At 32.5% G+C, this 72,089-nt stretch overlaps 1 protein-coding gene across 3 annotated transcripts; it reads right to left on the bottom strand.

Annotated features, from left to right (window-relative positions):
• Nucleotides 1-41,387: 41,387 nt before the first annotated feature.
• LOC143065366 (uncharacterized) lies at nucleotides 41,388-61,142 on the bottom strand. 3 transcript variants are annotated; one of them, XM_076238899.1, is made up of 5 exons: nucleotides 60,870-61,142; nucleotides 57,310-57,432; nucleotides 52,359-52,417; nucleotides 44,548-44,917; nucleotides 41,388-42,188 (listed from the first exon to the last, which is right to left on the bottom strand). In XM_076238899.1, the coding sequence occupies exons 3-5, from the start codon at nucleotides 52,359-52,361 to the stop codon at nucleotides 41,689-41,691; spliced, it is 873 nt and encodes a 290-aa protein (XP_076095014.1). In that variant the 5' UTR covers nucleotides 52,362-52,417; nucleotides 57,310-57,432; nucleotides 60,870-61,142; the 3' UTR covers nucleotides 41,388-41,688. The 3 variants fall into 3 exon arrangements, with proteins under 3 accessions (XP_076095014.1, XP_076095013.1, XP_076095015.1); XM_076238898.1 differs by lacking the exon at nucleotides 57,310-57,432; XM_076238900.1 differs by lacking the exons at nucleotides 57,310-57,432; nucleotides 60,870-61,142 and adding an exon at nucleotides 57,510-57,528.
• Between the last annotated feature and the right edge of the window lie 10,947 nt (nucleotides 61,143-72,089).

Genomic DNA, 72,089 nt, shown 5'->3' with positions numbered 1-72,089 from the left:
TTGGATGATCAGTGCATTGGATGGGAACATGTAGTTGGAACCCCTCCCCTTTTGTCCAGGGTTAGGACCCCCCTTTTTTAAAATGGCTGGACCCGCCCCTGCCGCTTTCATAACACTTCTTTTTAGCATACTGAATATTATGATGTTCTTACTATTAGTTCAGGTCCTGATAAAAAAAAATACACATTCAGTACAGAAAGAAGTGTTTCAATGAAAGTTTCGTGCTTTTCTAGGCAGAAATGATTTTGCAATGCCATTATACAGGTTTAAAAGAGCTCAAATGATTTTCTTACTGGACAGTGGTCACTTCATTGGATATTTCACTGTGTCATGTCGTGAAATTAATGCCGGTTCAATTCATAACAATGCACAAAACCAGTTCAACTACTTTTGCAAGGCGAAAAAGAAAGTCGAATCGTGAAGCCAATAAACAATATTTTTTTAATCTGAGCATGCAAATTGAAGATTACGTTATATATTTTACATTAAATATATTTGCAGAATAAAAACCTTGTTAATGAGAGTCCCAGACAATATATTAATTGACTGTTTTCCCACTAATTCCACGTGTTTTAAGTAGTAGTTTACTCGTAGTAGCCCACAATGCATTGTAGTTCATTGAATCGATTGGTCAGTTTTTCAAGGCCATATTGGCCTTGTGTTTTGGAAATTACTATGCAAATATATTCTGACGTCAGAAAATCTAGAGTTCTCGACCTGCTAAATCATGCTATTGAACTTGGTTATCAGTATACAGAAAACATTGTGATTTCTGGAGACTTGAATTCAGATTTATTTTCGTATAATAATAATAAGTTATATGATATAATTCATCAATTTAATTTAAAAAACGTAATTAATAAACCAACAAGGGTAACTGATCACAATAGTGAAATATGGTTATATGAAAAAAAACAGATGTTGAAAAGTTTTCAAATATGTTGAATGCAATTGAATGGAATGAACTCTTTTCCAATGTTGAGGAGGTAGACGAAATGGTCACTATATTCACTGAAAAAATCCTCAGCATTGCAAGAGAGAGCATTCCAACCAAAATAGTAACTATACGTGGTAATGACAAACACTGGTTTAACAGTAATATCAGAAAAGCAATTCGAATAAGGAATAGATTACGAAAAAAATCAATTAAATCTAAAAAAGAAACGGATATTAATAAATATAAGAAACAGAGGAATAAAGTGAATAATATGAAAAAAGAAGCGAAAGAAAATTTTGAGAAAAACTTGGAAAATATAATATTAGATAACGCTTAGGATTCTAAGACTTATTGGAAAATTATGAAGATGCTGATTAAGCCAAATAGAGGATCTAATAACATACCCCCATTAAAAAATATTCTTAATGATGATCGTTTTGAGGAGTTCGCCGATAGAGACGACGAGAAATGCGACATTCTAAATAAGTATTTTTGTTTCATTTCATCGCTAGCAGATGTTGATGCTCAATTACCCGATTTCGACAAAAAAAACTAACAATTTATTGAATGATATAGTGATTAGTACTAGTGAAATTGTTGATATCATAAAAACTATAAATCCAAATAAAAAGCGTCAGGCCCGGATGTCATTAGTCATAAGATGCTTAAAATTTGTCCCAAAAAAATTGCAATTCCATTATGTATTATATTTAATAAATCCTTGCATCAGTGCAAATATCCTTCCAGCTGGAAGATTGCAAATGTTATAGCCTTATTTAAAAAGGGGGATAGTTCATTACCTTCCAATTATAGACCTATATCACTCATAAGTTCCATAGGCAAAGTCATGGAACGTGTTGTATATAAATATGTTTACAACCACTTACAAAGATTTAAATTAATTTATGAGTATCAATCGGGTTTTCTTCCTAAATGTTCAACGGTTCACCAACTGTTAGAAATATATAATTGCACATTGAACTCACTTGAAAAGAAAGAGATAAGTTGTTTTGTTTTTTGCGATTTCTCCAGAGCCTTTGATAAAGTTTGGCATGATGGTTTATTACATAAAATGAAGGCTTATGGTATAAATGGAAATCTGTTAAAATGGTTTAGAAGCTACTTAAGTGATAGAAAACAAAGGGTGGTTATCAAGCAATCTTCTTCAAAACTTTGCAGTATTTCAGCTGGAGTTCCTCAAGGGTCGGTCCTTGGACCATTACTTTTTATAATATATATTAATGATATTGCAGAAAGACTTATTTCTCTATGCAGACTCTTCGCAGATGACACATCGTTCAGCTGTGCGGATCGTGATGCTTTTCAAATAGAAACTGTGATAAACCATGATCTAGAAAAGCTGAACGAATGGTCCAAAAAATGGTTAATGTCTTTTAATCCAGATAAAACAGAAATTATGTTATTTTCTAATGTTGAAACCCCAGAAATGAACTTTATATTCAATGATAAAAATATACCTATTACAAATATTCATAAACATTTAGGGGTTACATTTAGCAATGATGCTAAATGGAATGCCCACGTTGATAATATTATCTTAAGCACGTCTAAACATATAAATATGCTAAGGAAGTTGAAATATAAACTGAGCAGGAAAAATTTAGAAAAACTCTATTTAGTTTTTATAAGACCTTTATTTGAGTATGCAAGTGAGGTTTGGGATAATATTGGGGTAGGTTATGTCAATAAACTGGAGCAATTACAGCTCCGAGCTGCTAGGATAGTTACGGGGTTACCTATATTCACAAGCTCAAGGGTTATTTATGAAGAACTTGGATGGGAAACATTAGCTGAAAGAAGAGAGAGAAGAAAAATCCAAATGTTTTATAATATTCAAAATAATAATGTTCCAGAATATTTGTCAAATTTAATTCCCCAAAAAATACAAAGTATGACGGTCTATCCTCTACGCAATGGAAATGACATCATTATTCCATTCTGCAGACTAGCATTAACTAATGATTCTTTTATTCCATCAACCATACGTCTTTGGAATAATCTTGATGATTCAACTCGTGATGTGGAATCAATTAATAAATTTAAAACTGAACTAAAAAAAACCGTTATCCTCAGAGTAACATATTTGTACCGAAGCAATATGAATTTGGAAATCGAAAATTGAATATAATTCTCACCCAACTTCGATGTTTTGCATCATCCTTAAACTATGATCTATATAGGGTCAATATTATTTCTGACCCTTCTTGCCGCTGTGGTGTTAATCGTGAAGATTCCTATCATTTCTTTTTTAAATGTATATTATATTCAGACATACGAAATAAAATGTTTGAAAGTTTGCGCTGGCTTCCAAATGATTGTAAAATTAACATAGAACTACTTACCTCGGGTAGTTGTCTTCTTTCTCTAGAGCAAAACCAAACCATTTTCAAAAATGTCTTTGAGTTTATTAAAAGTTCGGAAAGATTTCAAATTGTCTAGGTAGCAAACCATGATCGCACACACATCATCATCTAAATAAAATTTCTTCTCCCTTTTTTTTTGTCCTTTTTATTTTTTCTTTTTTTTTTTTTTTTTTTTTTTTTTTGTTGGTTTTTTTTGTGTTTCTGTTTTCTAAATAATGATTTATTTATTTATATATTTTTATTTTTATTTTTTATTTTTTTCTGTATTATTATTGTTTTCTTTTTCTTCAATTTTCCGTCTTTTGATCCATATTTATATATATATTTACTAAATAGATATACCATTCTATACATGCATGCTCATACATATATTTTTGTATTATATTGCTATAAATGTTAAATGGAGAAGACTTCATAAGTCTGTTTGACTTGTGTCTTATCCAATTTGTACTTTAACAAATAAAATATGTTTAAACTAATCCTTTGACTCTGCATTGATACCGTTCTGTTCCTATGACTCTGCATTGATATTGTTCTGTTCCTATGACTCTGCATTGGTATCTATTTGTTCCTATGTCTCTGCATTGATATCTTTTTGTTCCTATGACTCTGCATTGATATCTTTTTGTTCCTATGACTCTGCATTGATATCTTTTTGTTTCTATGACTCTGCATTGATATCTTTCTGTTCCTATGAGTCTGCATTGATATCCTTTTGTTCATATGACTCTGCATTGATATCTTTTTGTTTCTATGACTCTGCATTGATATCTTTCTGTTCCTATTACTCTGCATTGATATAAATATCTTTCTGTTCCTATGACTCTGCATTGATACCGTTCTGTTCCTATGACTCTGCATGGATATCGTTCTGTTTTTATGACTCTGCATGGATATCTTTCTGTTTCTATGACTCTGCATGGATATCTTTTTGTTCCTATGACTCTGCATTGCTATCTTTTTGTTCCTATGACTCTGCATTGATATCTATTGTTTCTATGACTCTGCATGGATATCTTTTTGTTTCTATGACTCTGCATGGATATCTTTTTGTTTCTATGACTCTGCATTGATATCGTTTTGTTCCTATGACTCTGTATTGATATCCTTTTGTTTCTATGACTCTGCATTGATATCTTTTTGTTTCTATGACTCTGCATTGATATCGTTCTGTTCCTATTACTCTGCATTGATATTGTTCTGTTTCTATGACTCTGCATTGATATCTTTCTGTTCCTATGACTCTGCATTGATATCTTTTTGTTTCTATGACTCTGCATTGATATCTTTCTGTTCCTATGACTCTGCATTGATATCTTTCTGTTCCTATGACTCTGTATTGATATTGATATCTTTCTGTTTCTATGACTCTGCATTTATATCGTTCTGTTCCTATGACTCTGCATTGATATCTTTTTGTTTCTATGACTCTGCATTGATATCGTTCTGTTCCTATGACTCTGCATTGATATCGTTCTGTTCCTATGACTCTGAATTGATATTGATATCTTTCTGTTCCTATGACTCTGCATTGATACTGTTCTGCTCCTATGACTCTGCATGGATATCGTTCTGTTTCTATGACTCTGCATGGATATCTTTCTGTTTCTATGACTCTGCATGGATATCGTTCTGTTTCTATGACTCTGCATGGATATCTTTCTGTTTCTATGACTCTGCATGGATATCTTTTTGTTCCTATGACTCTGCATTGATATTTTTTGTTCTTATGACTCTACATTGATATCTTTTTGTTTCTATGACTCTGTATCGATATTTTTTTGGTTTCTATGACTTTGCATTGATATTGTTCTGTTCCTATGACTCTGCATTGATATCTTTCTGTTCCTATGACTCTGCATTGATATCGTTCTGTTCTTATGACTTTGCATTGATACCGTTCTGTTCCTATGACTCTGCATTGATATTGTTCTGTTCCTATGACTCTGCATTGATGTCTTTTTGTTCCTATGACTCTGCATTGATATCTTTTTGTTCCTATGACTCTGCATTGATATCGTTCTGTTCCTATGACTCTGCATTGATACCGTTCTGTTCCTATGACTCTGCATTTATATCGTTCTGTTTCTATGACTCTGCATTGATACCGTTCTGTTCTTATGACTCTGCATTGGTATCTTTTTGTTCCTATGACTCTGCATTGATATTGTTCTGTTCCTATGACTCTGCATTGATATCGTTCTGTTCCTATGACTCTGCATTGATATATTTTTGTTTCTATGACTCTGCATTTATATCGTTCCGTTCCTATGACTCTGCATTTATATCTTTTTGTTCCTATGACTCTGCATGGATATCGTTCTGTTCCTATGACTCTGCATTGATATCGTTCTGTTCCTATGATTCTGCATGGATATCGTTCTGTTCCTATGACTCTGCATTGATATCTTTTTGATCCTATGACTCTGCATTGATATCTTTTTGATCCTATGATTTTATACATAGCCCGTAATGGTGTGGTGAATTTTTTTGTAGCAGGAAATGCTATAAGAAATCTGAGATATAGACCTTGAGCTTGCATCCTGATCTTGTGAATGCAAAATAAACTACCGGGTCCTGTCCAAACTGAAAGTGATAACTACGCAAAATTTCAATTTTTATTTTTGGTTTGTTTAATGAGTAACAGTTTGTTAAATTTTAAGCTCATTTATTCCGTCATTTGGGTCTTCATTTGTCTTAGTCAATATAGTTTGTCAAGATTTTAAACAAAAATTAACAGTTGCATTTTCTAATAATTTTAAACTGTTGTAGGACCGTTATGTATAATTAAATAAAGGCAACAGTAGTATACCGCTGTTCAAAGCTACTCTAAGTTTAGTACTATTTGTGTACTTCAAAAATATTTAATTTTTGTTTATCATTCTCTTCTTTTAAGTCGGTCGAATTTCAAAAAATGAATGCTTTTATAGGTCAGAAGAAAGTACTAAAGAAACGGGTTAGATTCTTCTGTACCCTCGTTTATGTAAAGTATGACCGTTACACGCTAATAACTTGTCGTTCCCTTCATGGAACAAACAACAATTTAATAAAATGATAAGATTTAAATTTTTCGTGGTATTCCCCTTGTTTTCGACAGTTTACCGTGTCCCTTAAATCATACCTAATCAGGGTTAGCTATCTTTGCTTTTGACATATGTAAAGTACAAGTTTTATATGATATGCAACCGGAAGGATAATATTATGTTGAGTCAGAAATGGTGTCCTGGAGGCACTATATGAGTACGCTTTAAATAAAACTATTAGATATAAATGGGAAAATATTGTGTAAAATAGGTAAAACACTTCTCCACATAATTAAAAGGGTTGTTTGAGTATCTCTTCAAATGATTTTAATAGATAGTTAAATTAAAATTAAAAACAAATATATATCAAATATAAATATGTGAAATATGTCTGATGACACCCAGGAAAAAAACATATTCAACAGTATTATAACTGTTATACTGATATACATAACAATACACAGACACACTACAAAAATAGTATACCTATGGTAACAATTAAAACTAGAATCAATGCAGAAGTAAAATAACCATGGTAATCATACAAAAAAAGTACCCGAAACTATGCAAAATTACCATAACCATGAAATCAATACTTAGAAACTGTACCAGGAACACTGAAGAAGAAGCCTCACCATGGTAACCGTAAATTTACTCTTCAAGGAACACTGAAGAAGAAGCCTAACCATGGTAACCGTAAATATATTCTTCCAGGAACACTGAAGAAGAAGCCTAACCATGGTAACCGTAAATATACTCTTCCAGGAACACTGAAGAAGAAGCCTAACCATGGTAACCGTAAATATACTCCTCCAGGAACACTGAAGAAGAAGCCTAACCATGGTAACCGTAAACATATTCTTCCAGGAACACGGAAGAAGAAGCCTATTCATGGTAACCGTAAATATACTCTTCCAGAAACACTGAATAAGAAGCCTAACCATGGTAACCGTAAAAATACTCTTCCAGAAACACTGCAAAAGAAGCATAATCATGATTACAATTTAAAAAAATCCATTAACACTGCAAATGAAATCCAACATAACCATTTTACATACAAAAAAATAATCAGAAACACTGCAGAAATGCATAGTCATGGTAACAATAACAAAAAACTAACCAAAAACACTTCAAAAGTAGCATTGCCATACTAACAAACAAAACAGTTAAATTGATCGATTGTTATTTGCTCTACATCCAGTCCAAAATTGACACAGTAGAATTAGTATAACCAAGTTTTATAAACAAAATGCTACCTCAAAACCATGAAAGATGTAGTGTAATATGGTGACAGAGAAAACAATGTAGTATTACCTTGGTAACAAATAAAACATTTAATACAGAAGCACTACAAAAGTAGCTTTACTATGGTAACAAACAAAGCACTATTCACAGAAACATTGAAAAAGTAATAAAAGAATAATAATGTTAAAAAACAAAACACTGATGAAGAAGTATTACCATGGTAACAATCTAGTTATCAGTAACTGTGGATAGTTTACTCTCAAATCTTTTCTTTGTGAAGTTTTTTTATTGTCAGATGTATAGATACGCTGCCACGTTAAGGTCTATGATCTTGCTTTCGATAAGTTTAAATATTTGTTTTTATATTCTGTAAAAGCGATGTGCATATTGTCGGTACTTTTTCAGGGTTGATTTTTATTTTACGTTTAGAATTGCTATCATTTGTTCATCGTATCATAAATAAAACCGTTATAATCGAAAGATAAAAGGACTTTATTTTAAAAAGTATCGAAGTAATTGTTGTTGGAATGAATAATCATAATTATACATCTAGGGGGCGACCAGAAACCATAAGAAAAAGAACAGATACCAATGTTCCAAAACTGGCAAAACAATAAATACATTTAACAGTATCATTATTCCACAGAAATGAAAGAGATAATATAAGTATAGTCTAAATTCAGTTGGGTCTTTTCCTAATGTAAGATATGACCCGATATGAGCGTGATAGAGTTTTTTTTTAAATACTGATCGTTGATTGCGTACAGTTTTTCTTCCCTATGAGTCCCCATTTAGTAAGTGTAAAGAAGTAAAATTGTTATTATCGGTTTTTTCATCTGTCCAAACATGTGAATTGGTGTCATAGTGTATAGATAAAGACTTCTTTAATAGTACATTAGAAAATTCACAATTATCGTAAATTATGAAGACATATATTTTGTACCTGTTCGTAACGGGTCGAAAATTACAAGATAGAATGTCACACATATAAATTTCATTATACACCGGATACAAAATGTCACAAATGAAATTAACATGGTAATATATGATTACCTTTAATTGATATGGACCACACAAATATTTCTTTCCTTTTCGGACATAATTTGTTTATTCGATTTTGAATAAATGTTGACAATTAGATAAATTGGATAATCCGTTAATTATTAGAATTGTTTGAAATATTCCCACTTGCTACAGGCCTTAAGGTTGACACTGGTATTAGTCCTGGACTTCTCTCAAGAAAGTAATACCAAAGCTAAAGTGGATCGTCCTTTTGGCCGTTTGGCATATATACAAAAAACTCAATGCCTAGGGTATAGTAGGTAACACGCTCTCTTTCCACATTGCAGAACCTTGCACCAACTTTCAAAGGGGTCCGTAAAAGGCGTGTTGCGGTGTCCGTAGGAGCATGTTACATAGATAAAAGTTTTACCCGATCTGACATACTTATTTTCTAGTGGTATTCAAAATTTCCCGACCATTAGCCTAGACCACCAATCTTACAGAACCTAACTATTTTTTTTTTATTTTATTTTTAATTTGTATTCGTCCTGAAAATGCATCAGATATTTGCCACTGGACGTTAAGCATGCAAAAACCAACTTAAAGGAAGTGAAGAGTGAAAAGAGAAAATAAAGCATGTATATGAAATTCAAAAGTTTTTCCATTACATCATTTGAAAGTCATATTCAATAAAGGGTCAATTTCAATTTCTTTGGTGTGTACAACAAATGCATAGGTCGTTTAGTTTAGCTGACCGTTTACCTTGACCGTAATTATCATTGTCTATCGATGTGGTAATGTGTCTTCATTGAGGGTAAAATAGTAAAAGAATTTTTACTTTCTAGTCATAAAAGATTTCTTTTTAGAGAAGTGTTGTATCAGTTAAATTTTTGCACCAAAATAATTTAGTATTTAGAATTCAAATAATGAGGCTAACATCTTATGGGAAAGATAATTAAATAATTTAGAAACCCAGAAAAAAATATGTAATAACAAAGTCATCTTTATTTGTTGTAAAACGATATTCCTTGTCGTAAGTACTGCTATTTTCAAGCCTTAAGATTAAAAAGATATATCGTTATCTTTTTTTTTTTTTTGCTAGGAACAAAGTTTGTGGGGTATTTCGTGGATGCTAGCCTTTTTTTATTGGAAGGCCGGAGTGCCATGAAAACCACAGATCTTTGGGAGGAAACTGTCAAGCTTACTCTATTAATGTTCGAGTCGAAAGCACCTGTCATGGGCAGGATTATAACTCACAACCTTAGTGTCAGTGATACAGCAGTTCGACGTCTAGGACCATTCGACAACCGAGACCCTTTCTTGAAATAAGATGTGTTTTGATTTCCAATGAGACAACTTACCACTAGAGGCCAAATGAAGTGAATGAATGCAAACATAGATCATCGCCTTTATCAAAGATCAAAGTAATACTGTAAAGGCAACTATAAAGGTTGTTGACATGACAAAATGTGGAACAAATCAAGCGAGAAACGCAACGGCATAATGTATACTAAAACAACGAGAAAACAAATGTCAGCTAGCAATCAACAACCAACGATTAATAGGCTTTTGGCCGTGGTAAGGTTTGAAACATGGTAGCGAGCCCCCAGACCTCCCTTAACCTGGGATATTGGTGTAATGATCAGCAGTACATCCTCGGTATATTCATCAACATATACTAATAGAAGCTGATCTAAGTTGAAAAAGTTTGTCACACTTCATGTATGATCTCACATGACACCATTAATCGATTACAAGAATACTGGTTGCCAAGAATAAAAAAAAATCTACATTTGCTTGTCCTCTTATGTTTTTTTCTTGATTTTCCATATATGTCTTGGTTTTGTTTGTCCACATATGTTGAACCCTTATGTATTGTTTTGTTTGTCCACATATGTTGAACCCTTATGTATTGTTTTGTTTGTCCACATATGTTGAACCCTTATGTATTGTTTTGTTTGTCCACATATGTTGAACCCTTATGTATTGTTTTTTGTTTGTCCACATATGTTGAACCCTGATGTATTGTTTTGTTTGTCCACATATGTTGAACCCTGATGTATTGTTTTGTTTGTCCACATATGTTGAACCCTTATGTATTGTTTTGTTTGTCCACATATGTTGAACCCTTATGTATTGTTTTGTTTGTCCACATATGTTGAACCCTTATGTATTGTTTTGTTTGTCCACATATGTTGAACCCTTATGTATTGTTTTGTTTGTCCACATATGTTGAACCCTTATGTATTGTTTTTTGTTTGTCCACATATGTTGAACCCTTATGTATTGTTTTGTTTGTCCACATATGTTGAACCCTTATGTATTGTTTTGTTTGTCCACAGATGTTGAACCCTTATGTATTGTTTTGTTTGTCCACATATGTTGAACCCTTATGTATTGTTTTGTTTGTCCACATATGTTGAACCCTTATGTATTGTTTTGTTTGTCCACATATGTTGAACCCTTATGTATTGTTTTTTATTTGTCCACATATGTTGAACCCTTGTGTATTGTTTTTTGTTTGTCCACATATGTTGAACCCTTATGTATTGTTTTTTATTTGTCCACATATGTTGAACCCTTGTGTATTGTTTTTTGTTTGTCCACATATGTTGAACCCTTATGTATTGTTTTGTTTGTCCACATATATTGAACCCTTATGTATTGTTTTTTATTTGTCCACATATGTTGAACCCTTATGTATTGTTTTTTGTTTGTCCACATATGTTGAACCCTTATGTATTGTTTTGTTTGTCCACATATGTTGAACCCTTATGTATTGTTTTTTATTTGTCCACATATGTTGAACCCTTATGTATTGTTTTGTTTGTCCACATATGTTGAACCCTTATGTATTGTTTTGTTTGTCCACAGATGTTGAACCCTTATGTATTGTTTTGTTTGTCCACATATGTTGAACCCTGATGTATTGTTTTGTTTGTCCACATATGTTGAACCCTGATGTATTGTTTTGTTTGTCCACATATGTTGAACCCTGATGTATTGTTTTGTTTGTCCACATATGTTGATCCCTTATGTATTGTTTTGTTTGTCCACATATGTTGAACCCTTATGTATTGTTTTGTTTGTCCACATATGTTGAACCCTTATGTATTGTTTTTTGTTTGTCCACATATGTTGAACCCTTGTGTATTGTTTTTTGTTTGTCCACATATGTTGAACCCTGATGTATTGTTTTGTTTGTCCACATATGTTGAACCCTTATGTATTGTTTTTTATTTGTCCACATATGTTGAACCCTTATGTATTGTTTTTATTTGTCCACATATGTTGAACCCTTATGTATTGTTTTTATTTGTCCACATATGTTGAACCCTTATGTATTGTTTTTTATTTGTCCACATATGTTGAACCCTTATGTATTGTTTTTATTTGTCCACATATGTTGAACCCTTATGTATTGTTTTTTATTTGTCCACATATGTTGAACCCTTATGTATTGTTTTTTATTTGTCCACATATGTTGAACCCTTGTGTATTGTTTTTTGTTTGTCCACATATGTTGAACCCTTATGTATTGTTTTGTTTGTCCACATATGTTGAACCCTTATGTATTGTTTTTTATTTGTCCACATATGTTGAACCCTTATGTATTGTTTTTATTTGTCCACATATGTTGAACCCTTATGTATTGTTTTTATTTGTCCACATATGTTGAACCCTTATGTATTGTTTTTTATTTGTCCACATATGTTGAACCCTTATGTATTGTTTTTATTTGTCCACATATGTTGAACCCTTATGTATTGTTTTTATTTGTCCACATATGTTGAACCCTTACACCTTTACATTTGTTTTGTATTCATAACTAGCATTTGAGTAGTTTGACTATCAGCTTTAATTTTCCTTAAATCATAATTTAGTTTGCCAAAAACATACACGATTTTAATTTATAACATGACAGTTTTTAGTACTAAATAATATCACTCCTTTAAACAAGATGACACCCATGCGTACGCAGTTTACATAACATTTAATAATTTGATTTACAGATGTACCTCTAACCATATTATATATTAAAGTAACTTCAAAGGCATCATTCCCTATAAATTACTACGCCAGTGTCAACTCTTTATAACAGAACATCTGTTCCCAGATTTACTGTATAATTAAATGGAAATTACATATATACCGCCATTAATTTAACAAAATATAGAAATATATGAAAGAATGCTAAAAGAAAGGGTAAACATATGTGTGCCTAAAATTATGCTTAGTTATATATTTTATGAGGTTCAAACAAATGCTTACATATAGGTAATACTTAAATAAATGGTTGGAAACATATGGTTAAGGCCTTTGCGTGTATATATAGGCACAAAACGAGACTTTGAATTAGAAGTCAGCAGAAATACAAAAGAGGCAGAGGATTCTAGGGGGACATATAAAACTCATTTATAAAACTGACAATATCATGACAAAAAAGCAAAAACTACAAAAAGACGAACAAGTCCGAAAAACACTATATAGAAAACTAAAATAACCTGAGCAATGCCAACACTACCAAAACCTTGGTTGAACGCAAAGGGTAGTCAGTGCCTGTTCTACAATTTGTTTAAGTTTAATCATATTTATTTATAGTGGATTGCGAAACAAGTTATTGCAACTTATATATATCCCTTTCCACTTTGCGGGTGCAAGTGCTTGAACGCTGGTGCTCCGAAAGGGTAGTCACATCCTATTCTACGCCTGATTGGATGCAGTTGCTTTGAAAAGGTAGGCAGTTCCTATTCTACACCAGGTTGAATGCAGGTGCTCCGAAAGGGTAGTCAGTTCCTATTCTACACCTGGATGAACGCAGGTATTCCGAAAGGGTAGACAGTTCCTATTCTACATCTGGTTGAACGTAGGTGCTCCAAAAGGGTAGACAGATCCTATTTCTACACCTGGTTGAAAGCAGGTGCTCCGAAAGGTAGTAGGTTCCTATTTTACACCTGATTGAACACAGGTATTCCGAAAGAGTAGACAGTTCCTATTCTACACCTGGTTGAACGCAGGCGCTCCTAAAGGATAGTCAGTTCCTATTCTACACCTGGTTGAACGCAGGCGCTCCGAAAGGGTAGGCATTTCCTATTCTACACCTGGTTGGGCGCAGATGTTCCAAAAGGATAGGCAGTTCCTATTCTACACCTGGTTGAACTCAGGTGCTCCGAAAGGTAGGCAGTTCTTATTCTACACCAGGTGGAATGCAGGTGCTCAGAAAGGGTAGACAGTTCCTATTCTACATTTTACAACTTTACAACAGGTTGAACGAAGGTGGTCCAAAATGGTAGTCAGTTCCTATTCTTATTCTTATTCTACACCAGGTTGAATGCAGGTGCTCCGAAAGGGTAGGCAGTTCCTATTCTACATTTCACAACAGGTTGAACGCAGGTGCTCCGAAAGGTTAGTCAGTTCCTATTCTACACCTGTTTGAACGCAGGTATTCCGAAAGGGTAGACAGTTCCTATTCTACATCTGGTTTAAACGCAGGTGCTCTGAAAGGGTAAACAGATCCTAATTCTACACCTGGTTGAACGCAGGTGTACCGAAAGGGTAGTAGGTTCCTATTTTACACCTGGTTGAACACAAGTATTCCGAAAGGGTAAACCGTTCTTATTCTTCAGCTGGTTGAACGCAGGCGCTCCGAAAGGATAGTCAGTTCCTATTCTACACCTGGTTGAACGCAGGCGCTCCGAAAAGGTAGGCATTTCATATTCTACACCTGGTTGAACACAGGTGCTCCAAAAGGGTAGGCAGTCCCTATTCTACACCTGGTTAAACGCAGTTGCTCCGAAAGGGTAGTCAGTTCCTATTCTACAACAGGTTGAACGCAGGTGCTTCGAAAGGGTAGGCAGTTCCTTTTCTACAACAGGTTGAACGCAGGTGTTCCGAAAGGGTAGGCAGTTCCTATTCTACAACAGGTTGCATACAGGTGCTCCGAAAGGGTAGTCAGTTCCTATTCTACACTTGGATGAACGCAGGTATTCCGAAAAGGTAGACAGTTCCTATTCTACATCTGGTTGAACGCAGGTGCTCCAAAAGGGTAGACAGATCCTATTTCTACACCTGGTTGAACGCAGGTGCTCCGAATGGGTAGTAAGTTCCTATTTTACACCTCGTTGAACACAAGTATACCGAAAGGGTAGACCGTTCCTATTCTTCACCTGGTTGAACGCAGGCTCTCCGAAAGGATAGTCAGTTCATATTCTACACCTGGTTGAACGAAGGTGCCCCGAAAGGGTATGCAGTTACTATTATACACCTGTTTGAAGGCAGGTGCTCCGAAAGGGTAGGCAGTTCCTATTCTACACCTAGTTGAACGCTGGTGCTCCGAAAGGGTAGACAGCTCCTATTCTACCCCTGGTTGTCAGTACCAATCCTTCATTCGGAATCCGTTGCTCTTGAGATGACACATCCGAGGAAAAGGAGACTTGATTATGATTACGACAAATAGAACATATCATCTGTGAGAATATATTAACAGTCGCGAAATATGCGCATTTTGAATTATTTATATACTTTAGTTCATTTATGTTTTGGAGTTAGTGTTTCGTCCATTTTCATTGAACTAGTACACATTTTGTATGTTGGCCAGCTGTAGCCCTCCTCTGGATACTGGATTTTCTCGTTGTGTTGACGACCCATTGGTGACCTGCAGTTTTATGCTCTTTGGTCGGTCTTTGTCTCTTTGAAACATTCTCATTTCATTTCTCAATGTTACTTGTTTAATTTTGTTTGGATCATCATCTTACTACAACTACGCTTAATTCTGTGTAAACAGCCAACGATAGCAACTCAAACAGTTGCAAAAATACCGCCATCTACGAATATAGAAAAAAGAGTCTTTTAACGTTTTACTTTAAAACATTGTATGTAGTCAACATATATATGGTTGAAGAAACATAACTCGAAAAATTGTAACAGGAGGCTCTCAAGAGCCTGTGTCACTCTCCTGTTTCTATTGTAATTTTGGAAATCATATAAAATAAGGTTAAAACCATAATAAGTAGTGTTAGATCCCTTTTAATGATTGAGGCCATGTTTGGTTTTAATTTGGCCCAGTAGTTAAATTAAAATCAGGTCATCCTATTGTAGTCTTACAATAAATAGTTATTGAAGACCCCTTATCATTATCTAAATTAGTTTTCAAGTATAGACCATTTGAAATTGGGTTTTTGGGGGTTTTTTTTGACAATTTTCCTTTAAACTTCTTCTGTAAACCCCTATGATCTATTTTTATACATGTCGGCCATGTTGGTTAGGTGACATGGTCATTAGATACATTTCTCAAACAAGATACCCCTTTGAAAATTGTTTAATTCTATTTTGCCCAGTAGCTTTGGAAGATTTTTTTGTAAAAGATTACGAAAATTTACGAAAAATTGAGTTTAAAGGTCAATAACTTCTTAATGAGTCTATTGACATTACTTAACATTGCTTAACATTACTGCTTTTTACAGTTTATCTCTATCTATTAGAGAATTGAACATACCCTTAACATGATTTAGGCCAAGTATGGTTTAAATGTGTCCATTTGTTTCAGAGGAGAAGAGGTTTTTTACAAGTTAACGATGACGACGTGGAAGCCAAGTGATGGAAAAGCAAAGATGCCCTGCATAGTAACAAGGCGGACAACACAAACGTCCTACAGTAGAGGAAGTGATGTGACGAACAATAGCCCGGATTTAGTGTTCCAAAGACAAAATAAAAGCTGATTCAAAACAGCATTAAATTGATGCAGCTAGTTAAAAGGAAACTGTTAATCTATGAGAAATTTTGGACTAGGAAAAATTCTAACATATTGAAGGTTTGTTAGTCAGTTTTCTTCTGAATCAGACGATTATAACAGAATATGACATTTGTTGCAATTGGTTTCCCTGATAACCCACTGAATTAAAACCCTAAAATTTCAAAAGTGAAATAAACTTGTTTTACTCCTCTTACGTTATACAATAATAGGTATTGCAATACGTTGTTGATTACGCCACTTCAAAGGAAATTGTGAATGCGTAGAAAAGATATTGTTTCTAAATGTTTTTGCTATAATTCGATTAAAAAAATCGTTTACAGTAAAATAAAAAGAAATAAGAAATCAAAGAACACAAAAATTGAAAATTATTCAACTTGTGACGAACATCACTGATAATTAACTTATGTAATACGCGTATTTGTAAATGTTTGTCTTGGTGTGTCACTCGTTGAATATTTTTCAAACCTGTATATTTGAATTTTTTAATTAGTTATTCTTTAATTAAATACTGTTAAAAAATGGCTGATTTCATTCGGAATTTAAAATTGTTTCTCTCACTAATTTCTCTTATAAAGCATATAGCCACATATTTCAGGACATTATGTATTTTGAGATGACCCACAGGTAAGTTTCCTGTAATCATCATCGTCAGCCTAAAAAAAATATTATGCACTATACTTTCCGATTTTATTTGACAAGTTGCAGTAACAATGACTATATCTATATTGGTGGTGTTACTTGGTCTATAGTTTTTAGTTGTGTCTTGTATACAATTATTTGCTATTTGTCCTTTTCGTTTTTAGCCATGGCGTTGTCTGTTTATTTCAGATATATGAGTTTGACAGTCCCTCTGGTATCTTTCACCCCTCTTCTATATCTATACATCTAAATTGAAAACAACGTTCAACCCTTTTTAATATAAATATATATAATTTCTCCTTTGGTCTTTTGAAAAATGTTGTTTGTGCTGTATTAAGACCCATCTACAACGAAATTTGTTCCACGTACACGTATAAAAATTGCGGTTTTTATCCAACGCAATCATAAGTTTGAACGTTGTTTTCAATATAGACTTGTTTATGTATATAATTATATATCTTTATGAGTTATCTTACTTATTTTCTATTGTGATTCATTTAGAAATTATCAAGAGACTTAGATCGGCAACTTCCAATATTCCGTATCAACTTCACAATAAATACTTGAAGTTTAGATTATTGGTACTTACGTTGTTAATCGTCTTAATAACGTATTATAGTATTATTTTGTTTGTCTTTATGATTATTGCCTTTACTGTTTAGTCTGATTTTGTTGGTATCCACATTTGAAGTGGCTCTGTACTTATATATCCCGTCATTGTGTTATTATTCTGTGTTAATTTTTGTGTTTTCGTCTTTCATTACTGTTGATGTGCTTTCTCTATATGCCTTGTTTTGGGTTTCTTTGTTTCATAGGACGTGCTTTGTACATGTACATACTTATACTTATTGTGCCATGGTAAATGTTTGTTAATATATTTTGTTTGTTTTATAGTGATAAAGATGATAACAAAATGCTTTATACCGTTCCCCTATTTTTGACTTTTATACCTATCATGTCTGTTTGTTTTGTTCACACATCGTTGTCAATATAATGGAATTTGATGTATCTGTCATACAAGTGAGAGGTTTAGCTAGTTATAAAACCAGGTTTATTCAATCATTTTCTGCATAAGAAAATGCTGTACCAAGTCAGGAATATGACAGTTGTTATCATTCGTTTGATGTGTTTGAGTTTTTGATTTTGCCATTTGATTAAGGACTTTCCTTTTTTTATTTTCCTCGGAGTTCATTTTTTTATGATTTTACTTTTTCTTCAAGCAAAGTTGACGCCATAATTAGGTTTTTCTAGGCGTTTGATAGTGTTTACTAGTGGATGGTTAACTCTTAATGAATGGATTATTTCTATTGCTCAAAATATTTCCAGTGGATAAAACATGTTATCCGCAAAATAATTTTTTAGCTGGGCAATTATTAGCCATTTGTTTAAAACTGCTTTGATGGATTTATAATGGTTACATAAAAAAGATTAGGGTCCAGTGTAGAGAAGTAGAGTCGCAGCTAGCTTACGTATGCGAAAGTAATATTTCACAAATACAATAAAATTCATGTATGGTATTATGATCTCGGAGAAAATTTCAACCCCCCCCCCCTCCTTTTTCCCTTTTAAAAAAAGACGAGTGTACACTTTACTTACGTTGTATGTCATACACAATACACACTCACTTGCTGCTTTTAATATTGTGATTATGAAGTCTACAATACAGATATATTTCATTCTTTAAGTCTTGTCAATCCCAGTGAAAGCATGGCCCTGGCTATATACACGACCCAGGAAATAACCCTTCTTTGATTAAGAACAAATATTTTTTGTTCAATAATTTAAGTGTCAGTCACTGAGGTTTTTTAAACAAATAATTGTTTAATTGAATTTTCCTCGGAGTTCATCTTTTTTTTTTTTTATTTTTCATTTTCCCTATTAATGTTAACTCCAAGGAATCTATTTCGCCCCTCCTTCACCGGATGTTACTTATTATGTTTTGGTGGTATTCAACGTAAAGAAAAGGAAAGATATGAGTTTATTGCATTTGTGTCATTTTTCTGCACATAAAAAAGGCGCGTACATAAACCGCATGCCAAAATTAGTTGGTTTGATATACCATCTTTTCAAAAATTCAGATTAAAAATAATTTCCCTTGAAACATTACCCAAAAATTCAATGCTCTACACTTTCTTTCTTTCTATGAACTTTCCTTTTGATTTCTCAGGTTGAGAAGATCGAAACATGAAGTGTTCAGAAAGGAAAAGGATACCAACGAAGAAACTTAGATGTCATTCACCAAAATGTATGCAAGATACTACAAAAAACTATTAAATTTACAAAAAAATACAGACCGGTGTCCAATTTACCTTTTATTTCAAAAACTCTAGAAAAGGTAGTTGATAAGAGACTAGATGTTCATTTGGATTCTAACTCATTGTGTGATCCACTTCACTCAGCATACAGACCACGCCATTCAACCGAAACAGCATGAGCTAGAGTACATCATGATATAAATGCAGCTTTAGACAAACATTCATCAGTGGTATAAGTGCTTTTGGACCTTTCCGCTGCATTCGATGTCATAGATCATAGAGTTCTCCTGGAACGTCTGTCGTTTGCGTATGGCATAACTGGTTGCGCTCTCGAATGAATTAAGTCGTATTTGACAGATAGACATCAGCGTGTTGTGATTGGATCAACTATATCGAAGAATTGTCATCTTACATTCGGTGTTCCAAAAGGTTCCGTGCTAGGCCCGAAATTGTAAGGTCTTTTCTCGAAGCCAATAGGTGAAATATGCCGTCGTCATGGCATGACATATCACTGCTATGCAGACGATACGCAAGTGTACATGCATGGTTATCAAGCCCCTAGACAACTGGGAGAATTATTTTTCAAAACTTGAATTGTGTCTTTCCGACATTAGTTCATGGATGTCAACAAATATGCTAAAACTTAATCAAGATAAAACCGAACTTGTCATATTCACACCGAAACATCTGAAGGCAAGTGTACCAAATCTCCAACTCAAAGTCGGTAATATAGTGATAAGGAGTGTATCCTGCGTGAAAAACCTAGGTGTATACTTTGATCACCTTACGATGGAACGGCAAGTTTCTGCCATAGTAAAATTTTGTCATTTTCACATCAGTAACAGTGGACGCATTCGCAGCTATATAACAACATCCGCTTGCAAGACACTAGTGAACAGTCTAGTAACGTCAAGACTTGATTATGGGAATATTCTGCTGAATGGTATTAACAAGACTATAATGAACAGATTACAAAAAGTACAAAACACAGCAGCTCGTCTTATCACCAGGATAAGAAAATATGAACATATTACGCCGATACTTGCCGATTTACATTGGTTACCCGTCCAATACAGACCACAATTCAAAATACTTACTTATGTGTACTGCGCTGTGAATGGCATTTGTCCTTCTTACATTCGGGAACTAGTCAATTTGCACGTACCAAACCGATCTCTGCGTGCAAGCTCAACTAAACTACTTAGCGTTCCAAAAGTGCGGACGAAGACGTACGGTGAAAGAAAATTCGATTGGGCAGCGTCATCTCTTTGGAATAATCTCCCAAACAGTTACAGACGATGCAAGTCCTTAGAGTGTTTGAAATCTAAGCTAAAAACTCATTTTTATCGCATTGCTTTTTAATCAGTCTTTTTCCTTTCTCTTTTACGGGTTTTAACTAGTTTATGTAGTTTTGTATAAACTTTTAATGCATTTTGTTTGTATACCTTTTTAGAATTTTTGCTTTTTTTGCATGCTTTTACCCTAGATTGCTAATTTTTTATTTTTTATTTTTTTTTTATTTGTTGTTTTACAATGGTTTTTTTTGTATCGACCTTTTATATTATGGTAGGCATTTTTGTTTTATATTTTATGTTAGTATTTCTATAAATATTCATTATTATTATTAACTAAGCGTGATCGCATGTTTTCAGGAAAGGTATTCAATATTTCACAATATAAAATTGAAGTCATATTTTATCAAACAATTGTCAAAAGTATCCTTACAAACACAATTACCTGCATACCTGTTTTAAAAGCTCAAGGTAAAAGTGGTATTCATTCGAATAGTGAACCATTCTTAAAAAGGTTAAACGAGATTAAACTCTTAAGGCAGTGCATCAGAACGCAGGTAATTGGTGTCAATTTTGCCAGCAATCTAGGATCAAGGTCACATCAGTGGGTTAATAAGTTCGACTTCTAAAATACATTTCACCTATTTTCACTGTAGTTAGTTCGTGTTTTTATATACTAACTTTGGTTAACAATTCGTTATTTGATGCAACTTATTGTTTGTGTCAATAATCCAAGAGACCGTCATTGTTGTTTTATGGCTGTTTATGACGTCTTTACACTAAATCCATTGGATGTGGGATGTGTACGGATTGATAGCTTAGTCTTAGATGCATGATTTTTTTATTAGTTGTTAGTGGCTTTGAACTACCTGTCAGATAACTGCGAGTACTTTCAGATCTGTTCATTGTGTCTTTTTGTGCCGGGATGTACTCGGCCACGTCCACTTGTATTTTTGTCCATCTGATGAGTTAAGCCTTTTACAACTGATTTTTATAGTTCGTTCTTATGTTGTATTGTTATACCACTGTCCCAGGTTAGGGGGAGGGTTGGGATCCCTTACATGTTTAAACCCGCCACATTATTTATGTATGTGCCTGTCCCAAGTCAGGAGCCTGTAATTCAGTGGTTGTCGTTTGTTTATGTGTTACATATTTGTTTTTCGTTCATTTTTTTTATATAAATAAGGCCGTTAGTTTTCTCGTTTGAATTGTTTTACATTGTCTTATCGGGGTCTTTTATAGCTGACTAAGCGGTATGGGCTTTGCTCATTGTTGAAGGCCGTACGGTGACCTATAGTTGTTAATGTCTGTGTCATTTCGGTCTCTTGTGGACAGTTGTCTCATTGGCAATCATACCACATCTTCTTTTTTATATTGTCATTGTTTGCGAAAAAAGTAAAATAACAAAAATACAGAACTTCGAGAAAAACGTCACTTAACAAAGAGCAAAACTCTAAACTCAAACACATCAAACATCACTTAACAAAGAGCTAAACTCTAAACTCAAACACATCAAACGTCACTTAACAAAGAGTTAAACTCTAAGCCCAAACACATCAAACGTCACTTAAGGAGGCTCGAGGGTATAAAAATTTCAGAAAAAATTAAACATTTGTTTTTCACTACAAATTTTATTTATTACCTTTTGTAGTTGTTACTTTATCATATGGTACAAAAATCATTCAAAACAATCAATTCGCGTTGGCCCCAGATGACATTTAAAATGTGTACATCATTGAAAAAGTTCCAAATTATCTCCCTTTGGTGGAAAAATGCCCTTTTTTGGCATTAAAATTGAAATATTTTTTTAACTCATCGGTGACATATATTTTTTAATATAATTTCCATATAAGCTGTACTTAAACTAAATTATTGTAAAATTTGAGCGATTTCTGTAATAAATTTCTTTTTTTATTTCGATATTACCTATATTTCTCCTATTACTTCAACCACCTTTACAAAAATGTATGCTTCTTTCGGAGGCAGATTGTGAGCGCAAATGAACGGTGACCCCACTTTTTTATTTTAATTTTCTATTAACTATAAGATAAAGTTCATTTATAGAAAAATATAGAGAAATCCTATATAAATGATTTAGACCCGCGAACCCCCTTAACAAAGAACAAAACTCTTAAGCTCAAACACATCAAACGTCACTTAACAAAGAGCTAAACTCTCAGCTCAAACACATCAAACGTCACTTAACAAAGAGCTAAACTCTAAGCCCAAACACATCAAACGTCACTTAACAAAGTGTAAAACTCTAAGCTCAAACACATCAAACGTCACTTAACAAAGAGCTAAACTCTAAGCTCAAACACACCAAACGTCACTTAACAAAGAGCTAAACTCTAAGCCCAAACACATCAAACGTCAATTAGCAAAGAGCTAAACTCTAAGCCCAAACACATCAAACGTCACTTAACAAAGAGCTAAACTCTAAGCTCAAACACATCAAACGTCACTTAACAAAGAGCTAAACTCTAAGCCCAAACACATCAAACGTCACTTAACAAAGAGCAAAACCCTAAGCTCAAACACATCAAACGTCACTTAACAAAGAGCAAAACTCTAAGCTCAAACACATCAAACGTCACTTAACAAAGAGCTAAACTCTAAACTCAAACACATCAAACGTCACTTAACAAAGAGCAAAACTCTAAGCTCAAACACATCAAACGTCACTTAACAAAGAGCAAAACTCTAAGCTCAAACACATCAAACGTCACTTAACAAAGAGCAAAACTCTAAGCTCAAACACATCAAACGTCACTTAACAAAGAGCAAAACTCTAAGCTCAAACATATCAAACGTCACTTAACACAGAGCTAAACTCTAAGCTCAAACACATCAAACGTCACTTAACAAAGAGCTAAACGCTAAGCTCAAACACATCAAACGTCACTTAACAAAGAGCAAAACTCTAAGCTTAAACACATCAAACGTCACTTATCAAAGAGCAAAACTCTGAGCTCAAACACATCAAACGAATGGACAACAACTGTCATATTCCTGTCTTGGTACTGGCATTGTCTTAGGAAGAAAGTAGTGGATTAAACCTGGTTTTATAGCTAGATGAACCCCTCATGCGTATAACAGTTGCATGAAATGTCATTATATTGACAACGATGTGTGACAAAACAAACAGACATACTAGGTAAAAATGTCAAAGACAGGAGTACAGCAGTCAACATTGTGTTATAACCTTAATTACTATAAAACCGTCAACATAGAAAAACAAAATGGCTTAAAGACAAAGCACATTTGCAAAAATGAAAGACATGAATACAATCATTTACCATAGCACAATAACACAATGACAGGATGTATTAGTAGCGAGCAACGTCAAATGGATATTACCAGAATAGAATAAACAATAAAAAGTAATAATTTACAAAGACAAATAAAAGAACACTTTATCATGTTATTAAGATGATAAACAACGGCGAAACATAGAATCCATACTTTCAAGACCATCACAAAAAACCAACATAATCCTTATTTGCAAGTTGTACTGATTAACCAGCAGACTGTTTCCAGAATAATATACGTTAGTTGCATTCTAAAGTAAAGAAAATAATCCTTGAACTAAAATAAAAACAATCATGTTTCAAGCCATATTTGTCAATTAATCTCTAACTTTGAGAATGATTTGAAAAATGTTCAGCTTAGTAAAATCTACATAAAAGTTATAAAAACAATTCAGGAGTTGTTGCCCTTTAAAGATAACTTTTCACAATCTGTTAATCATGTTTGCTAACATTGAAAAATATTCTCCATTGTAGGGTTACTATTCGAAATAATTAATATTTTGAAAATTATACAGTTATGGTTATTTTCTTTTTTTAACATTATTATACAAAGAGAGAAAGTGTGAAAGACAAAATTGTTCAACACAGTAACATCTACAAATAAGTCAAATGCCTGAAACTGAAATTACAGCCAAGTGAGTGATATCAGGCTCTCGAAACCCTCTTGGTTACATATTCATTAGAAATAACATATTCAGAGAAGAATATAAAGTAAGTGCATAATATTTTTTTAAATGTCTACAGCTCATCTATCTGAAAAAAAACCTGAATCAAATGTTTATAGACTATATTTCGGAGATAAACTAAATTCAAATGTTTATAAACCATCTTCAAGAACCAAACTGAATTCAATTGTCTTTAGCCCATCTTTCTGAAATAAACCGAAATCAAATGTGTACAGCCCATCTTTCTGAAACCAACTGAATTCAAATGTTTATAGACCATGTTTAAGAAACCAACTGAATTCAAATGTATATAGCCCATCTTCCTGAAATATACTGAATTATAATGTTATAAACCATCTTTCTGACATAAACTGTATTCAGATGTTTATAGAACATCTTTCAAAAAGATATTGAATTCAAAAACAAATGTTGCAAATTGATCGAGTCAAGTAATTGTGATAGAATCAACCATTTCTGTGTAATAATCGGTTATTTCCGTGAGGTTTCCTCCTTTAACGAGTATTTCATCTCTAGTTAAGTTATGGGTATTTCATTTGCATGTCTTGTGACATATATTTCTCACCCTTTCGATCACTAATTCCATTTTCGATGAAGTCACCCTAACCTAATGTATACCTTTGAAGATAAATGGAGGGTTTAATGTGTACTTTTGTTAGAGTTTCTATTTTGTATGCAGATTGATTCACTATGTGTTGTTGATAGATTATTAGACGCGTGATAAATGTCACTGTGTCTTTCTTAAATTGACAGCAGAAATGTCAATTCTATCATTTTGTGTAGGCGTTCCCTGTGTGATGTTTGATTACATTCTATACTATCAAGGTCTTGAATGTGATTTAAATATTATTAACCTGAATGTAGTTGTACAAACATTTTTATAACCTTGGAGAGGATAACTTCACAATAAAGTGTAAACACAACTCAACTCATGGACGTCAAGAAACATTTCGAACTTCTTTTTGTGTTTGCGCGTTCCTGATGAAAATTAATCTAGAAAATTGTTTTGGCCTCACTAAATAGAGAAATTTAAAATGTTTTCATTTTAAACAGCCGAAAATATCCTTTTAAATCATATCGTGTCGATGCAAATTAAGTCATCGTTACAACTAATTTAATTATGGTAATTTCTTTATCTACGTTTACAATGTATTTATTATATAATCCACGATTGCTTTAGACAATGTTCTTAATGTACTGTATTCGGAGAGCATGATTCATATTACAAAATCACATCGTCTCTGCACCCCCCCCCCCCCCCCCCCGGAACCTCTGTGTAACAAGGCAGTGATCTAACATAATCAACTGAGTTAAAGAAGCAGTTCCTTGAATCAGCTGCTCCGCGCACGGCTGGCTATGCGGTATGAGCATTGCTCATTGTTGAAGGCCATACGGTAACCTTAAGTTTTTAATTTCTGTGTCATTTGGTCTCTTATGGGGAATTGTCTCATTGGCAATCATACCACATCCCCTCTTTTTTATCAGTATGTCCTACTGAAGGGAACCAATCTTGTTACAATACTACTTTGATTCCCAATTAAATATTACACACATCGGTCATATTACAACAACACAGGAAAACCGTACGCTTTGATCATCTGTGTCAAAATTCATGTGAGAGAACACAAATCCGGGTTACAAACTAAAACTGAGGGAACACATCAAATATAAAAGGAGAACAACGACACAACAGAAACACTAAAATACAATAAACACAGAAACGAACTATCATATAACAATGGTCATTTTCCTGACTTGGTACAGGACATTTCAAGAAAAAATGGTGGGTTGAACCTGGTTTTGTGGCTTTTATGGCAATGTTTAATATACAATTAAAATGACAACATATCATTACAGGACTTAAATACAAATAAATGGAAGAACATTCAAGACAGAGAAACACACAAATAAACAATGCAATAGAACATTACGACAAGTTAATAGTTATTAAAAATACTAGGCTTATAATGTTTCTAGCCTAACTTGAAAATTAAGCCAAAAAAAAATTTAATTTTCAAAAATATCAAAACCTATGGTTGATTTTAAAATATTTCTTATTTGTGACAAAATTTAACAAGTAGAGGTAAGAAAATACCAGGTTAAAGTTAATCAAAAATGACTATACAAGTAAACCTAATAGTGTTAGATTTTATTATGATTAGATATTTCATTCAAGAGAATGTTTTACAAAATTGTCGTTTATTGATTGATGATGAAAGAATTAACCACAGTAACCACACAAACATATACACCTGAGGGTTCTATCTCTAAAATTATAACTGATTGCGGTTTTCGTTGTCAATAAAAAGCATACTAGTGATCTGTACGGTTTTATTTTTTGAAACATTTTTTTTTCCTTATTTTATTGTTTTCACAGTTCTGGACTCTTATTCCAGGGCCGTAGCGTAATGGAGGCAAATGAGGCAAATGCCTCACTTTTGAAACGACGATCAAACTTTATAAGTGTCATTTTTTTTAAATTTCATGTATTTTACATTATCAATATGCGAGTTTCGAGTTTCAAACTATCTAACGACACACTACATCCAGTGTTTCCAATCTGTAGCAGCGATTTTGAATATAATTATTTTACCATAGCGGTGACGGTAAAAAAATAAGTGTCCCGATTACAAATCAAAATACAAAAATTGAGACAAATCTTATTTATGTCGTTACAAAACTGGTTGAAGACGGGTTCTTTAAAAAGAAAAAAAGATGAAAAGGGAAACTCATGAGTATAAACACCCCCAATAAGTATGCTGGCTTATAACTTTCTTGGTTTATTTTTGAATCTACCAATGTTTACACACTGAACAACAAACATGCTGCAAATGCAAATCGATAAAATAATTCATTGACCAAAAAATATAAATTGAATGATTATTTATAATTTAATTTAAATTAAACAAAATCATGAAGCGCCTTTTATATGGAAGTCTTTAATGTATAAGGCCATTCATGATTTTTATTTATCTATGAAAGTATGAAATATATTTTTTGTATTGTTTGAAAATATTGTTTTCGTGTGTTTCTTTTTTTTTATTATAATTATTAGCATTGTCTGGTTGTATGCTAGCGTGTTCCATTGATTATATTGTGGTAGGCCGTGGGTTCGAACCCCGAACGGTAGGTCAGACCAATGACTTAAAAATTGGTAGAATAATGTGACCAGGTAGGTTGACATGTCTTCCAGCGGAATGTTTACATGTTTACAGATAACTTGTGACATTAGAACGTCAAACATCTGGTTAAGTAATAATGTTGGTCTAGTCTTCTCTGTACCTATTCTTATGGTTAATGATTATATATAATAAATGTATCCTAATTGATGCTTATAATATGTTCTAGTCTTTTAGACGCTTATAACTTGCTGTTGGAGATAAATATATATATATACATCAGAACGTGTGTTGAAGCTTTTTAATAGTACAGGTCACAGGAGAATCGGAAAGTTTTGGTTGACCAACAGAGATTAACTTTAATATTGAAACTCGTTTTGTTACTTACTAGGCTAGCTAATAAATTTAAAAAAAACGCATTTCTGTTATATTTTTTTGTTTTTTATATTATAGATAGTAATGCTGAAATAAGCTTCTTCCGTTTCATGCATCCGAACCCCCCTAAAAAAAGGCCCAAAAAATTTTTCGCCTCGCTCCGCTCGGCGAAATGCCTCACTTTAAAAGGACATGCGCTACGGCCTTGTATTCACTTCGAGAGATAAGGATGCCAGTACGCGTAAAATGAAAGACGTAAACATTGGTTTAATCTGCTTGTTCGCAAAACACTGCATTGCTAAAGTGTTATAAGTGTAAACTCGACGTGTCGTATGGAATGACAAGTCGTCCTGCCTGTAATCTTGTCAGCTATACACTGAGTATCAAACGCGACGTGTCAGTCACCGTTTATATAGAATGACCAGTTCTGTCTGTATCCAAGTCAGTTACACGTCAAATATCCAACACTAAGTGTCAGTCAATGTGTGTATGAAATGACAAGTCGTCCTGTCTGTTATCGAGTCAGTTACACATTAAACTCGACATGTCAGGCAAGAACAAAACTACATGATACCAACATGTATTTTCCTGACTAGATTTGTTATAGTTGTTGTCGGACTCATTTGTTCTCATTCTAGATGTCGATGATTTTTAAATGTTCGCGTTTTGAAATTGGATAACGGATTTGGTGTGTGCCCTATCGGATGGTTATTACTAGGTTCATTGACATTTATTATATCAATAAATTACCTAGGTTTAACTCTCTGACGTCCAGAAAAACATTGACACTGTTTGCATTACATATTCCTCATTTTATACAAATGATGTGCTTTTGATATATCTGTAGTTGTAAAATAATAGAATTATGATCATCACATCTTAAAACCGACTTATATTATAACTAGGTTCAATTTTTGACAACAAGAAATTAACTTGGTATAACTCTCTGGTAAATCTCTGACGTCAAGGAAAGCATTGGCGCTGTTAGGTGTAAATTTACCTTAATGACATGAACATAATAATATCAAAAGCACTATTTAGACAAAACAGTGGCAGTGCTTTACCTTAGCTGTATTTGGCGAAACTTTTAGGAATTTAGGTCCTCAATGCTCTTCAACTTCGTACTTTATTCGGCCTTTTTAACTTTTTTGGATTCGAGCGTCACTGATGAGTCTTTTGTAGACGAAACGCGCGTCTGACGTATATAATAAATTTATTCCTGGTATCTATGATGAGTTTATTTACTGGAATTATCAGAGGGTTAAATCAAATTATTATAATGTATTGTTGTCAAGAAGCTATACGTTGTGTCTTTTGTACTGTGAATTGTGTATGAATACCCTACCACGTCCGGTCTTTGGATTTGTTAGGTGTTTTTATGCTTTATATAGATCTGATGAGTTGATAATAGATTTTTCTTATGTTATCCTGTTGTTAACCACTGTCTCAGGTTATGGGGAGGGGTGGCGTCTTCAAACATGTTTAGCCCCACCACATTCTGTATTCGCCTGTCCCAATTCATGAGGTAATAGTTTAGTGGTAGTCGTTGTTTAATGTCTGTCATATTTGTCTTCGTAAATAGTTTGTTATATTGTTATTTTCTCAAATGAATGATTTCAGTTTTCATATCAAAGCCTTTTATAACCGACTACACGTTATAGGTTTTCTCATTGTTAAAGTCATACATCTACTTATGTCAGGTAACTAACATCTTTGTGCTTTTTGAGACAGCGGTGTGTGCTGGAATCTGTCGTATCCTCAGCAAGATTGTAGGTTCGACTGCACTGTGGAATAATAATAAAAAAATGAAATTAAAACATTACTTTCATGTTTAGAATTAGAATGTTATATTCCTGTATAATTTCAAATCTTTATAAATAAAACCGTTATCCTATAATAGCACATCAGTGTTACAAATTGTGATAAAAATAATAACCAAAGTATAGTGTATTCGGTTATAATAAATCTTTAATGTCGATACAAATAAATTGCCTATTCGTAGCCGATTTTGTGTCATCAATATAATTTCGCTTTCAACTTGATAGACGCCGTTTGATTGTACCATATCATGTCAGATATCAACATAGCAGTTGGGAGTCTTATTTATAATAATGGGTTATCCCTCAGAAAACATAAATACAATCATTCCGTTAATAAAGTTCACTGGACCATAGAGTTCAAAGAAGGATATTGCTCTCTGGTCATTATAACATTTACTGTTACTACTGACCATCATTTGACTTTATAAATCATTGACCGATATACGGAGCATTGACCGAACAATTTTTCTCCTGCATATTGTAGCTTTAAATTGTGTTGGCTAGTTTTAACGTTTTAAGTCAAATGTAAGGGTTTTATCTCTTGTGTAAGTATAAGTAGCAGAATTTGACTAAATCTTAAATCGATAAAAAATGTCCTTCCCTTAGCATAAATAAAAAAACGCTTAGTAAATTGTGTACGCCTTAAGCGGCTTTTTTATTTGCCTTCTTCATCAAACAAACACATTTGAGACTCAATGATGGAAAAATATCCATGAACATGTTCATTTGTGTTACATGTAAGAGGTTTTTCTATACAGGTATAGAATCTCCTCGGTTCCATTAATGCAATAAAACTATTGTTTAGATCATTTATGATTGGCAAGTGTAATGTATGTTTCACTGCACGAAGAGGAAATAAGATAATGTCTTTGCAATCTACAGTTAAGTACTTAATATATTTTTAGTATTATCTCTGTTTTCTCAACCTGCAAAGGATCGTTTAACTTCAGAACACAAATGCATTGATAAGAACAAACGAAATAACAGCTAGTCATTTTTATAAAAAAAAACTTTGTTTTACTTTTCTTATTTATTATGTATAAACATCACCTGCAACATACAACATACAATACGCATTGGAAATTTAACATGCATACTAGCAATTCCCGAAAGTGTTGCACACTTTCAGAATATAATACATTTCCTCAATGTTGTTTTTTTTTCTTCAATAATATGGAGGTGTTACCCTATGCTATGAAATAAGTAAATTAAAAAAATTTCCGAACTACGAGGAAAATTCTAAACTGAAACTTCATAATCGATCGTCAAAATCAAAATCTCAAACACGTCAAACGAATGGACAACAACTATCGTATTAATGGCTTGTAACAGGCTTTTTTCTTGTAGAGAAAATTGTTGAATAAACCTGGTTCAATAGCTAGCTTTACCTCTCACTAGTATGAACGTCGCTTAAAATTCTATCATATTGACAACAATGTGTGAACAAAACAAAGACACATAATAGGTGAAATGTCAAAAATAGGGATACAGCAGTCAACATATAATTATGATTTAGCCCTGCATGCCTATGATTTATCTATGTTATTATTTAACACTACATGTCTATAATGTCTCTGTCTTTTTCGTTTACTCATTTTGTGATTTTAATTTTCACCACGATTTTATTTATCAATATTATTAACCTTTCATACATGTAGATGAACTCCAAATGTAAGCTAGGTTTGCCAGAAGGGAATTTTAAAATGCAGCTTCTAGTATGACCTTTACTGTGAACTCTTTACGAACTTTCTTTGTGGTTATCACTAAATTAATCATAAGATTTACTCTGACAAACATTAAAACAACTTCTGGAGGATCTTATAAGCCAGGTCATTTATCCAACAAATATCAAACTAAATGTGTGACGGTAGCATTCAAAGCATCACAAAGGATTGACACTGAGGCAAACGTTTCTGTTTATAAATTCACAGCGATTGAGAGTTTGACTTGTTGTTTATAGACACATGATTATTGTATAGGACTGCACACAGCGATTGACAGTTTCACTTGTTGTTTTTAGACACATGATTATTGCTAAGGACTGCATGTTGATTTCTTGGGGTCTTTTGTTTGTTTTTGTTTCGTAAGTAAGGAGTCGCGTTGACGTATAACCGACTTCTTTTTTATTGAAAGGAATTGCAAAATGCCATCTATCAATAAAATATAGAAACATCTAAATTTTACTTTAACAGCATCAAGTTCTAGTAATACTGATGGCAAGATATACTATTAATACTATTATTCATAAACTGACTAGTTTTGAATTGATTTGTTAAATGGGCGACATATTTTGATAATGGACCACGTAATCAAAATAATTGTATCTTGCCATAAGTTTTACTAGAACTTGATGTTGAATAGAAGACCCAATTTTGACTATAAATATCACAAGCAACCGAGGTTCTGGATTCAAGGATAAGATACAAGAAAATACAACAGTACGAGGAATATAGAGGTATATGACAACGATATCAGTCAGTTTACCATGATCTGCTGGCATATCAACCTTTGAATACATCATTCGTTTAAAAACGTGCCTGGTCATGAAAACCAAAAAATGACAAATACATAACTTACTATTTTCACTCTATTACTTTCATAAAACAATCTATTGTGTTTATTTCCCCTCCAACTCCTTCTTTTGTTTATACATAAGTTACTAGGCAGACTTTTGAATTATTTTAAGGTTCTTCTTTTACATATATCCCGTCATTGTATATTGATTAATTGTATTCTTGTCTTTCCTTTTTGCTAATGTGCTTTGTCTATATGTCGTTTTGTGCTTTTTTGATACATATTTGTTTATTCTATAGTGATTGAAATTACAACACAATGTTGACTGCTGTACCCGTATTTTTAACATTTTTACCTATTATGTCTCTTTTTTTGTTCACACATCGTTGTCGATGTAATGGAATTTTTCGATTGTCATACAAATGAAAGGTTTAGCTAGCTATAAAACCAAGTTTAATCCACAATTTTTATATACATAAGAAAATGCCTGTACTTAGTCACCAATGTGACAATTTTTTTCCATTTGTTTGATGTGTTTAAGCTTTTGATTTTGCCGGTTGATTTGGGCCTCTGTTTTGAATTTTCCTCGGAGTTCAGTATTTTTGTGATTTTATTTTTTCTATACAAATGTCGATCTTTTACATGATTTTGATCGTATTTCAACTTGAAATAGAGTAATCGTCAGATGCATGAACCTGTTTGTCTATTTGTCTTTTTCATTTTAAACCATAGTGTTGTCAGTTTATTTTCGATTTATGAGTTTGACTGTCCCTCTGGTATCTTTCGTCCCTCTTTTGGTTTACTTGTTGCTCAATGTTCAATTTTCCATAAGTGTTTATTGACAATTTTTTGTCTTTTCGTCGATTTCTTTCCGTCATGGTATTAATTTTTACTTTTGATTGTATTGTCACTTTGGTATCTTTTCTTTCATTTTAACATTACTTTCTTATGATGTTATATTTGTATTTTAGATAAAGAAACAAAAAGAAAGAAGTAAGCAGAAAGACGTTTGGCATTCCCTTTATCAAGCAATTTACCCAATTTATCACGAATGCATTTGTTTTAGTTGCCTTTGTTTGTGCATTGATAGAAACGTATATCTTACCAACAATGAAAACATAATTTAAGTAGATTTTTTTTTTTCAACTCTTCATCTATATCACACAATCATATATTGTTATATTTTTTATAACAAATCAGTATGAAGATGAATTGTTGTGTATTCATGGTGGGCGAGACATTGACATTAGTGTACTGTTATATCTCGTTTGAAATACATTATATCATCGACAATGATACAAGTTGGTGAGGCGCTTATCACTGGTAATGTTATTTAAATGTTCCTTGGGCTTCAATGATCTTAATGATAAAGTATCGTACATATTATTGAAACTTCATATAAACCCAACGGATCGCAATAATCTAAATCTATCCAGGTAATCAACGTTAATACTTTCTTTTTTTCAACAAAGTTAGATATTAATTTGAATCTAAATCATCCTATTTTCCGCATAAATAAATTTAATGTTGAATCTCAGCAATTACCACTAACTATAAAATATTTAATAGTCATATTTATCTGTAAGATGTCAAAAATATTTTTTTTATTAAAATGATATCGTTGATTTTAAGATACAGAAAGGTAGCAGGGTTAACAAGTATGTGGATTTCAATAACAATAAAGTGAAATAGCAAACATACAGATCTTCAGGACAGTCCTTTTTAAAACATGAAACAGCAAACAGACAGAAGAGAAAAGACGTGTGCAACAATCTTGAAATTCTCTAGTTAGGAAGAGGTTCAACCTACCATTTTTTCTAAATATATTCTGTATCATGTCAGGAAAATGAAAGTTGTAATTTTATAGTTCGTTTCTGTCTGTGTTAAATTGTCGTTTGTTTTTTGTTGCACTTTAGTGTTTCTGTTTTGTTGTTTTCCTTCTATAGTTATATATGTGTTTCCCTAAGTTTTAGTATGTAATCCAGATTTGTTTACTCTCAGCAGTATACTACTGTTACCTTTATTTAACAGAATGTAGTAAAGAAATAATTCCGTTGAGTTTGATTATGTCAGTATTAAGGATTTGTTCCCCTTTGTAAATTTTCCTTGTTTTGATCATACTTTTTTCCAAGTCCTGTTTATCCTTTGTCTTGAAAACTGTATTTCCACATTTTACATTCAGACTAGTTAACGTTTGAAAGCAAATTAACATAACCAATGAGTGACGAATTTTAGTGATGTAATAGGGTAAGTCTGTTATCAAAATGTTCATGCGACTTGATATATCTGATCAAGGTATTTTCTAGGAGTAACACAACATATGTCACAGTTGGAACGGGATCTGCTTACTATTCTGGAGCAGTTGAGGTCCCTCCGGTTTTGGTGAGGTTCTTGTTGATCAGTCTTAAGATTTCTATGTAGACTTTTGTTTTGAAATGTTTGTTAATTTTTATCTTTCGTTCTTTGTCATGAGTGACTAGTTTTGAATGTCCCCTTGTTATCTTCCCCTTGGATTAAATTATAAGAAAATATGTACCTGACGATTCTAGAATAACATTATAATCATAATATATCTCACATATTGAGAAGGATGTAACCTAGTAAAAATCATTTAGCTGCTTTGACATCTTTTGGTGTCTTTCGCCTTGTTTTAAGTAACTAACAATGATTCTATTGACTGGTGATCTCCTGACTTATTGTCGATTAACATAATTACACTATGAAACATGCATGTTAGATATGATGTATGACTTTGTTCGTTGATGCTTCCATACTATATGATAGCTTGTTAGATATGGTGAATCACTTTGTTCGTTGTGGCTTCCATACTATATGATAGATTGGTTCCTAAATTATCCAACATCTTCTCACCTGGCTCTCCAAATTATGTATCGTCTTTATTTCTTACTTTTCAAGTTGATATCATCGTGTTGGTAGCTTGGCTGTACCAACTTTATTGTGTTCAAATTTTACGGCACATGATCTAAATCTGCACAGAGGGGTGTACACACTTACAAAATGATGTAACCCACGAATGTGTTATTACTGTATATGTGTAAAAAATAAATAATAATAATAAAAAATACAAAATACTGTACTACGAGGAAAATTCAAAACGGAAAGCTATCTCGACCATATGTTACTCGTTGTTGTCTGTTTATGTGTGTATTTTTTGTTAGAGGAAAACGATGTTCGGGCTTGTTGTTGTCCGTTGAAGTCTTTTTAAAATAGATTTGATGATTACTGTTATCCTGTGTATCCATTATTTTGAAGAACTTGATAATTTACTTCCTTATTCAGCAACCACACCACAAGAATATGCGCATAACTTATAAAGGTTCAGTAATATAACAACACCAAAAACATAAAAAAAAAACTTTATATTTTCGAATTTCCGTGCATATTTTATGGTTTGGGTAATATAGTGAAACACATTGAACTGTGTCACTTTATCTGACACAAAATCCTCACGAAACCGAATGCATCTATTCGTCATCTTAAGTTGTTCCCAATCATATTTGAATGCATCAATGCCATTTAGTCTAACATTGACGGAAAAACTCTTTTTATACACAAATACATTGGGAATGTGTCGATTGGACACAGATGATGCCACGATGGCATATATTGTTGTTAAGGTACACAACTCAACAGTTAAAGCGACCCTTCCCATAACATTAAATTAATGAAAACTATAAAGTTAGAGAACAGAAACCACAATTTAGGACGCACGGACATACGTACTGAGGGACAAGGGTAAAACATAAAAGACGGGACATAAACAAACACTTGTAGTTTCATATAAATGTTTATTTCACAATGACAAACAAAGACAAGTAGAAAAAATGAATACATAAATATATGTATAAATTACTATGACTTCGTATAGTAAATCATCATCAAACAAACAAAGATACAGTTAGTGATTACTTAACGGGAATGTTTGAGCACAATTTAATATGATTCTAACTGAAAATAACAATAATCTTGTGTAAAACCTGATAATGTATTAAATAACTGTTTTAACAAGATTGATAATTTCTGATAATATGTATGCTTTGTTCATGTTAAATATCACAAACATTTCTTATTTTCTATTTCTTAAACTAACAAAGCATCTATATTGAAGCGTTTACCCTTGGTCAGTCAACCAATAATTACATGTATTAAATAACGATTTCCGTATCTGATAATTTGATATGCAGTAAAAAAAATAGTTCAATTTTTCGCGTTTCCTTGGTGACTATTTTTTTTTACATGAATAAATAAACTTAGAATTATATTATAAGTTGTAGATATATCATATATTATATTAACCTGGTAGCTTTGGTGAGTTGAGACAAAAGAAGTCCCCAATATGTATACCAGCCACTGATATCCGCTTGCTGTGTCGTGTTCAAATGTTTACGTCCAATAACCCATCGAACACTTAATGACCGATTTCCAGTACACCTGACCTTAGTCTATTTTTACAGTTTTTTTCAAAATAACAACTTAAGTAAAATGTTTACTTATATTTTCAAATCAGAAGCAAAATACTCTGTGACAATTGAAGAAAAAATGTAGCGGTATTACAGTGTTAACTTTTGTGTCATTAAGATGATATGGTATCTTCACGACAAAGTATTCATTTCTATTCTCAGTTTAGCTTATGTCCAAAAACAGGGTTATAAGAAGTTACAGTTGGATGGTTAATGGTCTGATAGTTAATTAATATGGCTTGGTGGTCAATTAATATGGTCTAATGAACATATATGTCATAATGTAATGCTGATCATTGAATGGATACAAATAAATAATCAGGAGGACTTTCTGTGTAACCTACTAATACTGAACAATGAAGACAAAACATTCATTAATAACAAAATGGGTTATAAATGCTTTGCAAGACGTAGCTTGATACGACTGCATACGTCGAACTCTGAACAGTTGAGACAAGTATGGACACATCATTCATACAGCACTGAATTTGGAGTGTGATTAAATGTTAACCCAATAATGGTTTCTGACATAGAATGAATGTGGTTTAAGAACTCAAACATTTGAATTTGGACATGTACGGTACATTATCCAAAATCTAAATCATGATTAGAATCAATATGTCAAAACAAAACAATTTTTGAGAAAAAAAAATCAAACAATTTTGGACTCTTTGGACCTCAAAGTAGACCAATTTGATAATGCGGCCCAAAATTCCAAAATATAAAAAAAAGAGTAGATGTAGCTTATCAAAGAACCCCATATATTTATTTTTGGTTGAAATCAAACAGAAAAATTTGATTTTGGGCCCCGATTTGGACAATTGAAAACGGGACCCGAAATCCACAATCTAAACAAAACCTGATGGATTCAGCATATCAAAGAACCCCTACCAGCAACACGAACCTTTCTTTTGTCGTACGGTACCTTCTCGGACGACAACAACAAAGTCATACAATTATGACCCCCAAAATTTTGTGTTCGTACAACACACCGTGTTAAATTGAGATATGAACATTGCATCGTTCTGTTCAGGTACAACAGGTACAATATGTAAGCTAGCGCACGAATACACAATCAAAAACTTAAATGGATTTATCTTATTTTGATCAAAACTGGCGAATACAACATCTGATAGACAAATGTAATAATACTTTTAGATATTTGGATGATTTGTTGGCTCTCAATAATGACGACTTCAGCATGTATACTAAAGGAATTTATCCTGTTGAACTTACTTCAAATAAAGCTAATACTAACAATGACCACTGCCCTTTCCTCGATCTTGATATCTATATCATTAATGGAAAGCTTCATACCAAAATTTATGATAAAATAGATTATTTTTCATTTCCTATCGTTAATTATCAATTCTTAGATGGTTACGTTCCCTTGTCACCTTCTTACGGTGTTTGTATATCTCAACTTGTACGATTCGCTCTTGTATGTAACAATGTTTTAGATTTTAACGAGAGAAATTTATGTATTACTGAAAAATTATTACACCAGGGTTTTCGATATCACTAACTAGTCAAACATTTTCTAAATTTTATCATCGGTATAAGACCAGCATTCGTAAATATAGCTCAACATGCAGACTTCTTATACGTTCAGGTATTTCACATCCATTTTTTTATGGAAATATTCTTTATAAAGCACAAAAATTTCAGTATTCACCTCAGAAGCTAACAAAACCTTTAAATAAACTTATTAAGAAGGGACATAGTTACGATGCTGTTGTCAGGTCATTAAAGATTGCATATTTTGGCGTTAATATTGATTCACTTATAGGGTGTTTGCATCGGAACTAAACACTTTCATTTAAAAACCAGTTGTTGGCATGACACGGGTTATGTTCTTTTCATATATGTTATGATGGTATAATACTAAACACCTAACGGGAAGGATTGTACCTGATATTCATATGATGAAGACATAATCTTTCAATCAGTTTAATTGAAGTTTGGAACTGGCATGTCAGTTAACTGCTAGTAGTCTGTTGTTATTTATGTATTATTGTCATTTTGTTTATTTCTTTTGGTTAAACCTTCTGACATCAGACTCAGACTTCTCTTGAACTGAATTTTAATGTGCGTATTGTTATGTGTTTACTTTCTACATTGGCTAGAGGTATAGGGGGAGGGTTGATATCTCATAAACATGTTCAACCCCTCCACCTTTTTGCGCCTGTCCCAAGTCAGGAGCCTCTGGCCTTTGTTAGTCTTGTATTATTTTTAATTTTAGTTTCTTGTGTATAATTAGGAGTTTAGTATGGGATTCGTTATCACTGAACTAGTTAATATATTGTTTAGGGGCCAGCTGAAGGACGACTCCGGGTGCGGGAATTTTTCGCTGCATGGAAGACCTGTTGGTGACCTTCTGCTGTTGTCTGTTTTTCTATGGTCAGGTTGTTATCTCTTTGACACATTCTCCATTTCCATTGTCAAATCATTATCTCTTTTCAAAGATCGAATCAAAATTAACGTTTTGTTACAATCCTTTTAATGAGGAAATATATTATCATAAAGCGTCATAAAACATAAAATATGAAGTGCAGTATACAAGAATAACATGATGAACATGATATTTGTATGACGATATGACGATTTGAAACAAATTACAAATAACTTCATCAAACAATAAAAACACAATGGGAACCCGTATTAAAACCATAACATGAAGTTTCTTCTTCATTTGAACACATATTCCCGAAATTCATTTACAGATTTACAATTGACTGCCAATGAATAAAATCGTAATCACATCAATCAGTATAATATCAGATATTTTAAAAACTGAAAATCAATAAAACTAGTAAATATATCAGTCTTCTGTTCCTTACCCAAATCGACATTGTCCATTCACTTTATATAATTCAATGTCCTGTTACCGTGTTCAACGCCTCTATCCCATCTTACTAGAAATTAAGAATACCACAGATACAGTGGAGTCTGTCTCATATCTCAACATTCATAAAATATGAACCATTTTGGTCGGTTGAGAACAAGAGGCATAATTCAAGCTTTCCTATCGTGAATTTTCATTTCTATTCAACAACATTCCAGTAGCGCCTGCATATGGAGTAAAGGTCTCGCAGGTGAAACGATATTCCAAAGCTTGTGTTTCTTACTACAGTTTCCGTTATAGATGGTTTGAGGAAGCTGTTGTACCTAGGTTTCCTAGTGGTAAAGTTCGAGTCATTTTTACGGACGCCACAATACTTTGATTGAAGAATCTTTGGCAAAGATTACACGGTTTCCTGTAGCCAAAATTATTCCTTTCTTTTTCTTTTATCGAACTGTGACATCATTTACGGTACTTGTCACCTACTTTGTAATTACCATTAGCGACACGTCGGGTTCGACATATGAAGACAGTTCTACATGAGGTTATAGTTGCTCAGTCTTCAAAGTGAAAGGATTTGTGAACTAGTTTTCGTTTTCGGTATGATGCGGTTTGTTTTTCTTTTTCGACATCTGAATTCGTCATTGTCATTTTCTGCCTCTATGTTTCTTTGTGTTAATACTAAGATTGTCACTATAACTATACAGTAAAGAGACGTTGGATGCATAGTAGAAGTAATTGGTTTCATACAATTACAATAAAAAAAACTACAATGTATGGGGCTGACTTATTGTAGATACAATCGCCCTTAGTGTTGGCTTGATTTGGATACGATCGCCCTTGGTCTTGGGTTGATATAAATAACTTTAATGCTAGTAACCCATTGCTTAAAATCTTTTCTATTCTAACAAATGAACTAATATTTATTATCGTTCAAATTACAGATTCTAAATAAGTTGTTCAAAACCTAAATTAAAGAATAATAATATGTTGTATGTTAATAAATGAAAATGAAAGTCGTAACTGATTTGAAGTGGATATAATCAATTTAATTAGATGTGTTTAAATCAGATTGACATGACATATTAGCTGAGACTATATAACCTGTTTTTACTTACAATCTTACACCGTGAAGTAATGATATCAAAATTACTATGAGAATTCTTTCATTTCCGCTGAGGATTGAAATATAACTTATTTCCAGCATAAAATTGACCAATGATTTCTTATAATTCTATGTTACTTTGAAATCACGACGACACAAATCTAATAGTTCTTATTTTTAGTCAAAGAGTACAAGACCCTAGCTGTCTTCAGCTTAATCTTGAATACACCAAATTGTAAACAAACTTAAGTGTCGGCATTGCATTATAATTCCAGGAAAACAAATCTAATAGTTCTTATTTTTAGTCAAAGAGTACAAGACCCTAGCTGTCTTCAGCTTAATCTTGAATATACCAAATTGTAAACAAACTTAAGTGTCGGCATTGCATTATAATTCCAGGAAAACAAAATTATTTACAAATGAACTCGGTTCAATTTTGGTTTAATTGTTTTCATTTGTAATAAAAGCGTTTTGAAATACGCAGGTATCGTTTTGATTTATAACAAACTTCTATACCTTCTTTGTGCATAAAATCTTGAGAAGAATTTCCTCGCACTGGTATGTCAACGATTGACGAAAGGCTGGTTCTATATCCTCGAACCAGACGTGTTTGACATTATAATTGGTTAGCATTCAATATGGTTCCGACATAAAATATAAAACCACTGTTACACTGTATATTATAATTCTGCTGCTGGATGACGTCATTAACTGGATAGACAATTCTTCGGGAACGTTGTGTATTGTTCCGAAATATTTGATGATTATATGAAGACAGTCACACACAACTGTTTTACAATCACGTGACAGGATGAGCATTACAGCTGATCGGAGACTCTTAGTTGAAAGGATTTACTTTCTATCCGGCGTACAGAAAGACACAAATACATATACTTAAATTACACTAACTACATTAATTTAAGTTTATATTTATATCGAGTACTTATTACAAGGAATGGTTGGACACTATCATTGTTTTTCAGTCTTCTATTCCTTCTTTTTCTAGTTATTCTGTTTTTGTGGGTTTTGTTTTTCCCTTTATGTCGTCGTTTTCGATGTCGTTTCCGTTGTAGGACGAGTCTGACCATTTTGCCACATTTCTTACAAGATATTTTTAATTTAAGTGCGTGTTCATGGTTGTCTATCATTGATTGTATGAGAGTAACCGGAAGTGCAATTTTTTGCCACCGTGTCTTTTTCACACGAGTCCGTATACAAGTTAGGTATTGATTTGTATTGTTTGTATCATTAATTTGAGACACACGTAGCCATATTTTTTTGCCTCTGGTGCGACCTTGTTTTCGTTGTTTAACTAATATCCATAGGTGTGCTTTGATAGCTTCTAGAGGACCAGGGTTATTCCTCACGTCTATGGTAAATAATAGAATATTTTTTCCAGTTGTATTATCTATAAAGTAGAGAAAATCCATTAACATGTTATATATAAAACATTTTTACTGACACATATAGCCCAATAACTGTTTTCTATTTCAAAATTAGACTAAAGATTTTGCGCGTGAATAAGCATGGCGGTGTAACAATTTTGAGCAAGGTAATAAACGTTTTGTATGGCTGTGAATTTATACGTTTTCAACTTGTAAATTCATGCGATATATGACACTGAAACTTTAAATAATTCTTATTTACAATCATATGGTTAAGCACTTGTTATCAACGTTAATTGACTACTTTTTTATTCATACATCTTGTATATGATATTAATCTGGCCGGTGTGGGATTTTCTCCCTGTATTGAAGACCCATTGGTGGCCTTCAGCTGTTTTCTGCTCTTTGTTCGGATTGTTGTCTCTTTGACATATTCCTAATTTCCATTATCAATTTAATTTATTTGTCGGCTATTGTTTTTAAGGCGTTAGTATGGTACTTATTTCATAATAATTTCCTTTTGAACCACAGCACATTTAAACCAATCATTAATAGTTATATCCCACGGTGACGCGGTGTGTCAGTGTAAGATCACCCCAATAGCCGGAGGCCAGAGGGTGATCTAACACTGACAAACCAAGTCCGAGTAGGATAACTATTTTACATCCCAGCTGTTTTAGATTAGACGAAAAACGATTTACATTTAATAAAATCTAGTTAAGAACGCCACACAACCATTATAATATACTTTATACATTACTATATGATGTATACCCTTTTTGACCCCCGAACACGATGAGTAGATATCAAACAATGTCAACTCGCACCACTGGCCAATCGCCCCAACCTATATCGCCACTTTATGAAAAAAATCGGCCCACTCTTGTTTACCGACTCGCCCAACTTTTGAAAAAGTGTAAAATCAAACTGAACAATCACTGACAACTCACTTATTAACGAAAAGGGTTTAAACCCCACTGAATAAAGGTCTGCCAACTCGCCCCACTTATAAAAATATCTTGCTTCCTTTAAGTATGTTATTTACTGAAAATTTGTATCCAGTCGTCCTGGTGTAGTGGTTGTGTCGTGGCTTGATATGTTAAAGGTCTTGAGTTCGAATCCCAGCATATACACTGGATTTTTTCTACGTGAATTTTGATAGATAGTCTTTTCCGTATAATTGTATATTTAATTATAAGTTTTATAGTGGATTTGACATTCCCGCCAAAATGTTACAGAACAAAGGAAAGCATGCATAACAACGAAACTCAAACTGGGGTGATATGGGAGGGGTGACCCGGGTCAGATCACCCCTGTTAGAACAAAGGAGCTGGGATGTAACAGTTAGATTATTTATGATGATATGTTTTGAATTAGTATCGTCCTTCCCAATTTAATCAAAAGAAATACATTTTTTCAACCTCGATATTATCAATCAATTTTAACTATTTTAATATAGTTGCAAACTAATTATTTACAAATCTCTTATGGAATTCGGTTAACATGTTGTGATCTCAGTAAATATATTTTGACCTCAGTTAACATATTTTTTCAATTATTAAAGACGTTGCAATAGTAATTGAAATAAAAAATGATATAAAAATATAAGTTTTCTTTGCCGATCAGTCCTTGTAGAAGAGAATGGCGTTTCTAATATAAACAGGAGGAGTAACATATCATACTCGAATAAAAGATTCATCACAAGAAAAAAAGGCAACACAAATTTCCTTCGCTTAATTTCACATTAATTATCAAAATATAAGATGTGGTACTATTGCAAATTATGCAACTTTCCGCCAGAGACAAATGACACAGAAGTTATTAACGTATGGTCTATCAACAATCTCTTGGAAAATCTCACCAAATACAGAAATTTGATACAAATAAAATTATAATTGCCTTTCAGATATAAATTAGATGGTATAATTTTAACTTATTTCTAAAAAGTAAAATCACAAAAATACCGAACTCGGAGAAAAATTCAAAACGAAAAGTTCCTAATCAAATGGCAAAATCAAAATGAATTAAATGATATCATTTTATTTTATTTCTTCTAAAAGGTAAAATCACAAAAATACTGAATTCGGAGAAAAATTCAAAACGAAAAGTTCCTAATCAAATGGCAAAATCAAAAACTCAAACACATCATATTCCTGTCGTAGTACAGGCATTTACTAATGTAGAAAAGTTGTTCAAAGAAACGTTTCTATGGTTTATATGTTCTAAGATAAAAGGATCCCTCTAGTCAAACAAATTCTGGGTTGTTGTTGGTTTTTTTTTTTTTTTTTTTTTTTTTTGTATAGAAAATGAGTTAGTTTTGAGGGTTCTTTAAGTATTTCGTAAAAAAATTGTCTACATTCACAAATTCTATTTTTTACTAACCTTGTTTTTCTGGAAAACTAACAATTTCTGAAGTTTCTGGATACGTGTATTTCGGTTGAACATATTGTGAATCTCTCGGTTTGGCATTTGTTTCCTGTGCTACTTTTCTAATTGGTTCTATTCCTAATCTGTCTTTAATCCGCTTCAGCAGAATGTCTAGACGTCTTTTCTCAGCTATACTTATATCAAGAATTCGTTTACAATTTACACAACTGTTATTTCTTGCGCTCTGTATCCTACTTTGTAGATCTACACTGAACTGGGAACTTACTCCCGAACTTAGATATATCAAAAACGTTATAATCAAAATGTAGTCCGGTAGATTGTTGAAGGCCTTTTTACACCAGGCACACAATTTACACATGGTACCCTGAAATTAACAGCACATCATTACAATATTCACATGTATTATGTAATATATTTGCTATGTTATAATACAATCCAGTTTCTATAACTAATTTATTAACAAGTACATCGTTTGATTGTTAGAAACATACCCCGTATTTTTTTCAGTTTTCAATTAATTGCGTAAACATAAAAACCAATGTCGTAGTCTTCTACCCTACAATATTTTAAAAAGATGCATTTTTCGTCTATTTTTACCATTTAAACTGATATAACGTGAAAACGAGTACATGGACACCTCTGTTTTTTTTTTCAAATGGCATTAGGTTGGATAACGTATATATGAATATAATTCGTACCAATGATAATATTTTTTAATTTGATAAATATATCGCATAAAATGCCGTTTTTTCCTAAAATCTGAAACTTTTTTAAAAATAAATTATTTCCAAGGAATTTTTGGACATATTAAGTGCATATTCATGTTATGAATATTTTCGTAAGGATTTTACAAAAATTTATTTGTGTTTATCTCTTAAAATAAAAAAAAAGTGCGTTTGTCTGTCTTAAGGATAGAAATGTAAAAAAAAAAAAAAACGAAAATTTTAGATTGAATATATAACGTTTCGACCCCTTTTATCTCTTAAAGTAGCACATGAAGTATATACTTTATTACATATTTTAATTGAATTACCAGTCTGTTAAGAAAAAAAAACACGTCAATGAAACAGATACAACACAAAAAGCCAAACGTAACCTACACCAGAGGTCGCTATTAGACTGCATCTCATATAATATATATCTATATAATACTGTCTATATGCACAATATACATTATTAGCAAGTAAAATATGACAGTCATCCGATATCCCGTTGATGTTAATAATATTTACAAATATGATTTACTGTTACACCACTATTATATTATTCGTTAGAAAATAAAGTATTATGGTTTGGGTAACAAAGGATTTAATGTTTGAATATGATATTAAACTATGTCATTCATGGTAAAATTAAAACGTTGTAAAAACTATAATATATTGCGATTTAATGTTTTTTTTGTGTAAAACTTAATTTTGGTGCAGAAAGTAAGATTAAACAAGAAAAAAATGTTGACAACATCAAAGTCAAATTGGGTATTAAAGACAATACATTCCATTTTAAATAGATGCAATTCTTTACTTAGCTGTAATTTTACCCATTTTTCTGAAAAAAAAAAAAGCCAGTGGAAAAAGGGTCTTGGTAATCAACGAGGTAGAGAAAAATGTTATAACGTAACTATATGTTACTAGATTAGGGAGCCTCTCAGAGATTACAACAGACAAAGAACAGAGTTTGAACGTAGACAATCGTTCGGATTTGATTCATATTAAAGGTGGTTGAAGTAAATAAGGAATAAAGAAACCTAAGGAATCTATGTTGAATCTTGCAAAAATTATTTTCAAAGACTCAATGTTGCAAGACATCCTATCTGACACTGCTGATAAATATGCTGTCCCAGCGGAGGAGGCCCAAAATGATACATTTTGAATATGTATATAACATTATACAAACTGATTGAAAAAATTATGAGGCAATGCAAATGTATAAGGAAAACCAAAAGGTACACCAACATCACTAAGTAACTAACAAATCTTGAATAATCATTACTCTGTTCTATGTTTATTTTTTAAATTTAAACTGCAGATGACAAACTAGATATTAGAAACCCAAATTATGGTATGTTCCTATAACCAACGTTGATAGTACTGGGGATACCAAATACTCCGAGATATTCTGAGAAACTCTCTCTGCTTCTAACATCTAGTTCATCAGACATCAAAAAGAATTTCAGAATTACTTTTAAAACTTTTTTTCAAAGTAGCCTCTTATTATTACAAATTTTAAAAAAACTTGTTAAAAAGAAAAAAAAATAGAAAAGAATATCTTATTTTCGGAAGTTACAAGGAATGAGTCCTTTAATGAAAATTGGTAATAAAAAATAAAAACTAATTATAAATTTCTGTTTCTTTTGTCTCATTAGGAATCATGTGACATCTTCTCTGTTTATAGTATTAAGGTGAGCAAATATTTACGTAGGAAACATTTACCCCGATGTACGTGTTTTACAATAGATAATCGGCAAACCCATGAGTATAACGGGTTTGTTTGTTCCTTCTTTTATTTTCTTGTGAGGTCGATTTGTATTTTAAACAGAAGCTAAAACAAATAAAAGAAACATAATCATTCTTTTTCGTTAATATATATATACCTAGAAATAAACCAACTTTAAAGGATACAAACAAAAAATATTTTTGACAATCCATAGCAAATGTACCTACCTAATTATGAATTGTCTTAATATGAACTGCCAACTCGTAATAGACATCTGAAGTCATTTATAATTAACAGTTTGTCTATATCGCGTGTGTGGGACGATTTTTATTGGTTAAGGAAGATTATATATTTGCATAGCTACATGTATCTAACGCCTTAGAGTTCGTGATTACAAGCACCAGCTTATACTAACCAGATTAAATGACAGTCATAACGTAAATGAAAATAACATTCTATAAAGTTGATGCGTCCTAATCACCTTTTTGGATTTCATTTCGTATTGAACGCTTAAACCTCAAAATAAAAATTACCAACACTCAAGGAGCTAAATATGACGAAAAGGGGAGGATATGATTGTCAATGAGAACATTCTACACAATTGACCAAATAACACAGAAATGTTCAATTATAGGTCAAAGTAAGGCCTTCAACATTGAGCAAAGCAAATACTGCATAGTCATCCATGAAAATCTCCGAAATGACAAATATAAAACCTAAAAATGGCAAATGTTAAAAAACTAAACATGTCAAAAGGATGCAAAATATATTGACTATGTTCTTTCAATAATAATGATGTTATCCGTACGGACCATGTGAGGTTATAATGATGTTATCCGTACGGACCATGTGAGGTTATAATGATGTTATCCGTACGGACCATGTGAGGTTATAATGATGTTATCCGTACGAACCATGTGAGGTTATAATGATGTTATCCGTACGGACCATGTGAGGTTATAATGATAATATAAAAAGGAAATTCTGTATAACCCAGTTTTCAATTCAAAGACTGTCCTTGTATTTTAAGAGTCAATTAAAAAACCATCTTATATATCAATAAATCGAGGCAGTGTACACGCTAGGTAAATTTGTATACTGGTACACCGCTGTCGCTCTGTGCTTGAAAGTGTCATCCTTTACCGGCTAAGTTACGGCTATGGTGTATACTTATAAACCGCTGGCGCTCTGTGCTTGAAAATGTCATCGTTTATCGGCTAAGTTACGGCTATGGTGTATACTGATTAACCGTTGTCGCTCTATACATGAAAGTGCCATCACAACCGCACCTAAAGTTGTAGCTAGGGTGTATACTGATAAACCGTTGTCACTCTATACTTGAAAGTTAGTGTCATCATTTACCGGCTATAGTAACAGCTAGAATGTATACTGATAAACCGTTGTCGCTCAATACATGAAAGTGTCATCATTTACCGGTTAAAGTTAAAGCTAGGTTTTACCATAAACTAAGTAACTGATCTTGTATTCTTGATTTATTCATAATTGGTTTAAGGGTCAGTAACTGAATATTTCAATACTTTTTTTAAAGATTTTAATGACAAATTGTCATCGTATTTGAATTAACAAAAAAGATAAAATACTGCATCATTATGCACTGAGATGACATAACAAAAATACTGCCTCACTTTGCACTGAGATATGATATTAAAAAACGACTTTTATGTGAGAAAAAAATTGCAACGGCATCGTATTTCACTTGGGTATTTTCTGTTGCATCTTAAATATATCGTGTATCAGTCACTACAGACAATTTCATTGTAAGTCTCTTCTTTATAAATGTAAAACGATGCGTTACATTCATCCTTCTGACAAAGCTCAACATAAAGAGTTATTTATTTCCGCGTCATATAGGATCATAATTGTTATGTGAGCAATTTACTGTTGGTCTGCACGTTGTAGGAATTCAATCCTTGTTAACTTCGTAATTTATGAACTGGTGTTTGTGATGTAGATATGCAATCCTTTTTACTGATAAATATTACTGATTTTCATATAGAGATGAGAACTTGTTAACTGTGTAATATAAGTAGAGAATCATTATTTTTGACTGCGTAATTGGTGGTTATGTTGTAGAGAGTCTTGTTAACTCATTGACTAATGGTTGATATGCCGTGATATACCAAATGTTATACTTATTGTTCTTATATTTGGATAGGTCATCGCACAATGTAACATTACTTCAATTAAAGCATATATCGTGTGTACCGTTAAATTAACATGTGGTATGACCGCTTTGTATGAACTTCAAGACAAAGTCTATAAAAAGGACGAAAAAAGTAATATCTATACATCTAATAAAGGGCATAATTACCACCTTCAACAAATGACAAAGGCAAGGTAATGAGAAAAGCTCAACATTTAGCAGAGGTCAAAATATTGAATGGACCAATTACAAATGTAGAAGATAACGAAGAACTGGTTCAAGTGAGACACCGCAACCCAACAATAAATATGCAAATAGCTTACCAGTTTAAAACATTTTAGACAACGAATGGACAGTTTCACAGTGTATAAACAGCTAGATGACTCGTAGATAACATTGTAGGCAAATAGCTGTCCAGTTATAGAAGTAGACATTACGCTGATCAGTTAACATTGCAGACAGCTTGCTGAATAATCAATATTTTAGGAAAATAGCTGACCAGTTATAAAGTTAGACAACTAGATTACCAGTTCACATTGTAGGCAAATAGCTGAACAGGTATAGATGTAGACACCTAGCTGACCAGTTAACATTGTAGACGGGTAGCTGAATAGTCAACAATTAAGTCAAATAGCTGACCAGTAATAGAAGTAGACATCTAGCTGACCAGCCAACATTTCAGACAGCTATCTAAAAATCAACGTTTTAGGTAAATAGCTGACCAGTTATAGAAGTAGACATCTAGCTGACCAGCAAACATTGTAGACAACTAGCTGACCAGTTAACATTGTAGACATAGTCAACATTTAGGCTAGTAGCTACTATACTAGTAGCTTAACAGTAACAGATGTAGACATCTAGCTGACCAGTTAACATGGTAGGTAAATAGCTGACAAGTTAACATTGTAGACAGCTTGTTGGCCAGTTTATAGTGTAGGCAAATAGATGTAGACAGCTAGCTGACCAGCTAGTAACATTTTACCCTAGTCAAATCATCAATTACTGGTATGCCAATACTAATCAGGAGGTCCAATGATGTATGTATACCGCTTGTCAATGCTATTTGCAGCTAGTAACATTTGACATCTAGACCAATAATCCTTTACTGATATGCTAGTATTAAATCGGAGATCAAATGATATATGCGTAAATCTATGTCCACCAAGTTACTTAACATGTTCAATATTAAAATTGGCAAGTATACAGTAAGCACTGAATTAAATGGCTGTTAACGCATCTGACATACTCATTAAAAGATACAGCTGTAGGGTGTCATTATTGAATTTCCAAACAATGTTAGAATGTTTTGACTGAAAATAGTGTAAATCCTCTACAAACAATTGATTTATATATAATAGTTATCAAAGATACCAGGAATATAATTTAGTACGCCAGACGCACGTTTCGTCTACGTATCATTATTAACTAACCCTCTCCAAATAAGACAGTCCATCATTACTTAATATTGACAACTACCCTCCTCTAAAAGAGCCAGTCCAGCATAACTAAATACAAACAACTACCCCTCCTCTACAGTCCAGTTCGAACAGCAAAGCTACAGTCCCATTTGAACAGAAAACATACAGTCCCATTTGAGCAGTAAAGGTACATTCCCATATGAGCAGTAAAGGTACAGTCCTAGGTACAGTCCAATTTGAACAGTAAAGGTACAGTTCCATGTGAATAGTAAAGGCGCAGCCCATATGAGCAGTAAAGGCACAGTCCCATGTGAACAGTAAAGGTACAGTCCTATGTGAACACTAAAGGTACAGTCCCATGTGAACAGTAAAGGTACAGTCCTATGTAAACAGTAAAGGCACATTCCCATGTGAATAGTAAAGGTACAGTCCCATTTGAACAGTAAAGGCACAGTCCCATGTGAACAGTTAAGGTACAGTCCCATTTGAACAGTTAAGGCACAGTCCCATGTGAACAGTTAAGGCGCAGTCCCATGTGAACAGTTAAGATACAGTCCCATTTGAACAGTTAAGGCACAGTCCCATGTGAACAGTAAAGGCGCAGTCTCATGTGAACAGTAAAGGCGCAGTCCCATGTGAACAGTAAAGGCGCAGTCCCATGTGAACAGTCAATGTGCAGTCCCATGTGAACAGTCAAGGTGCAGTCCAATGTGAATAGTAAAGGTACAGTCCCATGTGAACAGTAAAGGTACAGTCCCATGTGAACAGTAAAGGCACAGTCCCATGTGAACAGTAAAGGCACAGTCCCATGTGAACAGTAAAGGTACAGTCCTATGTGAACAATGATCAGTAAAGGTGCAGTCCCATGTGAACAGTAAAGGTGCAGTCCCATGTGAACGGTAAAGGTACAATCCCATGTGAACAGTAAATGTACAGTCCCATGTGAACAGTAAAGGTGCAGTCCCATGTGAACAGTAAAGTTACAGTCCCATTTGAACAGTCAAGCTACAGTCCCGTTTGAACAGTTAAGATACAGTCCCATTTGAACAGTAAACATACAGTCTCATTTGAACAGTTAAGATACAGTCCTATTAGAACAGTAAACATACAGTCTCATTTGAACAGTTAAGATACAGTCCTATTAGAACAGTAAACACAGTCCATATTAAAGAGTAAAGTATGTGATAAATATTTGCCGGTTGATATTAGGACACTGACATTACTGTGTGTAATCGGAGTAACTTGTTGACTGTGACGTTAACCGTTAAGGCTACCCGTGATGATTGCATGGTATAAACAATCAGGTGCTTACTGACTTTTAAACTTACTTTTCATTTCATTACTATGAACAAACTTTTACAATGCTCAATAAAAGAAAACCTCAAGTTCAATTAACTGTAATCTGTATTTACGAAAAAATTCTGCATGAATTATTTGTACGTTTCTTTTAACTTGTCTCAAATAGAGCCTATATATGAAACAATATTTTTCCTCGACCAATTACTTTGTATTAATACGTTGAATGTACCAGATTGCATGTATGATAAAAAATTTTATTGGTCCCTGTGGGCACATGATTGGTATAATAAGCAATATGTATTTGCTTAGGGCATTTGATGCTGTAAAGATTAATGTAATTGTTGTTCACTACTAGAATAGCAATGCCTATGTTCTTTCAGTTTAGGTAAACGTTAGTATGCAGAAATGAAAAAACTTTTCTATTTAACTATTGTTAGTTTCTTGCTATTTTTAGACTATTTGGTAAAATATGTGTTTTTGTCATTACTTACCATTTAAGCTTTGTGTACAGTCTATGTTAGCATCTTTTATTCCTTCTTATAATCCATATCTATATAAATAAAAACTATTGTTAACTACTTATCTACAGACGTAAATGGTTTAATACACAAGTCACAATTAATTAATTAAAAGTCCATGACATATCCATGGGCGAGAAACGAATTCATTCATAAAATAGGACTGAATGTTTGGATATTTACATCCAGAGTGAGTGTATCGACCGAGACACGCTTCGAAGGATTTTGTTCATTCATTATTTATGCTTTATAAAAAGGGGTTGTAAAAGTATGAGAGTCAATTTAATTCACCTGATTCTGTTTTATTTGTTATTTGACGAGATCGTATGTCATGACAAAAACAATTCGTAGCAAATATTAATATTTTAGTATGATTCAAGTACAATAAAAATTTGAACATAACCATGCTTGTGTTTTAATTCTCAGATGGATACTGCTAGAAGTCTTTTGGTATTAATTGATCTATCATATGATTGTATTATCGAGTTTAGTGTTTGCATTGGATTTTATTGTACATACATTTGTATACCTTTTGTCGATTTAAAAAAAAAGTGGAGCTCTATAAAGAAAACTAGGTTATCCACGCCGCATGCGCATTTGTCTATCAAAGTTGACTGAACAATATTTCTGTGAATTCGGTGTTGATAGTATATAGTGTCATCTTGCACGATTTACAACTAGACATAATGTGCAGACACGTCTATTTTGAAGATCGTATATTGGTCCATTGATCTTGTTAGTAGTTCATTGTTGTCAGTGCAAGTAGGTTGCTGTCTGACTCTCATTGGTAATTATACGCATCTCATTCCTCAAAATTCATTTTGAACATGAACATTAGCGATCATTAGCGGGATATAAGCCACGGTTATTCTTCTTAGAACAGCTTAATGTTGCAGCGAATCAGTACACCCAATGAAAGTGACGTTTCGCGCATATGCCATCATTATAGATTGCACTTGTGTAACGACAGACAATTTCCAATATGAACCACTTTTACGCCTAAAACCGTATCACTTTTACGATCAATAAGGGTATTTAAAAATCATAATGGTATGCACGATTATGGCAATGGTCTAAAACATAGGTTTAAGGCGCCTTTCTCAATTCTAATATGACTCTAATTCCTCTGACTTTTATAAAACTATTTTATAGTTATCTCCATTTACTTTGAGTTTCATTGAAAATTTATTTCGACCGCTCTCCAACTGAATAAAACTTACAAAGGGATGATTTCAACTTTACCATTTGGAACTCTTGGTTTGATAGCTTCCTTGTGAGCAGCAACCCTCTATCAAGAAAATCATGATAGGAAATGCAAGCACGGGAATATCGTATCAATTAGGAGATTTATTCCCCGTATGGAGGTGCTGCTGGAATGTTGCTACTTAGAAATGGAAAGTTCACAATTGAAAAGCTGAAATCATCTCTTTTGTCGTAAAGGTTTGTTTTCAACCAAACCTCATTGTCAATTTCTAGATGTAAGTCAAGATATGAGGCCGACTTAACTGTATCTGTAGTATCCTTTATCTCTGGTTCGATGGGATAGATGCATACAACATAGTCACCAAATTTTGAATTATTTAGTGAAAGAACATCATCTATATAGCGGCAAGTAGAGGTAAAGGATATTGCTAACTTCTTATCTTTCTTCCTAAGAAGTTCCTGCATGAAGTTAGCCTCCTAATAATAAAAAAAAACAAGTCGGCAAGAAGAGGGGCACAATTTGTTCCCATTGGAATGTCGACAGTCTGTTGAAAAACACGTCCTTTGAACGTAACAAATATGTTGTTAATCAAGAAATCAACGTCAAGAAATCAAACGTCAGTTTCAGAGAACTTTTTGTTTGAATCAGAGTGATCCTTTACAAAGTAGGATTTTTCCCTCCCTAAAACAAGAAATTTGTATCTACGTTTGCCATTCTTTTTTATGAAACAAAGCAATTACAACTCTTTCAATTTGTCTTTTAGTTTGGAATGTGGAATACTTGTGTAAAGTGTAGAAAAGTCAAATATTTTAATACTATTACAAGATGAAAGAGAGTTAGATTGTATGTACTCTAAAAGATCTTTGGAATTTTTAAGTATCAACATCTGATTCACGCCACCTCTAGAATAGGCAATTTCACAATAACTTTGAAGCCCGTCTTTAACTGCTGATAAAATAGATGTTAACAATTTAGAAAGAGGTTTTGTGGAGCACTTGGAAGACCCAGCAATATACCGTTGTTTGTAAGGACACTTATGTAGTTAAGGTATCTAATACATTGATGGTAGATCCAGTTCTTCATATTTGGTTAAAATTCCAAAGGAACACAGAACAGACCTATGATTATCCAAGACTTCCTCTTTGGTAAGTGTCGTGAGGGTATATGTTGAGTTTCCAAGTGAATTGTCAATACCTAATTAGTTTATCAAGCAGTTAATGTAATGAGTTTTACACACAAAAACGATGTTGTTTGGGGCTTTATCTGCGGTGACAACAACATATTTGTCATGGAGGTAGGATAAATGTTTTGCAACATTTGGGTCTTTAAAGATGGACATAGAATAGACATTGATAGACCCATTCAGTTTCTTAATTCTGATTTGTATCCACGACCTCACTACCTTAATCCATTCTGAAAGAATGTCTACGTCTTCCTTGTTTTAAGACTCGCTCTTACATGTGGACACTAGTATATCTATTACTTTTCAGTACCGCCTACTTGTAAACACGAACTGACGAGTATTAGATACAATGAATCGGCATCTTGTATTTCATCAGATGTCTAATTGCTTATTTGTCAGAATTCGAAGATGATGTGATGAAATTTGAATGTGTGAACATAGCCACGGTTATCCTTGTGATTAATAACCATACACCCTTCATCGTTTTTCTATAACTGACGTATAATATGTACATAAGTGATCAAAACCCACTGGATACATGTATACATCATATCACTAGAATGTATGCATTACACCCTTTTGAAGCTTTATTATCTGTAAAAATTAAATTTGAAAATCAAAGTGACGTTTCCCTATTAAAAACATTATAAGCTAACATATACACTAACATATATTTTCGGTTGTTGCTGTATATCATTCTTGTTTATTAGCTCACTTTTTCAAAAGACAATGTAAGGTCTTGCCAACAATTGGCGTCGGTCGTCGTTCGTCCGATGTTCACTATTTCAAAGATCTTCCCTCTGAACTACTGAACCAATTTAATCAAACTGTAGCTGAATGATCCTTATGGTATCTAGTATAAAGTGTTCTGTTGGGTCAAAAACATGGCTGCCATGGATAAAAATAGAACGTAGGGGTAAATTGCATTTTTGGCTCATATCTACAAAAACAAATGGATTTGTAGCATATCTGACATGGGATAAAAATGTTCATTATGTCAAGAACTATCTGCCCCTAAATTTTAAGACGAATAAGACAACCGTTTTGCTTTGGTTATTGACCCTAAAATTGAAAATCTTAACCCTTTCACCAATAAATTTAGTACCTCTAGCTTATATGAAATAAATAAACGCACTGTTACATACCGGAATTATATTTAAAGAAAAGTAAATGATTGTGTTTTATTGTAACACCAAACTCCAATGTTTAAGACGTGGTTTGGATACTGTAACACCAAACTCCCATGTTTAAGACGTGGTTTGGATACTGTAACACCAAACTCCCATGTTTGAGACGTGGTGTGGATACTGTAACACCAAACTCCCATGTTTGAGACGTGGTGTGGATACCGTAACACCAAACTCCCATGTTTGAGACATGGTGTGGATACCGTAACACCAAACTCCCATGTTTGAGACATGGTGTGGATACCGTAACACCAAACTCCCATGTTTGAGACATGGTGTGGATACCGTAACACCAAACTCCCATGTTTGAGACATGGTGTGGATACCGTAACACCAAACTCCCATGTTTGAGACATGGTGTGGATACCGTAACACCAAACTCCCATGTTTGAGACATGGTGTGGATACCGTAACACCAAACTCCCATGTCTAAGACATGGTTTGGATACTGTATATACATTTTATCTCTCCCTGCACAACACACAATCCCATAACTTAAGTGGTTGTCACTTGTTGTTATGTTTCATATTTTCTTTTCGTTTAATGTTTTTCGCTCACCTTTCCTAATTGTCATGTAATACTCTCACAATGCCGGATACTTTCCACACTGGTTCGTGTACACACTTATTTATTATACATTAAAAATTTAAAAGCAAAAGAAAAACTTTGATGAAAAATTATAAAAACAAACAACAAATAAGCGATTCAAGTTACAGTGAGCCTCTTATTGTTTATTATTTTTGTACATTAATCAGGCCGTAAGTTTATACATTGACCTATGGCTGTAAACTTTATGTCATTTGGTATCAGGGTGCAGAGATGTCTCATTGGCAATCATACCATATCTTTAAATTTTTATATTTACATCTTTCATCTTGGATATTATCCATCAAAGACTCAAAATTGACAACTTCAACTCTTGATTGCAGTATTACAAATTCTGCAATCCTATATATAATTATTTTATTATGTTATCCATATTATAACTAATAACCTTCGAAATGTCAACAGTGCTTCTGTACGAAATCAGTTCACTAGGGGGAGACATATAATCTTATCCTAAAACAGAAAACACTACTTTGAAATACTTATAAATTCAATGACGGGTTGTTCCAGAAAATGGACAAACGTTGAACTTAGCTACGTATACTCATTCTTGATGGGTTAAAGCTGTGAAGTGGTTCATTTAAATAGAAAAATAAAAAACGTAGAAAAAATAGATAAATCTAAGAAAAATTAATGATGCATCTGTCTTCAAATACCCGTTTGTTGCTGACTAATTACTTAGTATCTTTCTCGTTGCCCCTATAGAAAAAAGACCCACACACTATCAGTTTGTTTGTAGCTTACATAAAGTCAACTACTTGATAAGGATGTTGGCGGTAATAATTTACTTGGAAACTGGTGCTTGCTGTAGACGAAGTTCTTTAGATTGTCAATCAAAGGAGAAGTGTCGGATCTTCCTTCATTCTACTGTATAACAAAAAATAGATAATAACATTTTCATAAGTAGCTTTCATTTTTAGTCTGATAAATACTATATTAATTACTTTTTCAGAATCACTATCTTGTTTCTACAATAAGATCAGGGTTTCTTTGAAACTGTGACACCAGCTTCTCTTCCTCAAAGATTCCAATATCTAGTAGAATAAAAAATGTGCATACAACTTCTCATTAAATCTGGTACCATAATATAAACAGGGAGAAAGTATCCAGAGGTAATTAAAATCCATCATTCGTATAAACAGATGACATCGATAAAACAAGGATAACTTCGAACAAATTACAATAATAGTTAAGACGCCCTGTAAATCCGGAAAACAACATCGAATGCACAAAGTTTATAAAGTGTTCTCTTAATTCTTTATGCTAGGTAAACAAGAGGCACTGTAGGTAACGTATTTGAACGATCACCGTGGCTTAATCTACGCCTAGAAACATGATTGAAAATATCCAACATATCTACACAGGTGCAATAAGGACTTGATTATAGATTCATGTGACATCAATTTAGATCAACCATATGAACCATATTTATTTTCATATTAGCATATACTTCAAGTATTTTTAAAACCTAGAAACCATAGGACGATACATAGGACATTTACAATCAAAACAGACGAAATAAAAGGAAAAAAACAAATATTTTCAGTTATTTAAACCAACTAGGAAACAGAAGCTGAAAATTTGAACAGCTGTTGGAATTATAATCCTTCTTTTCTAGTGTTTCCTGTAGCATCAATACCTCTGCTAGTGTACTCAATGGTATCACCAGTCCAGTAGGCGTTATTTAGGTACAGCATATACATTACGGATATTGTGTTATCAAAATTTCCTTTTACAAAATTTTGAAAATGATAAAAGTGAAATAACAAAAATATTGAACTTCAAGGAAATTTAAAAATGGAAAGTCCCTCATCAAATGGCTAAACCAAAATCTCAAACTCATCAAACGAAAAGAAAACAACTGTTATACATCTGAATTGATACATACATTTCCTTATGTAGAAAGTTGGTTTTCTAGCTAGCTATACCTTTCACTTTTATGACAATCTCATACAAATATATTGTACTGACAACAATAAGTGAACGAAAAAAAAGACATAAACTAATTAAATTGAAAATAACACGTTTAATAATTTCTTGCGTCCGAAGCGCTTTTCTGGATTTTCCATCATCAGGAACGCTCAAAGCCAAACATTTGAAATCCGAAGATGTATAAGAAGCGAAACCGTTGAAGAGCTATATGTCAAAAATACCTAAAATAAATAGCCAAATTCATCTAAAGCTAACTTTGCTTGAGGGAGTTGAAACCATAATTCTTATTAATTTCAAAATTTATACACGGACAATGTAAAAACAATTATAGGGGTACACTAGTCAGCATTGTGTTCTTATCTTAATCTCTTTAAACAAACAAATATGCCAACAACAACAACAAAAATTGCCATATAGATATTAGCAAAAATGAAAGACGAAAATACAAAATTTGTCATAGAACAATAAAACAATGACGAGATGTATACGTACAAAGCTACGATAAAGAGGTATTACCAAAATGAACTAAATAGTAAAGGTAATATCCTATAAAGACGAATTAATGAACACTATAGCACATAATTAAGATAAATTGCTAGACCAATACCTTTACTCTATATTTCAAGACCATCATGTATGGTAAGTGAAGTTAAAAATTTTGAATAAATGAGCATGCATCCCTCAAGCCAAGCTCTGGTTCCTTGACCGGCTTTGGTTATAATTTTGCTCGTTTGATTTATATGCTCTTCGTCTTTCAAAAAGAATGAATTTTCAAATATTTTGGACTTGGGTAATATTGAGTGAGATCGATTGTCGAAAAGTGCATTTGGTGCAGTCAAACAAATCAACATCAAAAGCAAATCTATCCGAATCATGGTGGCGTCCGTAAAGATGTCGAAGAAACAAGTTCTCTTTTCTATCTTCAAGGCATTAGCTTTCTTATAAACATCAACCAGTAAGACGGAACTCCTGTTAGATTTAGCAGACCCTAGTCTCCAAATGTCGTTTCACCTGCGAGATAAATAATTCAAATGGAGCTGTCGTTTGTTATTTCACTAGTACTCTTTTTCTTATTCGACATTCACGGTCATTTCCAGCTACAAGTCAACATCCAAAGCAAAACTAACAGTCATCTTTTCTTACCTCTTTGGAACCTTTTCATTTTGAAATGTCATATTTAAAGTATCATAATGATATACAGGGCGATGCACTTTAATACTGAACAAACATCTCTTTAAAATTAACTCAGTCAGCACTAGTTATAGTTTTCTGAATTTAAAGAAAGAACATTATCTATGCGGTAATAAATGGGTTAAATAGTCGATTAAAAGGACTAGTCTCTCAAAATTGTTTTCATTTAAGTACATTTATATTTTAATCAATGTTCTTCGGTTCCTTTCTCAATATTTGTTTATCGTCCTTGTTAAAGCACATATATATGCCCTCTTTCCGATCTATTCGCTAAAAGTAGAAGTTTACTTATTATCTGCATTTTTTTATATAGTCATGCAGGACTACAGAATTAAATGTAAAGAAATTAAAAATGTGACTGATACTAACAGTGTAAGATATTTAGGGGTATTTTATTTCAATTGATAATCATATAAAGATAAGGTGATAGTTAATTAATTTGCTGAATAAATTATGTTCTATAAAGTAAAAGCCAATTTCAATTTAAGTATTTATTAACTATTTATCTAGGGTCAATCAGCTTATAAAACATTAGGTTCACCTTTATACTGTCCGTGTCATACTGTCCGTGTCATGCTGTCCGTGTCTTCTTGTCCGTGTCACTATGGTCTATTTTTTTTTCACTAGTTCTAAGAATTTAACTTTGTGCTCAAACTACTCACAGCCTGAATCATACAGGTTAGATATATAGTTGATTTTGTCCATTAAGTATATATCAGATGTATGTTTGATCAGTTGATATGAAATTCGATAAGATTTTTTAATCTCCAGATTTATTTGTCAGCAGAAGACAATATTGACAGATCATGTTTTTTTCTTTTGCTCCTTTCAACCAAAGGTAGGCTAGCTTCAACAAAAAGATCAGCATTTTCAATAACATAGAATAACAATGGTACAGATAGTTTTCACCATTGCGTATGTCATATACATATTGCTCGGCAAGGTTAACCTACATTTTTCCACATTTATGATCCACATATACTGAACAGGGTACATTTAATTCATTTACAAAATACAGAAAGATCATCATTTGATCCTATAAATCAAGTACACGGACAAATTACATATGCGATATATGCATACAAAATAATGCCCTACTATCTTTGATACCTATTATACGTTAAAATATACTAGTGACCGAATTCGAACAGCCGAGTACAGTTAGTACGAACTATATTTACCTTAAATAACTTATATCCACTATAACGTCATAACTGTGCCTCCAATTATCGCGTGTCAACTACAGCCAAGTGACTTTAAGTAGCCGATAGAATCGTCAGATATTATTCAGTAAATATTCCAGTTCCTTATGATTACAATCATATGAATTAAGGGAAACAATTTATGTCTCTATGGTCTTGAGCCTGACGTCATCTCATCATTATCAAATTACTTTGTCCACAGTCAAACCAACCGTTAGTGTTTTTATGACACGGGGTGGTATATAATAATCACTTATCACAAGCGATAAATGGGGTCATTATATACGATGGACTTAGTAGATACTAATATTTATAAGTGTTATGGAGAAAATCTGTTTACTTATTTTCTCTAATCCTTATTGTGATAAACAATATAAACTTCTTTCTTTAAGTCCACTTATCAAAATTATATGCTGCTATGTCGGGTTTATAATAAATGTTAAGATATGAGCACTAAAGCCTAGTTAAACAAAATGTGATAATCTGAAAGTATACACATTAAGACTTTCTTATTTACGACATAACTGTCCCTCAGTTCATTAACGGTCAAACTAATTAATTTTTGTACAATAGTTTGATATACATTACTTAAATCATTAAGTTTTTGTCACAAAATTTATGAAATGAAAATTAATAGAATAATTTTGTAGTAAATATTCTTTCGGTTTTCTTATCTACAATAAGTTTAAAACTTTAAATTGGTTTTCACTCGCAATACTTAGGAGTGCGCCGTCATGTTGAATTTCTGGTTTCAACGGTTTCAACAGGTTCGAATAGTTCAATAACATCAAAAATTAAACACTACTTATAACTATAACACCCTTTTAATGAGAAATTTTAATCCTTTAAGTAACAGAATAATCTTCAAAGTGAAAGTTTTGACATGACGTTGTTGCACTAAAATATGTTTGAAGAGATTAATTGGATTTGTCTTGTTATGTATTTGAAAAGAAGAAAAAGCGGTGCATTTGAAGAGTTTTCATATTTAATTCGAAGTTTACGTTCGCATATATAAGATGGAGTAGGTAAACTTGGATTTGGGACCATAAAATTTCTAATTGAAAGGGTATACGTAACATTTCGAAACAATTATTACTGTTCTTTCAAATACTATCGTAAACGATTTCTAATCTATGATTTCATATACATTTATATATATATACCTCCAGTTGGAAACCCTTAGTGCTTTAATTGAATGTACAATAAGCGAAAATGGTCATATCAGTAATATTTCATATCAAACCCTTACTATACGTGCATTCTTCAAAAAGGTAAATTCCTATGATACCCTGTCATCCACGGTTTTGGGTGGGTTTCATGTTCCTCAGTATTTAGTTTTCTATGTTGTGTTTTGTCGATAGTTGTATGAGTTTGACTATTTCTTTGGTATTTTTCTCCTCTCTTTATAAGATTTTGTTGTAGACACTCTTACCCTGTTCCACACATTTGGTCCTGCTCTCTTTTATGTCATGCATTTATCTTTTTTTTTTTTTTTTTATAATCATGATTTGTATGTTGTTTATCTATTTATACGATTTGAACATCGGAAAACTAATGCTGTCTAAATGAATATTGTCTCGCACATGCTCAACTAATTTTCAGAATCAGTAACGGTTTGATCAAAAGCCAATTGAATACCCTGAAATAAAAAAAAAAACAAATAAAACAACGTAAAGTTCAAATATTTCAAAGAACAACTTACAAAAAGGAAATGTTAATTATCGAAGACGTTAGATACTGCATCCGCAAGTATTTTTTTTTTCAAAAGATAGACATTTACATTCTAGTTAATTTAATTGTGATTTTGATTTTTATGATGCTTAGATAATACTAGAATGCAGTGAACCACTTTAAAATCTTTGCCGTTGTTCCGGTTTAAATGAATGTTTCCTATTCTGGGTAAAATAAAAAGTAAGACAAAAGCTTGCATTGAAGCACTTATGTGTAATTGTACACCTGTCAAATACGGTCAGATTGCAAATTTGTCAAGAAAAACATAAACAACATCAGCTTTACAAATAAAACATGATAGTCTTTGTAAATATTTAGTAATATCCTTTTCGTCTTTTTTGTTTATAGATTGCATTTGTCTTTTGACCATTTTGTCTTTATTTGTTGACATAGTTGTTTGTTGTAAAAGTGATTATAATTAATATCATAACACAATGTTATTTATTGTACCTCATTTTTACGCTTTTACCCTTTATATGTGTTTGTTTTGAGCACACATTGTTGTCAATACAAAGGAATACTATGCAACTGTCAAGCAAGTGAGAGGTTTATCAAGCTATAAAACCAGGTTTAAAACCGCTATTTTCTACATAAGGCGATTTCTGTACAAACTGACAGTTATTTTCCATCGTTTGGTGAGTTTGAGCTTTTGATTTTGCCATTTGACAAAGGATTTTAAGTTTTAAATTTTTCTTAAAGTTCTGCATTTTTGTTATTTTACCTTTTAGCCAATGAGATAGGTATATTATTCGTAAAAGTAAATCAATATGTAGATATTTTAAAAGTTTAAGTATTTCACATCACATCTTTTATTGCAATATTATATACAAAACACAATCATGTTGTCATTTGCCTGAAAAGCTTACCAAGCCTTAAAAAATGATTATTCAAAAGGGATATAGTATGCTACTGTTGTCAAGTCATTTTAAAAAGATAACATTTTAATGGAATAAATATTGATTCACTTATAGGGTCTTTGCGTCGGAAATAAACACATTTATTCTAAAACAAGTCATTTGCATTATACGGGTTATGTTCTTCTCGAATATTTTATAGTGGTATGATACTAAATCCGTTACTCGAGGGATTGTGCTTGATTTTTTATACGATGAAGACGTAATCTTTCGATCAGTTTAATAGAAGTTTGGAGCTGGCATTACAGTAAATGCTAGTAGTAATTTGTTAATGTATGTTAAAGATTCATTATTGCTATGTTTGAAATTTTCTCCTTTTCATTTATATAACATCTAACTCGGACGTCTTTTAAAATGAGTTTAATTGTGCGTATAACTGTGTGCTCTTTTATTTCACATTGGCTATACGTAAAGAAGGAAGGTTGAGATCTCACAAAATATGTTTTACCCCGACGCTTCCATTCTCCAGTCCCAAGTCTTGAACCTGTATGCTTTTTTATACTGGTTCATTCATATATTTTTGAGATTGGTGTGATATCCAGACCATCTGAAGCTGGCCTCAGTGTGCAGGATTTTAGCATTGTGCTGAAGACCCATTGGTGGCATTTAGCTATTTTCTGTTCTTAAATCGGATGGTTGTCTAATTGACACATTCTCCCTTTCCATTATCAATTTTGATATCAAAACCAATAAGGTGAAAACGTTATTTGATTCTATTTAGTCCTAGCATGGTATTGAAATGGTGCCAATTAGCTGCACATTTGGGGCTGGAGGCCACAATATTTGAAAATCCAAACCTTAAATTGATATTGAAAAGATGACAAAGCAAAATAGGACCAAGAATATAGCTAGATCTAGACAAGGTCTTACTGAACTGATATAATAATTATGTGGTATGAGATCTTTTAAATTGCCTTGAATTAGATAATTAAATTAAAACATATATATGTAGTGTTCGACTTTTTTTACTTTAAATTAGTTAAAATTGTATGGTTTAGTTTGTATTAAGTGATAACAACAATATGCATTTAAACATTCATAACATAACACTTGAATGTAATGACAAATTAGTTTCCCATACCCTTTGAAATTGAATAAACATACTAATGAATGAATGAATGAATGATAACAAGCGAGAAAATGACAAACTATTATCCTTAATTATGCGTTTAATTCAAATATCTTTTATTAATGGGACAACTTAAATCATGAGAAGATTAACACATGCAGAAGTGTCCCAAAGTTCGTTATTGTAAACCGGGCCATACCTATAAAGTATTGAAAACACGACATTTTTTAAAATTTAATTTGATTGTATATGAATGACGACAGATTTAAATAAACCGTATGCAATTAAAAAAAAAAAGTAATGTAAAGACTTGCTAGCTAAGGGTAAGAGGAGTAAGCTATCCTTAAATTTTCTAATCGATCTTCTTCGACAGTCGATGAATAGTTGAACAGGATGTATGATATGTACATACTTTTTGGAATACGGGTTATTTAGTGATAGAACATTACCTATACATCTGAAAGAGAAATAAAAAAATAATCTTTGAAAGGTTTCTGTTTTCATTCTGCTCCTAATGAGTACAAATACCATGTTTGTCAGCAGTGCTTCACATCTAGCACCAATTGGAAAACCGACTGTCTGCTTTTAAAATTATCATTCTACCAAAATGTGCATCATTTTCAGTGAATTTGTTGTGGAACATAGTGTGGTTCTACACAATGTCTGTCGTGACTTTAAACGACAAATGTGTATCACATTGTTGTACATAAAACTTATGTTCAACTTAAATGAGCTGAAGTACACGATATTTCATTTGAACATCTTCTTTTTCTTCGGGAAGAATGGTGATACGAACTCAGTAAAATGATTGAAACATCTTGATGCTGTAAGTTTGTATTGTTGTTCAAAGATTTTTGTGAAATTTAGGGATCCCATATAAAGTATGAAGATTTTCATCGTCAATTTTATGTTAATATTAAAAAGTAAAATCACAAAAAAAACGAACTCCGAGGAAATTAAAAAAAAAGGGGTACAACAGTCAACTATTGTGGTATAATCTTAATCACTATGAAAACAAGCAAAAAGAACTCAAACGGCACATAAGCAGAATCGAATCACAAGAAGACGAATTAAAAGAAGACTTTTACCAGTTATTTAGATGAAAAACAACGTCAGTACCTATAATCTATACTTCAAGTCCATCGTGTATTATATTTGAAGTTGATACAGAATATTTATCAACAAGATATTGGTAACTTCCGATGAACTTTTTTAGAAAACGGACGAGTCGTTCTATGACATACTTAGGAGAGAAAAATGAATTTATGATTTTCTAAAATCTTTTTTTTCGGGAAAGACATTGGTATTCCCCTTTTGCTGCGAATTTTAAGTTCTGTAGTGATACATTTCAGATAATGGTTTTGCATCTAAAACAACATTGTTTAGTTGAATGTATGAAGATGTGGTATAAAAGCGAATAAGACAACTCTAAATTCAAGTCACAATTTGGAAAGGTAAACTATGATAGGTCAAATTACGGTCTTTATTCAGAGCCTTGGCTTTTACCGAACAGCAACATATAAAGGGTCCTAAATCTGACTAATGTAAAACCATAAAACAGGAAAACCAACGGACAAATCTTTTATCTAAAAAAAAAACAAGAAACGAGAAACACCATAAAAAAGGTAAAGTCACAAAAAGTACTAAAACCCTAGGAAAATTCAAAAAAGGAAAAACACTTTAAGAAAAACAAGTGAACATACACGGAACGAATAAATCTGATCTATTACACAATGGAAATACGAAATAAATAAAATAAGGGGTGTTATGTTAGACAAAATCAGAAAGACAACCATAGCCTTTGATAAAATGAAGCCAAATGAAACAACGTATAAAGATAAAACAAAATAAAATTGTAAGGTATACAGTCTATGTATGTACTGGTAGATTCGTCCTTTATTCGGAGCAAGCCCTCGAGAGCTCCAAAAGTACAGTAAAATCTGTTGATCTCCAGGTTAAAGGTCGGGGCAGCTTTGACCGACCGAGGTCCCAAAATTTTAACACAGTCATTGAGTACGGAAATATCTTTTTCCTAAAAACAATAGTGTTGTTCATAGTACGAAAACACTTATCAAAGCTGGAAAAATAAAGATACTTAACATGACATTAAATACATAATCATTAAATAACAAAAATGCATTACACATTGTATGAATAGGTCATATTAACACAAACGTACGATTTGAGAATACTCGCAATTACTACAAACTAGTTAAAAATCAAAAACATTAATAATAAACAATCATGCACCAGGAATAAAAGTGTTATCTGCTAGAGCAAAAACATATTTGTCGTGTATGTAACACAAAGAATTCACAGCCTCTGGCTTTTTGAAAAGATCAGAAACTCGTGAGCACAATGTTCATCGTAGATTTTGAATGAGCTTCTAAATGCATGAACAAACATTTTCTATCCATTTAGAATAAGTGTCCATTTTGGTTCATCTGGTTTTATCCTTTTACTGGCATAAATTTCAACAGCATACATCAGTAGCCTGAATATTAATCAGTTCGTGAACTGTAGAATAGGATACTTTGAGCCGTTGCCAATTGGTATTCTTAGATGCATTGCCACTTAAGAAATATCTGATCTGTCACAAATATGGAAATATAACAGAGACGTGCCTTCTCTTTTCACATATGTCATTTTACTAGAAGCACGTCTCCTCTGTTATAGATTTTAGCCAACTAGATACGTGCCTACTCAGAATTAGGTCTCATAATAGTAGCCTCATTCTCTACTGTGGTCGAACAACTGTATCACTAGCCTATCATTTCTGAGAATGTGAGTTCGAATCCCGCACGTGGCAATTTCGCTGTCTATAGGATTGGCAGCTTTCTTATCCAAGGTTGATGGCACTCTGTGGACACTCCGTCTGTATTCATTAATGCAAACTGACCGCCACGAAATGCATCTACTACGTATGTGATGCGTTGGCTCTTTTGTGGGTGTCAGTATATTAGAATAAGGGTAGCTCTGACATAGCTACAATAAGACATAGACCTGCTCACCCTTGTTCTTACTTTCAGTATCATTATTCTCTAAACATGTTTCATTCATGTCAAAAAATATCTGTGTTTCATTTTAGATATCTCTTAATGCATCATAATGTTCATCGGTAATTATAGCTGATTTATCATTATTGAAATTGAAACTTAAGGAATAATCACAGTTGAGGTTACTTTCATTTTTAATACCAAGCGGGGAAAAGTCTTGTAACGGTCTTCAAAAATGAAAAAAAGCCATTAGGTAAGCAACAAAAGCACCGAAAAACAAAATAGAAAAGAAAAAAGATTGGAAATCAAAACGAAATACAGTATACTAGTACAATTGTGAACGTAATTAATAGAGATTAATAATGTACTTTTACATAATCCATAATCCAAATGTCACGCTTGAAGATTAAAAAGTACTTTATGTAGGACTGAAAATATCAATTATTATGGTTAAGTGAATGCAACTCCTAAGTTGAAGAAAAGTCTAGACTAACATATTCATATGTGATTATATAAGCATTCATTAAATACAAAGTCTAAATCGTGAAGATAGAATTATTCATATTTTAAAGGGGGAAAAATATATTTGTCATCCTCCTCTTAGAAACATACTGTCAGGATAATATAAATCAACACTTGAATAATATTTATTTCCTTCCCTTTAAAATAGGTACATTATCTCATCACTAGTATTATTTTGACATTATACATGAGATATTAACAACCAAAAAATCGAGGATCGTTTATATTTTTGGTTTTGAGGTATTATTACACGATTGTAATATATATTTTTGAACGCCGTTTATTCATAGTATTTTGGAATATAACTTAAATGCTAGAGGTATAGGAGAGGGTTGAGATCTCACAAAACATGTTAAACCCCGACGCATTTTTTCGCCTGTATCAAGTCAGGAGCCTCTGACCTTTGTTTGTCTTGTGTGATTTTTAAATTTCGTTCATTTGTATATTTTGGAGTTTAAAATGGTGTTCAATATCAATGAACTACCACACATTTTTGTTTAGAGCTAGCTGAAGCACGCGTTCGGATGCGGGATTTTCCCGCAGTATAGAAGACCCATTGGTGGCCTTCGTTTGTTTTCTTTTATTTGGTAGGATTGTTGTCTTTTTTACACATTCCCCATTTCCATTCTCAATTTTGTACCGATGATGAAGATGAGGAACACAAAAAAGCATAACTAATATTAATTCATTAATATCATTAAATCATTTTGAAATTGATTACAGTAAATGTAAAAAAGAAAACAACCTTAATTTTTGAAATATTAAAGTTGTTTGGAAAGCTGATGAAACGTAACATCATTATGTAGTTCTGACACAAACAGGTACACGGCGGCAGTCGGTGGAAGTTAATAGTCTCAAAGAACACAACAGTAATAGCGAATATTATACGTCAGTGATTCGTACAAGGTGATTGTGCATCATAAATCTATAATTGAGAAAAGATGAATGTTTTACTCACTATTTTCTAACATTTAACCTGACCAAAGGGAAATGTAAATACAAAACTTGACTTTCAGGATGACGATGTTACGAGTAGGAACAACTACAAAAATGCAATTAAAAGAAGACAGAATACAACAATGAAAAGTGAATCAAGGCCACAACAACTCTTGTAAAACAAAAACATGAGGTTAACTCAAATGAACCGAGGGGGATTTTATGGATGAATTGTTTTTAAAACTTTGAATTTTATAACGATTTCCTTCACAAAGAATATATTTCTGCATATAATAATTAGCTTTTTAACTATTTTTTGTTAGAAAGTTGTTCTGTTGACGAAATGCGCTGTTCATTTACTGCTTTGTATCACCAATTTTGATCAAGATCGCTCTATTCTTTTTAATCCAGAATAAGTGTTAATCATCAATTTGATTTCTCAAACAGACAATTTTTTTGAAGAAATAAAATATTAATACTATACAATTGAAATTGAAATTTTAAGTAATATTACTTATACATCACAGTCCCTTGTCAGAAGGTATTTTCGAATAGGTAATAAAGATACCATGCTATATCACATGATATAATATTTTTTTTCAAATTTATTACAATTTTTTAAACGAAAAATTAGCAGTTGAATAATTGGGTTAATTATCATTGTTGTATTTTTTTAAATGTTTGATGAACTCGCTTCGAAAAGTACTAATCATTCTACCTTTCAAAAGCCCTCATTTACAATAATAAAATGTGGGTCAATATGTGTGTAGGTTGAAATTGACACCAAAGTGCATGCAACCAAGAAAAAAGGGCGTCAAACGATCAAAGTGGTATCAATATAATTAGATTATTTACACTTAAATTAGCAATGATCCTAATATTTCATTACATACTTGTATGTGTTTCATTATATTCATATATTTCTATTTATGTCCTCTTTGTAATAGAAATAGAAAAAAAGTGAAATGATACGACATAGAGTCGTGCAAATATTTAAACAGACGTTACGATATTTGCATATAAGTATATTTTAAACCCTTGCATTGAATATAAACTAAATCACTCCTACAATAAATGATAAAGTCTCTGGCGAACATCAGGATCAGTATAGTAGATCAATCAAAAATCATAATTTAAACAAATATATATCGCACTTTTAAATTCCTGTATAAAGATCTGAAATCAAAAACACCTCCAAGAGTGATATTCATCCAATGTTTAATATATTTACAACTTTTTTTATACCTTAAGGAGGTACCAAACACCTTTACTAGAATTAATTTGGTTCGTTTGATTTCCCAAAATATTTACTTGGACCCTTCTATAAAAATATATAGATTTCAAAAAACTTGAACCACAGTTTGACCATCTCGAATTTTGATCTGTAATTGTCGATTGTTTCGACAAGGAGTAGTTACTCTAGATCTACTTTTACAGTCACTCAACAAAGCATGGCTATTGATGATTAAACAAAAAAAAGAAAAATATGGGTCACTATGTTTGTATATCTAATTTAAAACTCACAGAGCATGTAATCAGGTTAACAAGGCTTCAAAGGATCAAAGTGTTATTAATAATATTTCATTATTGACACTTTTACACAAATATTTATCTTAAGTGGTCATTTATACATCTTTAGGTTTTGTGTTATAGTTGCTTAATTAACACGTCCATGTCATATGCTTCTATTTATGTCTTTTTCATAATAAAAATAGAATAAAATATATCGAAAAGTTTATAAAAATATTTATACACACGTAATATGGCATACTTAAAAGTATATTTTTAACACGAAAGACATCAAAAATAGACCTGATTTAAAGGAACAATTCTAATCAATTATCAAAACATTTGGTAAAAAAAGAAAACATTGTATTTCCTTCAGCAACATGTATGTTCTGTATTAAAAACAACATTTAAGCAAATATGTTTGTTGTCTTTAATACCTGTATTGTAAGGGCAAATATTCGTCATAATCATTAAAAAAGGATAATTTTGTTTTCGTTGTTAATCCCTTTGTTTGAAAATGTAAACGTATTAAAATCAAGCAGATGTCTTTTACAGTGTGTTTAACAATTGTAATTTATATGTTTTTCTTGTCTGTAACCTAACTAAATTTAACTATTTAAATGAGAACCAAAAAAGATTGAAAATATGTATTATGAACGTCAGATTATTCTATGAATGAAAAATAAAGATACATAATATCTTTTAAGTTGGTTGTTCATTTTTCGGAGGTTATATTTCTAAAAGACAAAAAAGTCGTTACATCACACATAAATTATTTCTATTATCTTGTTATCTGCGGAATGTTTAATTACGCCATGAAATTAGCATAACAAGAAACGACATGGTGACCTATATTATCTCAATCTCTATGATTTATGAGAGTTATAAGAGTATTTTTAACTCTTTTTAAAGAAACTTATACTGTACTTTATTAGTTCTTGCAACTCAAACGTTTAGATTTTTAATCTTAATTTACTCATTTTTTTTTTTGTGTAGATTTTTCGATAGAAATGTGATTAATGTACTCCTGAACATAAACAAGAACAATACATTTAATTGCCACGTACAGTTTGATATATTTCGTGTTGATTAGGAAATCATTTTGAAGCAATCTGTGTGTTGTCATCAACTTTGAATATCGTTCTTTTATTTTATTGTGATACAATTACTAACTCGGTTGTGTTGTAGATTAAAAATTGTATTTATTAACATGTTTACGGTCAAGATTTGTTTTTATTACCTAATAAAGAGTATTTTACTGTTTGATTGATATTTCTATATTATTTGCTATTTTTCTGCCATTTTTGTTCCATGTTCTATTGCACTGGAAATTATCGTTCTAATGCACCTGTGTGCAGTCTATTGCTCTGACCTGTTATAACCTCTTATTCTGAAATCTGATTAGGTATTCATGTTGTCCAAACAAATTGTATGCATTAGGTAAAAAAACAGTTATTGAACGTGTAACAGTGCAATAGATCAAAATATATTTCCCTCGGTATGAAGATCCGTTGGCTTCAGG

This window comes from Mytilus galloprovincialis, chromosome 2 (genome assembly GCF_965363235.1).
Source record: "Mytilus galloprovincialis chromosome 2, xbMytGall1.hap1.1, whole genome shotgun sequence".
NCBI lineage: Eukaryota > Metazoa > Mollusca > Bivalvia > Mytilida > Mytilidae > Mytilus > Mytilus galloprovincialis.
This window is presented reverse-complemented; position numbering and strand designations above follow the sequence as displayed.

Excerpts from the sequence above, each read along its gene's own strand:
- LOC143065366 (XM_076238899.1), bottom strand. Across the intron at positions 42,189-44,547 it reads TAGTTTTCCAGAAAAACAAG|ATAATACAACTGGAAAAAAT; the intron begins GTTAGTAAAAAA and ends TCTACTTTATAG.